The following is a 72089-nucleotide window of genomic DNA, read 5'->3' as shown; positions in this document are numbered from 1 at the left end:
TACTGGGGTATACTTGGGTTTATTTGCATATACCTCTTTCCCACAGGCTGCTTCCTTTTGGGTACCTCCAGGTGAGATCTGAGCATGGCCCGACAGCCCCCCCCCAGGCTCAGGTTCCCCCCCCACCGCTGTTGTTGGTGATGCAGTGACTTCCTAGGTTTGCCAGACCCTTCCCACGGGCATCTTTGGACTTCTGTTTGGAATAGCAAAAAAAAAAATTTACGGGGCTGTATCTATGTGTGAGAAAAAAGGGGCAAATATAATGAAGACCAAGAAATTTACATAAGATTTTTCACATGCCTGGAGTGTTCTTATCAGAGTGGTGGTATAAGCTGTGAGATTTGTTCTCTTAGATCATTTAACATTACAGTCATTAAATGACTTAGGCATCTGAGATCCATCTAATTTTTTCTTTGAAATTTTAAATTAAAATTTGAGGTGTTCAAAATGTCCATTTAGTTGCTGCATGACCCTAAAGATATCTTCAGTCCACAGACACCACATTTTGAACCAAAATCCTCTGACCGCAACCGTTTGCTTCTGAGCATCTATAGAAGCCATTCAGTCCTCAGAATATGGAACATCCTGATAACTGCGGTAGATAAACTAGGCCTTTATCCACCTGTGTTGTCTAATTGGCTGGATTCATTAGGTATATTCAGACTAGCTGAGCAGAGCATCCTCTTGAGAAATTAGAGGTTCTCTCCTGCTCTTGATTTCATGGGTTACCAGACAGATAACCAAAGAATTATACCTATTCCCACACTAAACACAAATTCCATTTCATTTAGCCATCAAAACTTATCCCTGAAGTTTATTTTGAATGAGTTTGACATTTGATGTGAATAATTTTCTCTGAATTAGCAAGAATGGTATTTAGAGCTGGCTCATGCACTTTATCATTTTGTGTAAGCTGTTCAAATAGGTACAATAGTAGGATTTAGGTCAGTAATTCTATTGACCTGGGTATGAAGATAAAGAAAAAGATTAAGCCCACCACCAAAGCCATTGCTTGGCTTATTAGGTTGAAATGTCATTTGTAACCACTAGTACTCTCTAGATGCAGTCCTGCTTTTTCATTGAAGAGTGTCATAAAAAGCAACAAAGATAGATCTTAAAATGTGCTAGTGTATTCGCTCTCCAGTTTTTATGTTTAAAGCACTTTTGGTTAAACCATCCCCATTTTATGTATGTCCTGTATTTGTGTTGTTTCTCAAGTAAAACTGTTTATCACAGGAAAAAATATTTGTTTTTATAAATGTCAGATTTATATTCAATATATAAATCTTTAGTAAGTGAGACTCATTTTTATACCTTCTTTTAATATAATGCATACAAACACAGAGCAGAAAGGAAGGAAGAAAGGAGGGGAGGGAGGGAAAGAAAGGGGAGGGGGAAGGGAAAGGGAAGGGGAAAAGAAAGGGAAAAGTGAAAGGAAGAGAAGGGGAAAAGAAAGGGAAAAGTGAAAGGAAGAGAAAAGTGAAAGGAAGTGAAGGGAAATGTATCTTGTGAACACTTAATAGGATTACAACTTTAACTACAGATTACAGCATGCAAGGGTTCAATGGCCCTTGATTATATTGGTTGTGCCTGTGCTTTTGTGAAAGAACACAATTCCAGAGTGGCCGTATGTATTGTATCTCCTTCTTGCTTTCCACCTGTACGGCAGCAAGTCAGTTTGCTCATAAAATTACTAACTAGCAACTAACCTCAGTTATTGCACACTACCTGAAAAATGTGTTTATTTCAGCATGATGCTAAACTCAGCTTGGTGCTCACATGGGCATGGGCATGCTCTGGAGAGGGTATTTATCTGCACTGATAATTATTTATAGGCTCACAATTCACTCTGTACTTGAGGTTGGCCTTTGGATATCCATACCCACTCTGCCTGAGAAACTGGGACAATTATCAGTACTGAACAGTCAGTGGGCTTCAATGGGCTTTCTAGTGACAGTGAGGTTTCAGTCAGCCATTTCTTGACTTTGCATGTGTCCACGCAGAAGCTGATGGATCCTCTCCTTTTCTTGTAGTACATTAGCAAACAAATTTGAAAGAGATGTTTCTCTCAGGAAAAGAGAATGTTCTTCCAGCAGCCTGTCAGTCAAATCAAATTCAGAAGGGCTGCCTGGTGGGATTTGTTGTTTTCTATTGTACCTCATTTGTATTTTACAAGTGTAACGATAAGAAAAGCCCTTGTTAAACCTATATTTCCCAGATTTATTGCCGTATGGAGTCTGAAATTTGTAATAGAGAAGCCAGAGCAGTGTCACATGGTGGACAGAGATCAGGAACATGTATGAGCAACTGGGCGGGATTGGGATATGTGGGCTGCACTGTGCTACTATGTCAGAAATGAGATCTGCACACCTGTGCCTGCTTAATAGATCCAGAGCTCAGAACGTGGGGAAATCATTATTCAGATCAAGAGGGCATTAGAACAAGTGGAATAAGTGGCTGGCTCCGGTAAAACAGACAGTGTTTATTCAGTAAGTAAGTGGAACCGGAACACTTTCTGAAAGAAACTAATGTTTACTTTTAAAAAGTTTGCTTTGATTTTCTATAGAGTCATATAAATCCATCTCTGCAGGGATTTTAGTTTTCAGTTGCTTTTGCTATTTTAGTATGATGCTCACTTCATGCTTCTGACTCAAATGTTAGAAAGCGAGTGTTTGACTTTGACTGTTTCTATGATAGCAAGGGTGGCAGGAAATGGCCCACCACTATTATACAATCAATTGAACGGGTAGCTGCGGGGTATTGGCAAACCACAGCTTGTGGCAGTGCTGACAAAGAAATGACAGGCACAGTGGCTGTCTTGGAAAACGTACAAATGAGAGAGAAAGAAATGACCCAGAGAAGCATATAACATTTAATTTGTAAGTAGGATCTTACAATACAAGCTGTATTGGAAGACACTTGTTTTCTTGTACAACATAATCTAAACACCATGAAAACCTGCCCTGATATTCTTGTTCTGAAATGTTCCATCCTAGATGCCAACTCTTTTTAGGCCAAAGGTTCAGAAAGTAGGTTCTGCACATTACTCACATGCATCTGCACTTCCTAGTAAATATGCAGGCATGCAGGCTGCCTTTCTGCCAAAGCCCAAGCAAAAGAATAGCTAATGCACTAGCTGTCAAACCAGAGACCATGGGGGACATCCCTTGTCCTGCCAATCACCTTTTGCAGATGTCCGAACTCTTCATTGCAGGAAAGGAGCCTGGATGACCATAACTACTGGCACATAAAAAAAAAAGGGACATGGAACAGCAACCACTTATGACGTATTTTTGACACGTAACTTTTTGACACTGCTTTGTTCACTTATACCCACTACTGTAGTTACTATGAAAAAGTTTAGGAACTGTGATCTCCTCATTAAAACAAGGCAATAGTCAAGAAAGAAGGAAAATGGAAAAATAATATATTAAACAATAGAACAGACTGGGTTAATCTTGGAAGGCTGAAAGATGGGATAAAAGAAGGAAAAAAGTGAACGCAAGAATATAGCTTTTAGGCTAATGAATAGAATTTTTTTAAACTCCATTATGTTTTGTTCCCCTGGAAGAGAAGCTCTGGGTGAAATGCTGCTTCCATCAACAGTGCGAATTCTTTTGAGAAAAGAGTTCAGATTACAATTTACGTCGTATTAATATAACATACCTAAGTTATCACTTACATTATACTTATGTTAGTAGTTGAATAGTTGTAGCACCAGAAAAGAGAAAATCACCAGAGAAAAGAGAAAGAGAAAATCCCTCTAAAGATGCAGACTGAACTGTTCAGTGGAAGCCAGTATTTTTTTCTTGTTTTATTTACTGAATATTGGTTTATGGGCAGAAACTTAAGCACAAGTAACTTCTTGAGAATGAAACTAACTTATCAAGAGGGGTAACTGAAAACATGTTCCTTAGCCCCCTTCTAAATGCCCCTCAGAATAACGTAATTCATTCCATTGATTATAGAGACTAGTAAATCTAGGAAAAGTTAGTTTTGTAGGAAGCCCCTGCAGCTGAAAGCAATTTCCTTTCTTAATATCCTGAAGTTTGTTATTCCATTGACATTCATGTCCAAGAAACTATCACAGTTACTCATCTTTTCTGGTCATCGTGTGGCTACTTTAATTATTTAACTTTGGCACAAATCAAAGCACCTATATTAGGAGCAGAGGTTCCTCATATAGTCAGTAAAGAGCAATAGGCACTGCCAGGGGCCAATAGAGAATACCTAAATTAATTAAATTGGTATTCATCTAGTCACTGTAGTCAATGGCGACTAGGGCAAAGTTTGTATTATGCCTCCTTTAACACTGGTGAGTTCAACTGGGAACTAAAAATGGCTGTTTCTTTCTATTGATTGTAAAGGTAGCCCACTTGTGACTAGATCAGACGTTATAGACCATTACAGTTAGACGAGATGGACTTCTAAACCCATTTTTTTCCTGAGCTCAGACAAGCCATAGTCAATACATTAGATCCTGAATCTGTTGCCAGGGGAGCCTCTATTAATATACCCAAGCCTGGCTCTGAGGATCAACGTAGGTGACGACTTTGATCTGTCTTCAGCTTTTCCCCTGCTAAGGAGATTTAATTGTCTAGTTCTTGGTTGCTATCAGGTCCTTCAACACACATCCATTCTGGTAGATGACTATTTAGCATAGTATCACAATGCTGAGTTACCAAGTATAGATCCAGGAAGAGCAGGCATAATAATGCATTGGGGGTGTAGTATGCATGAGGACGCAAGAACCCTATTCTGCAGATCTGCTGGAGAATTTTCAGTCTGGCTTATGTCTGATTTTTTAGAGACTTACTATTTTCCTAGAATGGTCGAAAGAGTTCAGGCTTGGTCCACACTGACAGTAGAACAACAAATATCTGGATTTAGATTAATTTAAATGTTTTCTTGGGAATACAAACTGAGGTTAATATTGATGTATTAGTGGTATTTATGAGAAACTATTGCCTATATGTATTTCTGTTTCAGAGGAAATCTGGAAGTGCAGAAGTCATCCAGAAATGGTTTAAAAGTCAGTGTCTGCAGTCCTCAAGTTGGGGATCTGAAAGTAACTTAACACTGATGGAAAGGCCAAGTAGAGAATACCTATGGAATATTTAAACCTGAAAAGTACTTACTGCTCATGCAGTGCTTTGTAAGCATTTTCACAAAAGCCTTAGATGCCTAAATTGGAACATAAGAAGGATTTACACCTCTAGATCCAACACCATTTAGACCTCTAGATCCAACACCATAACTTCAAAGCCTAAGTTCATGTTTTCATCCTAAGTTCATATTTTCTGGGAGGCGTCCAAAGTCTGCAAAATAGACGTAGTTCCTAATGAAGTAACCCAGGCGCTGTTAGCTGTTGGTCATAGTCAGCACTTCTAAACACGGAAAAAAATATAAAAGCTTCTGTCCTCTTATCCTGAGATGATTAACCAAACAGTTCCATGAGCATTTTGACCACATCATTCCCATTGGAAAAATATCGAAATGTCATCTCTCTGTCTAAAATCTTTTAATTTGCAGTCTTATGTGTCGACGGCAGGTCTATATTTAGCTGCTTTAATGACACCTAGGCGGTTTATGAGAAGTTATTTTTCCATGTTTTTTTTTTATCTCCACCTTTTATTTACAGAGAATAACACTACCTCCTCCCAGCCTTAAACAAGTCATATTTATATAGAATGTCATTTTAGCTCTCTCTCCTACCAGGAGGCTTTGCCAGCTGAGATCAAAGTGGTACAAAATATTGTAAAAGTGTTCACTTCCATTAATGCTAATCCTATTTACAGGCCTATGGTAGGTCTAGAGTGTGATGATAGGGCACACAAATTACTTGCCAATGAAAAGCCACTGTTGAACTGTACTGTACTTTAAAAGCCTGAATTTCGTTATTGGCAGCAAGTAAAAATGTTGGAAGTGGAGTTCAGGATTGAGGTTTGGAATATAAGAGAAATTACTGAGTTGACAAAAGCATGTATGTATTTTGAAAAAAAACCTCTAGAATAAGTCTGAAAAAGGAATAACTCTGATTTGCTAGAAGCCAAACCAAGTCATGACAGGCATCTTCCTGTTGTAGTGTGAGTTTCACAAGACTGTTAACCAATTTCCCTGCAAAGTCAAAGTTGATTTAAGTGGAAGGTATTACTAAACCTTCTTACACACACTGAACATGCTTCTGCCTACTCTGCAGATACTTGTGAGAGCCTGAGTGGATGTAACTTACATGCCAACAGCGCACAACATTTGAATCAAATACAGGGAGCTGCCCACTCTCCGGCGCATAGAAGTGGGATGCTGCTGCTGACCTGCTTTCTAAAGCACTTGAAACGTGGGTGATAAGTGTGAGCTCTTGTGTACTGTTCAGGTTCCCTGGAAATTAGACAACTGTGTAGCTTTATTAGGGCCGGTTGCTAGCTGGCAGTTATGGAAATAACTGGGGCTGAGAAGAGCAATTTCTGTAGATGAGTTGTTTGCAATCTTTGCTGTGAGAGCTTTGTCTCTGTGGAGAAAGAAGAAAAACATTTGTGGCAGGTGATTTCACCCATACCCCTGTCAGGGCACCAGGCGAGCCGGGGCTCCCCGGGGCCGGCGCGGGTGGCGCAGCGGCAGGGCCCGGCTGGCCTGGTCCTGGCCTGGTTCCCGGACCCATCTCCCAGGGAAGGACGCCGGGGGCAGCCGGGGCAGCCCCAGCCCAGGGAGGCGTTGGACACCGCGACCGGGTCGGGGCAGGGCGGTGGTGGGGCTGGAGCCGGCAGCGCTGCGGAGCTCCGGTGGTGCTGAGATGGAGCCGGGGCTGGACGAGGTGGGGAGGCCGGGGGTGGACAGGGACAGGCAGGGCTGGGGGGGCCCTCAGGACCCGGGCAATGAGTGGCCCATGTGTAAAACGTTATAGGACCTTTTGTCTTTATCAGAAGGAATAAATAGTTATATGGTTCTCGGTCGTCTATGTTGATGACCTTTCTTTTAATGTTATTTTCACAAAGATGAAAGAAACTAGCAAGGAAAAACAAAGAAACGTTAGTCTGAGGACCCCCTTTCCGTGTTACCTACCTGCACCAGAGGGAAAAAAAAAAGGATGAAGGATGAGGATATACTTTGTGATTGATTTTTAAAATAAAGAAGGTAATTTCAAAATAAATCACTATGTAGATTCTGATAACTTCAGAAGTGAGACTGTTGTACTTTTCCCTTGTCTCTTGGTGTTGCAGAATCTCATAACCACCTTCTCTTTTTAACGTGCAGTTCTGTTGCTCGTGGGCTGCACTGCAGATATTGCTTAAAAATTCTATGCCCTCCACTTAATTATCTGTTTCTTACCTTTCTTTTAGAAGTTCACTGCTACACAAAAACACCTTCTTCTTATCGGCAGTAATATATCAAAGTGTCAAGAGTGGTCTAAGTGTAATTGGTGTGACAGTTATTAGAACATATCCTTAAAATCTCATTAATTAAAACCAACTCTGTAGCTATTCATGTCATTAAGTGTTCACAAGTATAATATATCAGTTAACGTTTTTGTGTTTCTCCATAAAGCTTTTTCTTTTATGATTTAATTCAACAGCTGTGCAAACATGAAATAAAAAATTAGCACATTTAAAACACTCAGATGATGTAAGGTACAACTTACTACCCCAAATTGGCAAAGCCGGTGAGAACAGAGAAATTTGAATTGTCAGCTGAGCACTAAAAGAATCTCTCTTAATAAGGAGTTGCATATCTTTGGAGTTTAACTGCAATAAGGCCCTTCACAATAAGATTAATGATGAGCAGCAGTTTTTCACTTCAAACAATTCCAATTGAATTAAGATAGTACTATTATTTCTAGAGAGATAAGGTCAAGCAAATGAACCAAAGTGGAAAACCAATCTATACTGAAATGAGGGAATATTGTATAATAGATCAGGACCTTAAAATGCTTCACAAAGCTTGTATTTACAAGAGCATCCTTTATAAAATGCAATGTAAGAATACTAAAGTGAGATTATAAAATACTAAGAATTTTTTTGTATATATATATTTTTTAACCAAACAAGACTCTCAGGTCTAGTACTGGCTTTAGAACTGTGAACAGACAATTATTTGCACACTCACATCTCTCCTTCCTTTCTGAAAATGGGAAAACTCTTCCCGTCACACATGTATTACCTTTTTAATTAGACATCGTGTACTGGCACTTATGTGCAAGGAGGATATTTGTCTGTATGGTAGGCATAAATTCTTTGGAATTGTTGACTGTGAGGTTATTTTCTAATGTACAGGGTAATACAGCCTTGGGAGTCACCATAGTTGTCCTTATAGCTTGCTATACAAAGGCAAGCTTTCCCTTGGGGAAGAGACATTTAAGGAAAGAAAATCTCCTGGCCAGAAAAGTAAACTAGCTGAGGACACCTATGGGGAAGTGTAAGTGAAATAATGTGTACATAGACTGCACTAGTGAAAATTCTCCAGCAGGCAAAGAATGACTATCTTTAGATTTGTTGCTGAATTCTGCACTGAAAATTAAAAGTACAGTTTAACAACACCATCATAAAAAGATTTAAGAGATCTTGATTTATAATAATGTTCCTTTTTGATATAACTTATATTTCTGTTTTCTGTGTTTAATATTATCAGAGTTCAACCGCTTAGACCCTTCTGACTAATTCCCATCTTCCTTTTTTTTTTTTCCCGGAATCACGCTATCTAAAAATAAATATTTCTCTTTGCCCTATGTGGACTCTGCATGTCAACTTTCAGCCATTAGACTGACCTCTTTTGATGCTTTTAAAGGTCTCTATTATCTTTATTAATATAAATATTTATTCATATGTAAAATATATAGCCAAATATGTCATGATTCTCCCTTTAGTAAACGTTTCAAAGGCTAGATATTTTGAAGAGGAGTCAGGTTGCTTAAATCATGAGAATAGTTTGAAGAGTAATAGTGTAGAGACTGATAATTATTTGGAAATAGGTATTTTGTCTTTATTCCTCCCTTTCTTAGCGGAAACTCCCTAGGGAGAGAGCAGGGAGAGCTAGGGAGAGCCCTTCCCTAGGGAGAGCTTATTCTTGGCTCTAGCTGCATCTAGAAACAAGCACAGATAATAGAATATCAGCAGCTTATCTTATTGATTCTTGATCACTAGCTGAATTCAGTACATAATCTCACACTGCTTTCAGCCTATGAACTGAAGAAGCTACTCATCATCCTGGTTACTGGCAGAATAAATGAATTAATAACCATGATTTTAGGTCTTAGTTAAATTAATATAATTTGGTGTGATCTTCAAGAGAACAATGGGGATAGTTTTCCAGTCCACTTCCTGCATAAATTAGTTTGTCTCGGAGCTGGCGTTTATTCTGAGTGCTTCCGAATGTGAATCACTTATACAGACATTTAAAACAGAATTATCTTTCAAACTCTCATTACTTGGGAATAGCTGTTTCACATCCTTGTTGAAAATAATGCATACCCCTTTTAACATGCATTTGCATATCAAGAAAACACAAACAAATCCATCTTGTTTGTTAATGTACTCTCCCAGAATATACTATATCTGTCAAAAGGCATTAAGTAAAATCTAATGTATTTTCTGTTACATAAATCTAGTTCAGGAAGTTGAAGGAACATCACTGCCTAAATTTTGTTTTGTATTATTATTACTGGCATTACTACACTGCCTGAGACCAGGTACTTTATATTGTACAAATATAAAACAGAAAGATAGCCTAATTACTTAAATATAAGAGAAAGTCAATACATTGATAAAGATCCACGTAAATGGAAGTGCACAAGAAAACAAGGAGACAGTACTGATGGACGCTGACCTGAAACAGAACAAAGTACACAAAATCAGCAGAAGTACACAGAATTGCCACCCATTATAAAACACTCACTCCTAAAAAGTATTCACTGCATTGATAGATTTGGGAGATATAAAGTTATAAAAGCAAAAAATATCCTCTCGCTCCCTATTGGCTTTCCTCAATTGCCTCATCTCCCTTCTCTTATTTTGTGCTTATTTGTCTTTTGAACATATTGATGTTTTTTGCTTCATTGCTTTAATCGCTTCTCTCTTTATATTATTCCATATGTTAGGCTTTCCAGTGTTTACATAATGTGCAGTTCCTTTTGTAGTTCTTGTAAATGCTTTTAAAGAACCTATGTCTTTGATTTCTTCACATTGCCTCATAATTTTAAGAACCAATAGCCGTAATAAAGCTGTGTGTGAAGCACCTCTTTTTTATCAATGCTTCCTTGCAATTTTGATTCTAAATTTGTTTAAACTTCTTCTTTCTGAATGATCCTCAAGGAGACAGTTCCATACCCACTGAATTTACTGCAGATTTCATTCTACTTTCAGAATCAGAATCTGAAATCACATAATTATTTGACAAGCATGTATTTCTAGCGTTTACGTTCTGCGATAAAGTTCAGCAATTTTTTCTTGGGGAAGGTGCCCAACATCTTTCTCCTTCTGGGACTCGACTATATCAGCAAGTTATATTCTTGATCATTGTCAGAATTACATTGCCTGGACTCTTCACTGATAATATAAAGGCAGACCTTGATCCAAATGAACAGATATGGAATTGAGGGAGCTTAAAGTATAGGCAAAGAAAGAAAAAGAAACAACGAAAGAAAGAAAGAGAGAAAGAACAAGAGGAGAAAGAAAGAGAGAGAAAGAGAGAGAGAGAGAAAGAGAGAGAGAGAGAAGGAAAGAAAGAAAGAACAAACAAGCAAACACCACCTAGGCCTTCAGTGGCAGGGAGCTGAGCACTGAATCCCACAGGATACTAAGGTCTGAAACAGGATGTTACAGACTCAGTGAACACGGCCAGAATAGCATTTCCTCTCTTGTAACAGCGATATCTAATAAATGGTGGGTGAGGTACAACAGTTCTGAGAGGCAACTCCAAGAAACCTTCTTGCTATTCTTATTAACAATCATAATAATTATTAAATACTAACTATAATTAGTATTAAAATATTAATAATAATCCCTCCAATAGTGTCAACTGTAACAGCTAAATATGTCCAACAGTTTCTGTAGAAAGCTGGTGATGTGACAAGGATCTTAAAGTGCTCAACATACAGATACAGTTCCTATATTGTATGGTATATGACATGTGACAAGTTACAAGTCCCTGTAGAGTCTTAAAAGTTTAAATTAAACTGAGAAAATGAACTTGGAACAGATGTCCAAGAAGATCTGTTAGTCTCTCATTAACTCAGTATTTGTTAAAGAAGGGACAGCTTCCACAGGTGGCTATCCGGAATGATGTGGTCCCATTGTGGGAAGACATAAAGGGAGAGCTGAGATTGCCAGCAAGGATGTAGTTTTAGATGTAAACAAAAGGGAAGCTTAGGAAAGATTTTGTGCATGAAAATTAATATATTCTTTCAAATCAAATACACTACACACAGAAAGAATACATATAGGACCTAAGGAATCCTGGGATCAATAACAGAAAAGCAAAGATCTGGCAGCAGTTCCTGTTCACTTGTTTATAAGGGCATGCACACTTTATTGTTTCTAGGAGAAAAAGCTCCTGTTTATTGGTACATTTTCTTATCTGCTCCCCAGACAATTGTTTTGTCTGTTTTCAGTCAACTGGCCAGCTTTTCCTGTCTCCTGTGACTGTTTCTCTTACACATTAATCTATGATGTGGAACTTCGTCAGGTGTTTCAAAAAAACTAATTTGTACACACTGCTCTTCAGAGGGCTGATCTTCTCCCTTACCATTTGTTAATTGTATATAATTACTGTTAGTACTAATATGATATCGAATCTTTTTCTCATTTTTTCATTATTGACTCTGATAGGAGTATTTGTGATGTTTTTCCTTATTTTCCCCAAATATACATGTAAAGCCTTTCATTAACATTTAGATATGCTTATATTTACATTTAATTTAATCGGTGGCTGGGTTGGGATTGGTTTTGGCCATATAAAATTTACCTAAACTAACATTCAGTAGAATCCATCATTACTACATATCTCCTAAGTTTCTTTCATATGTGCTAAATCCCTCTCTCCCCTTTTAAACATGATTAGAATTGTTGAGTAATATCAGTTTGAACATTTTTCCAGGGATAATTTAAGATTTATATTGCTGATATCTACAGTTCTTACTAACAACCTCATAACGTATCATATTCATTTTCTGGGATAAGATGGGCCATTAATATCATCGTTCACTTAGCAGCATGAATAAACAAAGGTAAACAGCAAGAGTAGCAAAGAGGGTAGTGAAACTACCTTCCCCTAGCGCATAGGAGCAGCTGAGGCAATGCAAAAAGGAGGAATATAGGTCTGGTACAGAGCAACCACAAAAAAAATTCTCTCAAGGAAAATGTGAACCAAGGCTACACAATGATTCTGTTTTTCTCTCCTAAGCAATGCCTAGGAGAACTGGCTTCTGCTCAAGTTACTTATTAAACCTATTTTAGTCCAAATTTATTATTGTGGTATTATATATTTAGAAATACGCGTCCTTCTCTGCATCTTGCACATATCTGGATACCAAATCTTTTCTACTGTAAAATGAACAGTAAGTTATAAACTAATTAAAGGCCAAAAGGATAGCTTTTGTCCTCATGGTGATCACTGTGAACACATAAACCCCATAATCTGCTGCAGGAACAGCATCTAAGGACAGGACTGGCCTGTATCACAGAATCACAGAATCACAGAATCGTTTAGGTTGGAAGGGACCTCTGGAGATCATCTAGTCCAACCTCCCTGCTCAAGCAGGGTCACCTAGAGCATATTGCCCAGGATCACATCCAGGCGGGTTTTGAAGATCTCCAGGGAAGGAGACTCCACAGCCTCTCTGGGCAACCTGTGCCAATGCTCTGTCACCCTCACAGTGAAGAAGTTTTTTCTCAGGTTCAGATGGAACTTCCTGTGGTTCAGTTTCTGCCCATTGCCTCTTGTCCTGTTGCTGGGCACCACGGAGAAGAGGCTGGCCTCATCCTCTTGACACTCCCCCTTCAGATACTTATGCACATTGATGAGATCGCCTCTCAATCTTCTCTTCTCCAGACTGAACAGGCCCAGCTCTTGCAGTCTTTCTTCCTAGGAGAGGTGCTCCAGCCCTCTAATCATCTTGGTAGCCCTCCGCTGGACTCTCTCCAGGAGTGTCATGTCTCTCTTGTACTGGGGAGCCCAGAACTGGACACGGTACTCCAGGTGAGGCCTCACCTGCATATATCAGTATGCAAATGATGATGCTTCCTAAAATATGTAAATTATTTCATCTGAAAATTAAATAGAATACCAGAAGTAAATTTTCTTTAAAAATGAAATAGGCTTATTCTGTGAGTAATAGTCAAGTCAAACTCTTATTTATCCTGAAATGATTCAATAAGAATCTCAGGATGAAGAGCAGAACAAATAAATTCAGATTCTCATCCCAATATCTTAAGATTAGACCATGCAATACTATTTTGTTTAAGCATAATTCCAATGAGCAATAAAGAATCATGTAGGGACTTGTGTCCCTACATGACACAAGTAGGGTGAGGAAAAGGATCCTAAGAATGAGGGTGTATTGTCTTTGTTCAGGGGATAGGAATTTTGGGCTAGTCATTAGGTAAAATTTATGCACTGTGTGTCAGTAGTAGTGACAAGCATGACAGACTGAAGTTCTGTCTAAAAACAGGGCATGTTACAACATTAAAAGCCATTGACCTGAAATAGCAGAGTACCTGTGGCCCAAGGTTCCCTCCTGGCTCTTATTCATGGCCACGTCCTGCTGCAAAATTTCTGCCACCTGAATGCAGTGTTAGGGCAAAATTTCAGACTAACAAAATGTGAGTTCTGATTAAAACACATGATAGGATCTTATAAACATGAGCTGCAGCAGGAATGCAATGTGGTCTGCTGACATTACAAATCCTTGGTGAATTTGCGAAAATAGCCCCACTCAAGGTCCTTGAGATTTCTTTCCATGTTCTACTCCTTTCCACAAACTCTCACCCAAGCTGAGGGCTTGGAAAAATAATCCTTAATCAGAGATTTTTGAAAAATGTCTGCCCCTAGTCCTCAAAACACCTTTGAATGCTATCCAATCAGCAGACAACCCTTCTAAGGCAGGATGAGGAATAAGGCTTTAACAAAGAGTTGGCAGTCAAAATGCTGAGCTGCAGAGATCCTTGGCACAAGACACTCTCCTGTCTTTTTGTCTGGGGAAGCTACATTATGTGTTTCTATGGATTCAATGGAAGAAATTTTAAGTAATGGAGAACACTAGCTTGTGGCACAGCTAGCATGGCCAAGCATATACCTGCCTTTGCATAGCGTGGATGCAATTGGTGTGTGTGAAAGAAGCCCTGAGGCCTGCAGTGTGGATTCAACTAGACTGCAAACTCAGACTTCAAAGTCAAGACCGCACCTAAATGCTACTACTGAGGACACTACAATTGTAACCTGCTCAGCTAGACATAAGCTGCATAAAACAGATGGTATCCCCATGTGATCTGACATTCTTATATCTGACGCAGTAAACTTGGAGTATGCTTCTGGTTAAATAATATTTGAACCAGATTTTTTTTGTGCCTATTGCTGCCTTTCCAGAAATGGGCTTGCACCCTGCTTTTACCTGTATTATTTGAACAACAGGTAGTGTCACTATTCTTTGTAAACATAATTAACAATAGCAATTAGTACCAGTGCCTGACAGGTGACCAACACCTGTTATGAAGATCATGTTAATCACAGTATCTTGAAATAAAAAGAAAAAAGTGTGACACTAGATCGTCTATAAATCAGGAAGCCTCATTTGCTAATTTATATTGAAGTATTTTTACTACTATTATTGCTAATGCATAGAAACCATATATTTTCTTTGCCTTGGATGGTGTAAAGCTGTGATGACAATAAATCTGGATACACAGGTAGTACTGCTCTCTTTAGCCTATAAATTTAGTAAAAAGCAGAGTTTCCAAAAATACATATAACAGATATAGAATTCCCTCCAGACAGAAAAGCAATACAGTAAAAATGAAGTTCTCCTTTTGACCGGTCCTTTTACGAGAAAGTATATAGCTGCTCTCTTTCAATATATTCAAAACTGTATCTTTCACTTTAAATCATGTAACATGCTGTGACCAATATATATTATATTATTTTGATACAATGTTCAATGAAACACAAACCATGAGATAATCATTATTTTTACATCACTTCGTTTCTGACAGTCAAATGAAAATATTGCAGAAATTGTGTCTCATGTGCAAGCATCTAAATCGTGTAAATTTTAAGATGGAAGCTTAAAAGAAGTAAAATAAAAAGTGTAGCTTTAAACAAGGGTGTTTAAAAAGACGAATATACCCCATGCATAATGAATTTTCAGTTTATTTCTACTTTTCAGGTAACATGACTGATGCAAAATGTCCTCTAAATTTAAGGTGCCTAAGTGTCATACTTTTCATATTCTTGCCCTGAGTCAAAACTATTAAACAATTCAAATCACAAAACATGGAGCAGAATTTTGATGAATTGTGCTTTCTTACTTTATAAAATAAGATCTTAGATAAAATGTATCTTCAGCCTTTTTTTTCTGCATTCAGCTCCTTTTTCCTTATGCTTTTACAAAAATATACTGGGAAGTGGGCTAAAAACGTACCAAAAAGTCTTTTACAGTTTTGTACATAGAGTGGTTTATTTCACTGTGTATTGGAGCTCAGCATGATGATTTTCACATCTGATGTGCCTGTATATTTCCAAGTAGTGGAACAGGTTGCACAAAGATGTTGTGCAGTTATCATCATCCTCGGAGGTTTTCAAGACCTGACTAGAGCAACCTAAGCAACCTCGTCTGATCTCATAGCTGACCGTGCTTTGGACCAGAGGTTGGACTAGAGACCTCCTAACATCCCTTTGAACCTGACGTATCATGATGCTGTGATTCTGAGTGAAGTTTGGAAGTTCTTAAGGTGCAAATTCAGATGTGCATATAACACGCTGCAGTGTCATGCAGAAACACTAGCGCAGCTTATCTTTAGAGCACTGATTTGTGCCAAGTAGCCATAGTACACCACTGCTGAGGATATCTGAACTACTGATGTTTAAGCTAACAAGAAATGACTTCATAATGTTTGAATGAATCCTATGACTTGAGCTACCTTCCTCAAAGAGACTTGGGACACTCAAAACTTGACTTTCCTTATGAAAATCTATTTTTATTTCTTATGTAAGTAATAAAATAACCATTGGTAGAGCTGAAAAAGCCACTGTAAGTTCCTGGACTGAAATCTTAGTGAGATCAAATTAAATTAAAGATTCCAAGATTTCATTTTTTACTTAAAGCTGTGATTTAGATCACTTCAGTACTGTATTACCTATGTGGCAATGCAGTAACGTTACTTTTCATGGAAGTCCCCATTAAATAACTAGTTTTGTTTTTCTCCTGCCGTGCTGTCTGTGGATCACAACCCAGTGTATCTGTTGATGCCATTTGTTCGTTCACCATTTTTTACTGTCAGCTTCTCATCCTTTTTCCTTCTGTGTTCGGTAGTGCCTTTGGCAATATTCCATGTCCATTCTTCATGCATAACTAAGCAAGCTTTTATTTTGTTACCACTATTGTGAATCGTTTCTTTTGTTCCATTGTGTTCATTTCATTCCTGACCACATTGTTAAAAGATTTGTAAGAAATTCCTCTGATTTCTAATTCAAAATATAATTTGTATTTATTTTAGTTTATAGATGCAGTTCAACAGTGCTGAAAAGACCTTGAGTAGCCTACTTTTGTTTCTGTCACTGTTGTTGCCAAAATAATCTTCTGAACTACCAAATAATATCAATGGCTATCTTGAACGGCCAAGGCAAGGTGAAAGATCTGCTAATATATTATAAGGACTTTGGTGGAGACACATCTATTTCAATAATTTTATCTCTAGTTGCTAACAATTTTTTCACTGAATGCCACACTGGTCTAGAGAACAGTGGCATGATCCAGCTTTGCTTACTGATTAGCAATTGCTCATGCTAAAATGAAAATTTCTTTTTGATAGTTTCTTTTATCTCACTTGGATCTTTATTCTTGTCAGAGGTTGCAAGTGAAAAAGGATTAAATGTAATAGTCTTCCCAAGAAAGCCTAGCCTACTATTTCCAGGAATGCCACTTCTCTTTTTAACTCACTGCTTAAGCAGTGCAGCAGCATGGCAATAAACTACCTTCTGCACTGGCATTCTTACAGAAAAAGAATAAAGCCAGGCTCTTCATTACCCCGGATCACTGAAAGGTACTTCAAAAATATAGCCTCCATGAAAGAAATGTTTTATCTGAAAGGAATTTTTTTAAGTTTTGTGTAAGCAATTGTACACAATGCTAAATTTTATACTGACAACATTCATTTGAATATGCAAATTTAGAATTGAGATCAGGTATATTTTACAAGGAGTATATCAGAAATACAATTTCTGTAGAAACAAAGCTGTGGATATAGAAAATCATCAAAATCTTTGAAGACCTGTCTCGTCCTGAAGCAAGCTTCTCACGCCAGTGGAAATAAATGCCACTGTGGAACTTGTTGACTTTATTGCTTGTATGTCCCAGTAAAGAGCTGATTGCCTTATATAATTCAAATTAGCTAAAGGCAGTGTGAAATCTATTAAAAAGACACCCTGAATTTAACCAGTTGGCACTAGTCTAAATAAAAACAAGCCTTAGCTTTCTTTACATGACCCTATCCATTTTATTTCTAATAAAAAAGAATTGGCTTTCCTGCTTTACTTTCCCCATAGCACTGTGCTTTCTAAATGGAAACTAATCCTAGTACTTTAGCTTTTCTTTTCCATCCCTTTTCCTTGGAGCACAATTTTATGAGTCTAATTTATGCTGAATATTTGACACTGCTTGCAAAAATGAGCTAACTCATGGCATTATTGACATTTCCCATCAGTGTGCTACAACTGCATTTGTAGATGTACATTTTATTTTTTACATGTTTAAAACTCATCTTAACCTTATTAAGTCCAGATTTCAAGGAAGACACTCTGTGAAACCTGACACAAACAGAATGGAGAAGTGCAATTTTTGAATTTCATCTCAGTGAGTACTCTCATTCTGTACTGACAATTCAATAAGGATCCACTATTCTCCTAGTAACAGTTGTCCAGGGATAATTTGTACCATAAATTCTGCTGTGATGACATGTAAACATCAGGCTCCAAGCCCACCCAAAAATTTTGGCAGAACTTAGCCAATTATTTTTTTTTTTTGCTCTTTTAGCATTTTATTATTTTTCTTTTTTCACTTTTTTCTATTGAAAGCCTTGTGTTCCTGTTAGAGCTTCTTTGAAAATATATGTTCTTACTAAAAATTTCCTGAGAAGCAATTTGTGAATCATAATTTTATAGAGGCCTAAAAAAGATCCAGAAGTCTCTAGAAAACTCAGACTGACAAGAAATTTTGTCAACTTTTTCAGCAGAAGCCAGAAATTGAAAGACAAACCTCTAGGAATGACATCTGCCCTATGACCATAAAAGCCCTTATCTGAAACTGGTATTTAGTTATTAATTAACTGGTGGAGAACCCATAGAACCTATAGGCAATTTCACGCATTATCAATTCCTACTTTGAATTCGGACAATGATAAACACATAGGTCATGGAATACACTTCAGTACTAATCCAAAGATCACGGAGCTTAAACCATCGTGAGCTTAAAACCTTGAAGGAAGGGTCATATAGATTCAGGACTAGGCTAAGTAGATAAAACATCTTAATTAGATTTCCAAAACACATTCTGGAAGTGTTTTCTCCTCCAGAGAAGAGGGAAAGGTTTTTATCTTTCATCACTGATGGAGAATACAGATAGTAGAATTGCCTCTCTATTGGTTCTAAATTACTTGATGTACTGAAAATGTGCCTTAATATCACAAGGATTGTGAAGGGAGCCATTTGCAGAAAGGAAGTAGATAGATCTCTGAAGCTGAATAAAGCCCATAGCTCCAGTGGAGAGGAATCTGCAGGGCTGCATACTTCCAGGAGCTGCTGAGTATTTCAAGAGCCAGAGCTCACAGTGCAGCTGTAGATGCTACATAGAATTGGCATCTACAGCTCCTTGGGGTCCTCAGTAGAGGACATTTTAACTTCTATCTACCAATTAGTTTTAAATTCAAGCTATGCTACACTGTCCAGACACCAGCAGTTATGATTTCTGTTGATTTTTGAATGATCGTATTTTTTTCCACCAAGGTCTACCCTTCCTATCAATATAAATCCTTCATTTATTTAGTGAACCCTGAAAGACACTATGTAAGAACAGATGCTATGTAAGAATTGTCACTCAGGTCTCTTAATGGTAGATAGTATGGCAATTAGCAAAATGGAATAACTCTGCATATTCCCAGTCAAACTGCAGCCAAGAGCCATGGTAACTGTCCAGGTGCTAGAATCTGAATTTGACTAACTTCCTTTTTACATAATTGCATTCTAATACATTGTTCAATTTGCTAATTGACCATATAATTTGTTTGACATACATATACACATTAATCAGTAGTCTTATGCTTTTTTCATGGGCATACCTGCCATGTTTGGTAAATGCTGGCTTGATATTTTTAACTGCAATTGTGTGTATGCTGGGTATACCTGTGTGTGTGTATATGGCTTTCTGCAAATGCAGATAATTCATTTGAACCACAGGCATTTTGTTTTCACTGACATTTTAGCCTGTTATTGTTAGTGTTATTCAGCGTTACTCAGCACCCTTCAGTACAGAAAAAAGTCCTGGAAACTTTCCTACTTCTTGTCATACATCACTTTTACAATTATCTAGGCCCAAGCGTACAGGAAAAGGTATGGCCCAGGAAAACAATAAAGTGAAAGAGTAAAGTCCCCCTTGCATTTTAGCCTTCTCCAGGTGTGGACTGCAGCTCACCAGGGGTTGTTAGAATTGGAATCAGGTACATAAATGCCATCTAAATCCAGTTTTCAGTGATTGTCTCCTTTACTGCCTCAAGCCCAGAGTAAATTTGGTCTGGACAGAATACTAATAAATACTCCAAAACCACGAAGCCAATAATGAGATTGCTTTCTTTCAGCACATCTGCTGAAAGATAAGCTTAGCCCCTCCCCCTAAAAGATTTTTGTTTTAGCTCAAACATTCAAATAAATCAGGTATAGCCTGTTTTTTGCCTAGATTTTTAAAAATTGGGGAAAAAAAGAAAAAAACCTCACATTATACAAAACGTGTATATTTACAAAGTCTTATATACAGTAACATATACATACGTATATCTAATGCTTATCTAGAGTTATGTAGATGGGCCTGAAACATTAGACATTCCTTCCAGTTGCTTGTAATGCTGTCAAATTTAACAGTGAAATTGTCAATGCCAGGTAAGAAATCTGACTTTCTAAAGATTGAGTCAGATTTGTTCTTTCTTTCTCAAGAACAAAGCTAGTAAAGAAAAACATTGCTTCACTCACAATAGTCAAGTCCAATGACCTTTTCTTTTGAAAATTCTAGGATAATCATACTTATGTGGACTGGGGAAAACCTGGTGAAAGGCTTATATCAGGAGTTTGCCTTATGCATCACATGCAGGTCTACCCAACATTTTCCATGGTATCAGCCTTTGAAAAATTTCACATGGAATGTCTTAGGATTGGATTTTTACATGCTAGTAGAAAAATTCCCCTGTATCTACCTTGCCAAGGCCTCAGCAAGGGGCTGGACAGGACTTTTGTGCCCCAGCTTCCTTGTGCTGCTTATAGCTGTGTTGAGCTGAATGGAAGGGTTATTTCTCTTCTGTTTTCTCAATAAGGTAGCTTAGGGTCTGGCACCGAGACTAGATTTTGTCATGGGAGAGAAAAGGCAATGGAGAAGATAAAAATAGAAGAATACATCAGAGGTGATAAGAAGCAAGAAATTTTGGAAGGCTAAGATTACCTGAAAAATAGTCCACAGGGAACAGATGAGCTAAGAGAAAGAGGGTGAAGGAAGGCAAGACCAGAAAGGAAAGAGAAACACACAACAGGAGAGGATAGTTACAATAGGACAGGAGAGACTGTTACCTATATAGAGTCATGCTTCCTTTATTCCAAAAGCTAAAATACATGAAGGATGGTGTAACATTCACAGGAGCTGAATGCTGATTTGGAAACCTGATGCTGTCTGTGCGTGTGATATTGTGTTTCATTTATTTTATAAATCACTTCAACTGCACTTTTTAAAGGTATATGTTCATAATAGCCTGAATATGTTGCACCTTAGTTTCAGAAATACGTGATGTTCACAGATGTAATTTAAGTTGATTTGCTGTGCTATGAATATATGAAGATCCATTAATGCTAATACCATGAAAAATGAGGTCATAGGTATTCTAGCCAAAGGTTTTTTAATATCAGTCCCTCACTGTCTCAGTTTTCTGTCTCTAAAATGATGACAGTACCCATAAGTAAAATTTAGTGTATTAATGTTTATGAAGCAATAACAGGCTGTAGTGATAAGTACCATAGAAATGCTTATGAGGAAATTAAGAATTCCTTCTCCAGAGCAGGCTTTCAGTGTTTTGGAGTAGGTAAGGGAGGCGGGTAAACATTGGACAATGAGGGGAATGCAAAATATTGAACAGATATATGAAATATGCAGTGATCTTAGGGAGAGAGGGGTCCTAAGGAGAGTATTATTAAGTAATACGTCATAAAGCATACATACAAGAGGACTGGCTTAAGGATACCTCTGTTCTAGTAGAATTTTTTCCGCGCTTGATTTTTAATTTCAGTATTGTTCATTTAGCATAAATTTGTCAATAAAAGAAAGAAGTTATTATTTCCCGCTTCTTCTCCTTTCCAGGTACTCTGTTTTCCAAGACCATATATAATTCTAGAGGGACTTTGACTATAGTTACCTCTTGTTAATATAATAATGATAAATAAAATTAGTGGTTTAACCGATAGGGTGATAAATAGTAACAGAAGAGATGCATAGTCTGTTATCAGTTCCATAATTGGGTAACTGATGTTCGGTAAATCTTTGCTACTCCTTTTGTTTCAGTTATCCTGTTTGTTAATTGGATACATATAGTGACCTTCTTTGTAAACTACTATGAAAAAATACTATAGAAAAGTGGACTATTAACTAATATATTAAATATATTTTATTTCCTAAATTCATGTTGAAATGAAACTTTCATTCATTTAAACTTTTACTTATTCTAATGCAGAAAAGCATTAAGTACCTCATCTCCTTAATGAATACAACTAGTATTCAGTTTATGCATGCATGATGATAAAATATTCCCCTTTCTTAAATAGGAATATAATGCTGTAGTCTCCTGAAGATGTAACATCTCCTGCTCAGGATGTTGGACTCCTAACACAACAATTACTGATAGATATGATTTTTGTTAAGTGTAGATCATTTGCAGGTGGACTCTTTGGATTGGATGCTATCGTATGGGCAAAGCAATCTCAACTCAGGCATTTTGCATAATTTATTTTATTGCCAGTTAACACAAACTTTTGATTTGGGTATAGAGAAAAAGAAAACATAAGCAATGAAACAAACACTTAGGAAAACATCTTTCCTCCCCCTTCCTGAGGCTTAACTTCAGTCAAGCATTACTTCTGCCCAACTCCTAGTTGTAACTTTCCTTATTTTCACCGTGGGTTCCACTCAGTCCCTCCTAAGTCCTTCGGTGAGGTGACGGGCAGTGCAGGGAGTTAGAGCCATGTGCCTGATAGTTTCGGTCTGCTCCATGCTTCTTATTCCTTTCCCTCTGTTCCGGTGGGGGTCATGTGTAGGCTGCAGTCCCGCAGGGTGTCCCTTACCTGGTGTGGGTCCTCCACCAGCCACAGTGCCTGAGAGACGTCCCTCCTCTGGCACAGAGGCTCCTCTAAGAACACGTCTCCAGTCATGTCCCCAGCAATATCCCCTTCCACATGGCTCCTCTATTCCTCTTTTTGTGCCTCCTTCATTTCGTTTCTCCTCCCACTGGCTGCAGTTCATTCTTCAATATATTTGAGCAGAAGTGCAATGTGCTCCCGACTGGCAGAAGTTTTGGCAGGCGATGGGGTACTCAAATGGGTTTCAGGGATGGCTGGGCCTTGCTGTGACCGAAACAGGGCAACTTACTGCCTGCCCTCATACCTGGCACCCTTGCAGCCCCAGCTACCAAAACTCTACCATTTATGCCCATATAGCTGCTCATATAAAAGTGCCGTTTCTGAACAATAGCCTTCATCTACAGATCTTAAAGCTAAAGGGGTTTACAAGAATAGTTTTCGCCACCTCTCTGTCCTGCTTTGTGATACCTTTTCTGAGGAAGAGGATTATTTTCATTTGACTGCAGGCTGATAGGTTGTGTAGCTATCCGCACCTTTGTAATGTACAATTATTAAATGTCTGAATGAGTTGTCAGCTTCTGCCAGGTTTCATATCACTTCTTGCTAACATTCTTTTGTTTTTCTCACTTATGATTATTGGAAGTAAAATTGAAAATATAAGGTTAAAAAATGAAATAATAAACTCCACATATGATAAACATCAGGCAACTGAGGAGGCAGTAAATGAAATATAAACAGATAATGCAAGCCATCTGATGGATTAATATGCAGGACCCTGCTTCTCTAAAGGTGTCCAATATACTCTAGAATGGAAAATCAATCATTTGCTAAAATAATTCATTATTAAATATCTATAATGATAATTGTAGGGCAAGGGTAACAGCTCTTTTTTCTGCTAATTGGTGCACAATTGAAAAAACATCCAGATAGATATGTATTATTGCCTAGGAAATGAAAACTAATTAATTATGGAATAAAATAACCTAGTATATTCACAATCAAGAAGCAATCTCTTGTTCCCACAAATGGAGCCACTTTTCCTGTGGTAAGGAAATACTTGTTTTGATTGACTTTACAAGAAAACTTTAAAAACTTCAGTAATATTTCACAAGGACTATTTTGTTAGGACTCTATAACAATGTTTTTGTCCTCTGTTATCAAATGTATACTCCACAGAAATCTTTTCCAAAGCTTCATTCTCCAGGGGAACCTACATTTTCTAATGGCCTTATAGAGTACTACTAGTTTCAGGGCTCAATCCTGACTATTTTACAGATGGTCTCTGTGCCTCACTCACATTGATCCCATCTGACTTTAACTCTCCACGACTGAATCACTTTCTGAAGTTGCTATTTGAATGTTAATGAAGAGGAATTAGATCCTAACGTTGGAGTTAGGCACCTAAACTTGCACAGAATTAATCTAGTCCTTTCCTTCTCTTGTAGTTGTATGAAATCCTGCCCACCAGATGCATTTATGGTATATTACCTTGGCAGGTTTTAACCATTCTGAGTTCTTTCAGCTCTGAATAAATTCCTGGTTATTTTAAGATAAAATCATCTTACTTGTGCTATCATTTTCTAGTTAGTAAAGCAGAATTTTGAGCAGACACATTCAAGATATTGTTTGCTAATGTGTATTCTTTGGTTAACAGTTAAAGATTAAAATCTATAATCTGTTTATTTTATTGCATCAACAAAGATAAACAATACAATTAAAGTATAAATAAAGTTCTTTACTGGAATTTGTTATTTTTTAAGATTTCCGTGTTCAATAGGAAAGCATGTAATATAAATGACCAAGTTGTTATCCTTGAAATATCCTTACATACATATGTTGGCATTCTGTATTTTCTGAATCACCTTCTCCGTGGTGTCCAGTGACAGGACAAGAGGCAATGGGCATAAACTGAAAGACAGGAAGTTCCATCTGAACATAAGGAAAAGCCTCTTTACTGCGAGGGTAACTGAGCCCTGGAACAGGTTGCCCAGAGAGGTTGTGGAATTTCCTTCCCTGGAGACATTCAGAACCCGCCTGGACGCGATCCTGGGAAATATGCTTTAGATGACCCTGCTCGAGGTTGGACTAGGTGATCTCCAGAGGTCCCTTCCAACCTCAACCATTCTGTGATTCTGTGATATATCTGGATAACGTGACATTGTTCAGAAAACTATGTATTTGTACAAACCAACTCAAAATCAATCAAAAATATTTGGAAGAAGACATAAGTGATAAAAATAAGTACTCTTTTTACTTGCTCTTATGCTTTAGAATGGATAAAACTAAATTTAGCTGCTAAAATACAATGAAGAAATATATACTTTTTAAAGCGTACAATTAAAAAATGTTATAATAGTATAATTAGTTTTCATGGGGAGACAACAGAAGATTGTAGGCTAGGTCCTGAAATTTCTCCTAGATGAAGCAATCAAACTTTTTTTTTACAGTCTTTCTGGCTACTTTTAATATACAAAATTCATTTTTCAGGCTTTTTGTAACTTTGATGATAAATCTCGATGTAATTACAAAACGCTGAACCATTCATAAGTAATGAGTGAATTAGATCAAGGTCTCTTCCATACAGTAACCTAATTCCTTCAATGTTAATGCCATTTTTATAGCCTTACACTCCTTCAAGCCAATGTCTAAGGGAATTTCAAGTTTTATGATTATCTACATTTCTGCAAAGATGAAAGAACTCAGTCACATCTGTGTGTTATATTCCACAACATCAGAAGAAGGTGCTAATTAAATTAGTATAAATTTTAGCATCTCAGTTTTCAGTCTGAACTTTTTAAGTCATCAGATTGACCATTACATTGAGAAAAAACAACTAAATAAACAGTGATAGAATAAATGTAATATATAAATAATAATAATATATAAACAATATATTATAATAATATATATTATATGTTAAATAATAATTATAATAACTATATATTAAATATATATATTAAATAAAAATATATATTTTATAATAAATGAAAAACAGTTTTTCTGTCAGGGCAGTTTGAATAACTGCTATGTTCAGATAAACTGACAATACATGAAGGAAACACTAATAATAATAAGAAACTAAAAGCACATGTCACAATAGTACTTAAACACTATTGAATTTTTTTAAAAGAACAACAAGCATTTGAAGCAGAGATCAGAGCCTGTGTCTCTTCTCTCCACAGCAAGGGCTATAACTAGTGGGCTATAAAGCAAAACTCTGTTTTTAAAGTCCAATAAATCTTAAATTGTTTTCTGCAAAGAAATTGCCTTCAGCAGACTAGCTTGATAATGCCACAATAACAGAGAAGCTCAAGATATTTTTAGGAGCTGGGAGTTGTGTATTTTCATCCTCACAAAGAAATAAATTGAACTTTGGCTTTTCCAGTACTGGACTGGTATGTTATCATGGCACCATTCTGCTTCTCTGTCATGCTTTCTTCTTTTGTTTTAAAGAATTTTCCTGTTGTTACTGCTCCTAAAGGTCAAAGTGTTTTTTTTTTTTTTTTTCATGAAAAATGCTTGTTTGCTGGCAACTTGGAGTTCTATCCTATAGTGAAATTCATGTCAGTTCATTGGTTCTGTTCAGTTTCTGTGGAGGCATATGATGCACTAGATGAAGTATATCATGTTTTGGAAGGCAAATATATAGAATGCATAGATTTAAGAATTTTTTGTGTGGGGTAAGTAGTGTGTTGGGTAACTCTGTATACAGGAAATATTAAAATGCCTTGTCTAGAATATTTACAAACGCATAAAACATGGTATTTTAAAAGTATTACAGGTCAGTATCTTACCGTCCAAAACAAAAATCTAAGGTCTTGGATTGAGCTGAATATCTGTGATTTTGTTGTTATTTCTTTTCCTTTGGAATAACTAGAAGGAAGATGTGAATGTAACTGGATAAGTACTGTGAAAGTGGTAAGCAATTAACAAATTGACAAATGAACAAATTAGCAGACAAAACCTGACAAATAAACCAATTGGCAAACTGGTACACTGACAAATTGGTAAATTGCTTGGTAAGAAGAGAAACATGCTTAAAGTTCATTAGAAAGGGCAGCTCAAATACATAGGGAATACGTTGCGAAAATTGATTCAAGGTCTTTTTAGACACTACTGGTAATTTTTCATTGAAATGTTGCAAATGAGGAAAGGAGTGTGACCTAAGACTAGAAACTGGGACTTTGGGATTCTATAATTGACTTTATCATTGTGTAAATAACTGTTTCTTGCAGCTTCTGTAGACTGACCTGTCAAATAGTCATAAGAATGTAGCGTAACCTATGTCAAATGTTAGAATTAAATATTAGTCAAGAACTTGGTAGTCTTTGGACAAAAAGCTACTCCTTTATCTTTACTGCACATAGGAGTTTTATAAAGATAAATAACTATCCCACACTTAGATACAGAATAACTAAATGGATTTCATGCCTAGCTCCTATGTGAGGCATGTAACGATGTATGGTAAAAGATTGCTTTACAGGGACAGTTTGCCCTCTGCTAACCAACTCAGGTCACCATCCTGAGCCTACATGGGTTTGGGGATAACGTGCATCTTCTACATTAAGTTGCAAGTTTAAGCTGTTTGCGTATTTGCCCAAAAGTCGTGTAGCAATCCTACCAGGGCTGGGCAAATAACGCGTGACTCTTAAAGGCTGATATTTTTGCCACGTCACACCACATGGTTTCTGTGCTATAATGGCAAGTATTACCCTGGCTACATTGACTTCAAAACTGTACATCACCATGCACAAACTGACAAGTGGTGTCTTGGAAAAAAGATGTACCATCTAAGGGAGAGATATGATCTGCAGTTAATACAGATGACCAGTTTATTGAGAGAGAGATTGCTTAAATGTTGGAAGGGATGTTACTTTTAAAGGAAGGGATATTACTTTTAAACAGGCCAGAATTATCTAAAATTATTGCTTCATACATTCATCTTGCTTTTTTGATTAATTACAATTATACCCTGTGAGAAAAAAAAACCATGAAGTTCGAAAAGAAGTTGAAAATAGAAAACGTATAGAGAAAAATATCACAAGCAGGTAGACCATAAGCAAGGGAAAGAAAGAAAGGTACTTAGAGGGGTAAAGAAAATATATCTAACACTTATCCTTTCTCTGCTACAACTTTCTTACTATAGGAAACTCGGAAAAGAAAAAAAAACATCAGAATGAGATGCCTTTTCTTTGGAAAGAAAGAACTTTCATTTGTTCATGAAATAAGATAAGAGACTTCTGTTATCACCTCCTGCTAGTGCCACAGTAGCAAGCAAAACTTAGAACTATAAAATCCAATACACTAGGAAAGCTCTGTGGCAGTACTGGAAAATATAACAGATCTGGCCTCACACTTACTATTTTCTGATCTTTGTTTGGGTGTCTGCAGCAGTTCCTGACAACACATATTAAAAATATTCACCATGTGGGGAAAAGAACAAACCAAAACAAAAAAACAAATAGGAACTGGTAAACATTTTGAAATGGATATTAAAAAAAAACCACACACACACAAAAAAAAACCACTACTCCAAAAGCTATTTCTAATTTCATGAATTTTTCATGGCTTGAGGATGATTATCTAAAATTAGATCTAAAGGAAATGAAGATACTTAAAGTAGGGTGATGCACTACCCCACTTTTAGGAGCCAGGCTCCTGTTCCCCGGCCCGTCTGTTGAAAGCACTGAGAGAGGAAGATGCTTCCAAAAGCAGAAGCCAAAATGCTGAATGGGGAGCTGTTTTAGCTAGCTAGTAAGAAACGTCGGGCAAGAGGGATAAACCCAGTCCACACAGCAAGGCAAGCTCTGTGAGTGCTCTTCCTTCCTCCTCTCTGCAAGAGAACTTGTGGCAGGGCCCGGAGGGCACTGATAGGCCTTGGCGCCCCTGAGCAGCCTCCCTGGGCCCAGGGCCTCCAGTGAAGCTCAACCCAGGCTGACCGCAGCTGCCACTCCTAGGCCTGCCCACCTCGCTCGGGGGCAGCGGGACGGGCCCTGGCTGGCGAGCTCCTGCCCTGGTGGCCTTGTTACCACGCTCTGCTCCCGGCTCCCTGTCCCTCGGGCTCAGGCAGCCCTTGCTGTGCCCTGACCAGGAGCTCAGGCCGTCCTGAGCCTGGATCTGGGCATCGCGCAGCCCGGCCTGCGGCTGTGCAGCGCCTTACCCCTGCGGCTCCTCCGGAGCTGCCCGCCTGGCCTGGACTCTGATCTCCCCGCAGCTCCAGCCCTGTACCCAAATGAGCCCCCTCCCCAGACTACCTGGCCCCCAGGGCTCCCTGGGGGCAGCTGGGACCCTTCCCATGAGTCTGCATAGCCTCCGGAGCTTGTCAGGGTTGGTTTGAACACCCCCTACCCTCCCAAGCCTGCCTGGCCTCCAGGGCTCCTCAAGAACAGTCTAAACCCCCTCACCCCCAAGCTCTAAGCCCCTCGTGCCATGTCCGTTTCCCAGTTCACCATCCCTGCCCCAGCTCTGTGTCCTCCAAAATAGCCCTCTGTCAGTCAGCAGACGTTAAATCCCTCTACACAGCCAGTCCCTTCTGAGCCCAGATCTCAGAGGGGTGAGAGCACGCCTCGCTGGGAGGGGTGGCTGCCGTCAGGACCCCGAGGGCACTAACAGGCCTGAAGGTCTCTGACCAGCCTCTTGGGGCCTCCCCCAGGGCCTCCCCCATGGGTCTAGAAGCCCTTTTCAGCTCAGCTCTGGGTGTCCCAGGGACACCATCACAGTGCTGGCCTCGAGTTCATCCACAGCCATGCCCTTGCCTGGCCAGGGGCCTGCTGATCTGCCCCCTGACCCTTGCCTGATGACTTGAGCTCTGGGCTGCCCCCGGCCTCCCCCGTGGCTGCCCTGCTCCCTCGCTGGAGGCGGTGGGACAGGCCCTGGCCGGTGAGGCCCTTGTCGGTGCCGAGATCCCCCTCGGCTCCCGGCTCTCAGTCCTTGAGGGAGCAGCCTGCCTGCACTGTGCCCTGGCACTTTGACACCTCCAGTTTCTGAATTCTGTCTAAGCCCAGATGTTTCCCCATCTGTTTAAACTAGGCAGAGCTGGGCATGCACAAAAATAAGATTTTGGTAAAATAGAGAATAATAACTTGTAAAAAGGGCATTTGTGGAATCGACTTACTGTGTAGGGTGCTAACAAGTGATCCAAAGATTGCTGGAAAATAATTTTAGATTTAGGTGTTTACACAGGAAAAAAATGGGTGCAGAAGCCAAAGGTTATATAGTGAATTTCAACTATTTCCCACATTGGTACCTGCCTGTTAGTAAAAACGTAAAAAAATAGAGCAAGATTTGTGGCTTATTTGGGTTGATAAAATCATACCAATTATTTGTTGATCAATATGTGCAGTCAAAAGATAGGAACTGACTCTATTAAACAGCCCACTTTTTTATGGTTGTCTTCTATGCTGATAAAAGTTTCTTCAGTATTGCTTTAACATTTAAGCTGGTGTGAATTAGAGAAGAATCACACCTGTAAAACAGCCTGATGTGAGACTGTTTCAGATTTGCTTTAAGGAATTGTCTGTCTGTATCAGTTATGAGCTTTGATTTGGCATTGCTATCCAATATCTCTTCTCAAAAGCATATATATTTGAAATAAATATAGTTTAGAAAAAAGTACACTGTATTCCTTTCAAGAAGTTTATCTCTCAATAAGAACACAAGCTAATCATGAAGTATAATGTTCAGCTACTCGAAAAGTATGACAGTTTAGACAGAGAGGGAAGCAATATGGTTGTTGTTTCATTAGTGCACAACTGTATGCTGAAAACTGAGATTTGGTCTCTGCATTTTTCCTTGTCTCTAATATTTGAATATTTTAGGATCATGCTTGTTGGCGACCTATTATCCTAAATAAATGTCTGCCCTGATAGACAGAGTCTTGTTTCAATTGCTCCAGCAGCTATTTGGATTAATTATATTGAAATAAATGAAGGCATTTTAATTGTTCCTTGTCTAATTGAAATAACAGTTTCCCCTAAGGAAAAAGCTATAAGAAAATCTATGATCTGAAAAAAGACCAAAAAAGGAACCTGAGTTCCCCAAAGGATTCACTCTACAGCTCTCTTTCTGTAGTACTTTCTACTCTGATGTGATCCTCACAAAATTCATTTTATTTTTAAATACATCTAGAGGAAAAGCTTCTAGTTTATGTGCTTAAATGGTTACGGTCATATCATTAACCATAGGTATACATGCTTCTCATCTTGAGAGGAAACAACCACACTGATAGATTAACCACCAGATTACCCATTTATCTGGATAGAGTCATCCTCCTTTCTTTCTTTCAAAATTATATAACTGAATGGGGAAAAAAAAATCAGATTTAGTGGACTAGCAAAAGCACAAGCAAGAATATCGTGACAGAAAAGTAACCTCCATTCTAGTCGTGGTACAGAGTCTTCATACTTCTTACCTAATAGATCTTTAATGCTAACTATATAAAAAATTATTTATAGTTTCAATTCTAGAGTCTAACATTCTTTTTACCTGTACTATGCCTTTCAGAAAGAAATGTGCATTGCTTATTGAATTGTGGCAGAGCTTCAACAAAACTACTCTGCATATTTTGAAAGAAAAGTCAGTACTGTTCAGCTCTGTAAAACAACAGATTCCTTGCACATGTGCAGAGAAAAGGATTGTATGGACAGAGATGCATGACTCAAAACTGTAGTTTAGTATTCATACCTGAGAAGAAGATGGGCCTTCCGAAACACTCTGACCTTCATATTTTCTGTTGGTAAGTATAGTCATCAATGCACCAACATTAAGTGCATTAAGTGTTGATGCTAGATGTTTCATACCCCATTCCAAATTGCACAGTCCTCCAACTGCAGCATAGGCAGCACAGGTGGCTAACACAGCGTTCTGGATTCTCTTCCGGGGTCCTGTTATCTAGAAGTTTCAGCACGCAGCTTTTAGGTGAATGAATTCCATTTTTGATTTGATCCTTCAAGAGGGCCGTGAATAAATACAGAAGGAAATGATATACTTTATTCTTCATACTTATTTCAATTTTTCTTTATCAACTCCTTTTGATAAGGAAAAATATAAGACTACATTGGCTAAATGCAACACCAGTAATGGTACATTTCTTCAGTAATTGAAAACATTGAGAGTATTGCCTTTGATTTCACTGAGAGAAAGAGGAGGTTTCAGTTGCAGTGATATCCAGAATTAAGTTGAACACTTTGTCTTTCAGCTAAATTGTTTCCCTGGGAGATGTCCCAATTAAGCAAATACTCCAATTGAGTGTGTCCCATTTAAATGGAGATGACAGTACTTCCTACTTTGTATAGAGTAGGAGTAACAACTGCAAGACAGAAGTAATGTCAAAGACATCAGTTAGTCTTTTAGATGAATACTATAGTTTTATTCTCTTATTCAATTATCTTTTATTAGGTTAATTGGTTCACAACTGAATATGCATTCCTGATAGAAGCTTGCATATTTTCCAGTGTTTCCCTGACTGTAAGATCATGTTATTTGCCCTCTCTGCTAACTCTTTTGTGTTAACTGCCAGGCAGTTATTGATGACTTTTTTGAAGTTGCCATTGCAAGAACTGTAATGAATTGCTCTTCTGCAAGGTCATATATCAACTCAAAGATCTCTGATTATAAAGACTCTTTAAATCTGTCATTAACATACTAGGTTACCTAAGAATCATGCCCTCTTGTGCATTCTTCCCCTCTCTGCTTTAACTTACAGGCTTTCATTATTGTCAAAAACCATAGGGAAATGCATTTTGAAAAATCAGTCTTGATAACTCTTGATGATAAAAAAAAGATGAACAGGTCATAGAAAAAAAGCACATGGAAACCTTAATTTGCATTATCGACTGCCACAATCTCAAAAGACTCACTTTAAAGCTATGAACAGCTTTTTCCCTGATAGCAGTATGCAGATGAGAAAAGTATTGAGGTTATATACTCATTTCACCTCACACAAAGTCACATGTCATTGTACTGGATGTTAGGAAGAGCAGACAGGAACAACTTGTCCTTTTCACCTACATATAGTCCTTAAGGATTTATAATTACAGTGACTTTACAGGTTGCCTATGGCTACCAATGTATCTACAAGATTCTCCTTGTGGTAGGCTTCACCAACAGGAAAGTGCTAGGTTTGATTATGACTTCTCTAATATAAAAAACACCACACAAAAAGGGCCCACAAAATCTAATTCTAATCAGAAACGCAAATGAAAACACATTGAGAAATTACCACTGTTCTTGCTTCAGCAGTGACTGAAAGCACAAACTATAGAATAATCATGACAGTATAAAACCTTTCTATTTTGCCCCGTTCCTGTTGGCTACTCTAGAGGGAAAATGGGATGCCAAGACTAAAGAGGTTGTGATAGGGAAGTAAGCAGAATAAGCTAAATCTTTTTAAGGGTGAGGGGAAGGAAGACTACTGATAGATTTCTCTTTCGGAAGAATAGCAAACTGTCATTTGTATTAGCAGAAGATGATTATTATAATATCAAATCCCATCCCTGTGGCTTGGGTACAGTATATTGTACTTTATCCTTTATTATTGAAAAAAAATTGTTGTTTTTTTGCTCTCATAAGGGAATATGATGCATATCTGTCTGTGATGGATGAAAGAAGAGGGAAGAATGACTAGAGTATCACAGCAGAAATTGTACTTTGAATTGTTGCATATACACTGACTTTTGAAGCATATTGAGGGTTGCCATAGGGGGTTCTCTAACTGGCTGCCCTATCTAACCACAGGCATCTCATTAGACAATACCCTTTCACATATCAGGAGTCAAAATCATGAATGCCTATTGCCCTTATAATTCATCCAGCCCATGACATACCTTAATCCTGAGTTTGTCAGCACCTGTTCCAGAAGCCAAGCTCTTAATACCAGTGCTACATACTCAAACAAAATCTCTCTTCAAACACTTGCCAGTAGGTGAAGTACCTGCAGCCCCTAATTTGCATTGTGACCACACCATGTTGTGTGAGCTGGTAGAAAGCGGAGGTAAGATTAGGAATGAGGGCGACAAATTCACCTGGCCTTTTAGAAGGCATTTGTGTTCTGCAAAGAGGAGTTGAAATTGTCATTTGTATGTGGGGATGACTAATATCATGGTCCAATAAGGACAGTCCGAAAATGGAAATCTAACAAAGTGAAAAGCTAAAGAATATGTAGAATGAGGCCAGGAGTAATGAGAACAAGCAGTCCTGTCTCATTTTGTGATATTCAAGGAAGTCATTGACCTGAATGCCACCATGTACCATATATTACACAGCCTAGCCGTTCATTTCTTTAAGGAAAGAATAAATTTGATACACAGGTTTTTTTGGTGTAGGAAGGCACCGATGTCTCCAGCTCTGAAGACACATCAGATGAAGCTGGTGGAATATGTAAATTATAGCTTTCCTCTATGGTAAGAAGCAGAACACCAGATAAGAGGGAAGCTTCATCAACAAGGATCAAACTACCTGATCAGGTCATGTCCCTGAACTGGGAGGCTCATCGAGTTTACTTTTTCCATACCATTGGGCTTTGGCTAACAGTTAGTGTATGCCCAGCTGATGTACCTTAACCACAGTTGGCTTTTGTTCTCTGATCACTATAAACACACTTCTCGACTGGCTTGTGGAATAACTTCTTTTATTCCTATCCACAAAGTAACTGTATTCACTGAGGGCCATCCTGACAGAGATGGGCGTTCTTGGCCAACCTAATTGCTTATTAGTCATCAGACTGGGGTGGTGGTATCTGCCAGGAAGAAGAGCAACAGAATGACCTAATAGCAGCCTACAGCTACCTGAAGGGCAGTTATAGGGATGACTGACCCAAACCCATGTCAATAGTGGCACGCAGTATAACAAGAAACGGTGGCCACAAGTTGCAGCTTGGGAAGTTTAGCTTGGACACTGGGAAAAACTTTTTCACTAGGAGAGAAGTGCAGCAAAGGAGAAGGTTAACAAGAGAGGTTTTCAAGTCTCCACCCTCAGAGGTTTTCAGGACACTGTTAGACAGAGCCATGGCTGGGCTGAACCAGGGCTGGTGATAGCCCTGCTTCTAGATGGGGTCTTGCATAAATGACTCCCAAAGGTCCCTTCCAATGAACATTTCTGTGGTTTTGCAAATGCTGAAACACAGTTTGGAAAACAACACTTATCCAAGACCATTCCTAATAGATGGTTTAGGTGCAGCTACTCTAAGTTTGTATTTTTTTTTTTTTTTTAAACAAAGAGACAGTTTAGGTGCGTGTACATGAGCTGGGTCATGTCATATCTTTAGAGAGAGAGGAAATTAATAGGAAATGGAGGAAATTAAGTTGGCCATTTAGCCTTATTTCTCTCCAGTGCAGTCTCTCCAGTTAGCTGAATGACACTAATGGAAATATAACATTTTTCCTGATATATAAAACATTGTCTAAACTCTTTCAAATTACTAAAGCTCCCAGGAGTCATTTCATAAAACTATTAACTTGCATGCATTGGCTAAGTTCCGATATAAATAATTATATCTTTCCAAGAAAAATTCTTCCCACAATTTCACTGGATGAAGTATACCTCATTATTACCTGCTCTAGCATTTTGGATAATGTCGACTTGCCTTGTTTTAGAATTCTTATGCAGACGAGAATGATGATTTTCTGAGGCAGAGTGAGCAAACCTTGTGGTAGCTCAGATTAAGGACCTTTTCTTGTATCTTAGAACTATGTAAAAGATAGAAATGCTGATCAGCTTGGGCCCCATCTTTAGATAGTATACATCAAAGAAAAGAAATACAGAAGCATCAATATTTTTAAAAGCACACAGGAGCAGCAAATGCTTTTGAATTTTTAAATTTTGGAAGGCTGAAGAAGGTCTAGAAGACTGATGGAAAACTGAGATTATTTCTAATATTCTAAAAAGCGAGGCGACTCATGTTATCCTGACAACAATCTCATGCAAAACAATGGATTAGCTGACATACATAGGATTTTTGTCATTGAGAACTAAGGAAAGATGTAATTAGAGCTAATCAACAATTAGAGCTAATCAATCAACTAAAAATAGATTTTGGCATATGAAATGGGAGAGGTCATGAGATAGGTTAAAACTGTCAACAGTGGTCATGTGTTAGACATTAGTTAATAGCTGACATATATTCAGTGAAGATTGGTTCAATAAAGAGTTTAAATACTTAAATTGTAGCATTACTTTAATTTACTTCTAAGTATTGGTTTCTAAGTCCAAAGCAAAATCAGTTGGGCTCGTTATGAAAGTCAGAAAGGAAACAGATACCTCCAGATGAGATTCCCAGCATGCAGAACAGAGGGCCAACAAATGTTTAGCAAATAAATAATTAAGGTTAGGTTGTGTATATCTGGCTATCCTTGAGGCAGAATTATTTAGCTTAAGTGTTAAACAATAGATGTTTCTATTCAAGGAAGAAGAGCAACACATACCCTTTCCTCATCATAGATCATCACCAACTATTCCATCCAACAATAAGGTCCACTTTTTTCAGATATGGCTAGTGGTAGTGATGACACCCATTTAATGAAAATAGGATTTTTTTCTATTTCACAGTTCCTTGTCATAACCAGTAGCCTATGGAAACAGACTGTTTGCTCTCCTCCTGAATTTATGAACCTGGACACGTCACTCAGCAACATGGTTTTTATTCACACATCTAGATGTCTAACTCTGAGGTGTAAAGACGCTGAACAACCATAACACTTGCTTTCCTTTTTCAAGAGTACATGGAGAATCCAAAGCTTAAAGATTATCAGCCCATTTGAGCAAAAAAAAAACTGTATGGGAAAGATATTTGATAGCAGAATGCACTGTAATTTATCATACTAAAGCTAAAACAAGGTTTAGTAGTTGGAAGTTGAAGCACAGTATATTTAGATTAGAAGTAAGATATTATTTTGAACAGTGACAGTAATTAAGTACGGGAATAACATATGAAGAGTTATTGACTCTCATTGCTGGCAAAATTTAAATAAAGTATGGATTTTTTTTCAGTCATGATAAGATTTCAATATATTTTATTCAAACAGGAAACAACTGATAAAGTTCTATAGCCAATTATACATGGGAGAAGACTGGATGCCCATTATGGTTCCTTGAGGATTTATAGCCTGTGACATCCTCCGAACATTTAATTAAACACTATTAGATAGTCTGATTGTCTAACAAAGGAAAAAAGAGATACCATTTTATATCAGTTGGAGATCTGACAGAGTGTAACATTAAAAGCCATTTAAAATTTTGTAATATAAGCAATTAAATAAAAATATGGTATTTTTTCTGTTATAACTTGTATGTCTTACATGATTTAAAATAAGGGAAGATAATAGCAAGCATAAAGTTTGATTTTAAAAGTGTTTGAGTGAGAAAAAGTAATGATAATGGAAATAAATATTTTTCTATAATAATCTGAAATTCAAAACGAGTTAATGATACAAATAGGAAAACTAAGATCTCTGTGACAGTAGGGCTTGCGTTTTACTGTTCCTAAGCATTCAGGAGATCCAAAACTTTCAAGAGATGTCTTAAAGTGTATGTTTACAAAGGGGCAGAGAATCATAGTCTGGCTTCACCTACACTTCAAACCTGTGGTACAGGAGCCATCTCCCGCTCTGAAGCTGTATGACCATGTTAGCGTAGAACTTTGCTTCCTTGAGAAACAGGACTAGCTACTGAAGTTCTGTAAGACTATATATATATTTAAAAGTTATGCTGTACTATAGCAGCCTTTTTGTAAAGAAAAACAGTACCGTGGACTAGATGTCCATACTATCTGCATTTTGGTGAGTTTTATTTCAGCTCTAGTCTTGTTCCATGGACTCAGTATCCATAGTGGTTGGAATGCACTAGCTGCACCCCAACAGTATGTCTTTTAGTTCAGTTTACTCTGAAAGAAATCCTGCTTATGTGCTGTGAGATTGCTCTTTGATGCAAACCAAATCCTGGTAAGTGTGGATAATCAGAAAATTCACTTCAAAAGTGCCTCTAAAACACTAAACACTAGCAAACTAAACAATGATGAACTAAAATACAGAGTTTAGTTAGCGCCCTGAGTTGTACAGCTTTAAGATAAGAGCTTGCCAAACTGGAAAACTGGGCAGTTGCAGAACTATCTGCATCTCATCATCTGGGTCTGCAGTCAGCCGGGGTCAGATTTATCCCAGTTGAGCTTATCTATGCTAAGAATACATTCTCTGGAATAAGATCTAAATCATCCTGTCCAATTTCTTATTTCTTTTTTGACTTCAGGGAATGCCTAGCTGGCCTATTCTCCTAATTTAGGAGGTATGTATCTTAGACTAAGACCCTTATCTTACACCTAACAAATATCAACGGGATCATGAGTCAAACCTTCAATACCCAATTCCCATTGTATTTCCAAAGCGCTGTAGCTGCTTACAAGAATACTAAACATTGATCTGCAAAGTGTGGAACAATGTTAAAATATTTACTTTTACTGAAACTTTTAAATGTATCTGAGAGAATAAGCATAAAGTTTTGCATTCACTATTATTTTTGTCTCATTTTTATTGGATGTTGATCAATGTTTTCAGTAACAGTCAAATAGGATATGCAAATATCATACTCTAAAGTCAAGATGAAGTGCTATGTTGTTTCATGTTGGATGTATCTTACTGTCTGGACTTAGCAGAGCTGCTTGGGAATTTCCAAGCAAAATGTTTTTCAATGAAAAATGTGGTTCATATTTTTCCATGAACATTTTAGTATGTCAATGGGAAAAACTAGGAATTTTGAATTTATGAAAAAAGTTTATATTTTGAATTTTTATTTTACTATAACATTAAGTTGAATCTCCAGAAGTCATAACTTGCCACAGGCAGATGTTCTATTTTTACTCAGGTACTATTTAAAAAATATATATATTTAATTAGCTCTTCACTGATCTTGATAACAAGGTCTGTTGCTTCAAAATCTCATAGTAAAAGGTCCAAGAACATCAGGTATTTAACACGTGAATGATTTGCAGTAAGCAAATGGTTTGCTGACAGTTGCAGTGTATATAGAATTAGTAGAAATGTTTCCATTGACTTCAACAGGATTTCAAATAAATCCATAATTATTCCATAAAAGATATGAAATAGCCAAGTACTTTATGACACATAGCAACGCTTGACTGTGAAAACATTGAGTTCTCAGAGCTATAAAGGGTGATATGCTGTAGCCTAAACATACATTTCAGCTTTTCTAAAGATACCTGCAAGGAGTAGCCGATAGGACACGGCACTCTCAGGAGACCTCTGTCATTCTGGACAGCAGTAGGAGGCCTGGCAGAACGCCCTTTGACACTCTTACATAGCACGAGAGGCTTTTGTTTGGGTATTTGAAACCTGCTTGGATCGCCTTCCCTTCCTTCACTGAGTAATGCTTATCAAGAGAGATGACTTTATGCCAGGCATTTGATACAGCTGGCATTTGATCCCCAGCTGATCCTTGCAAACTGCTGTGAAACCAGTACTAACTCCTGACACACCCAAACAGCCATATAGTTGCAAACATCTTGGGTTAACCTGCAGCATCATTTACTTTAGAATAATTTTTTTCTGGAGATACTCTATGTCTCATTCTCCCGAAAGTTACCTGAGTTATCGCTCCTAGCACCAGGTACTTTTACAAAAGAAAAGAAGTTCATTGTGGCACAGGCTTAACTTTCTTATTACAAAATCAGAATTACTCTTACCACAAGGGATAATAAAGCGCTACAGTTCCCCTTCACTTGGTCTGGTGACCTTATCAGCTTTGAGGGAAATTGCTCCCTTCTCTCCTAGCAAGTCCAGCTCCCCAGTGGGGGCATTCCAAGGCCAAATCTTATCTCCCCCTACATTCAAAATAGCTTCTTACCACCTCTTGCCTGCTTTTAGTTTTAACCTAATTCATTCAGTGAAAAAGCAAAAGATAGGGATTTTTGTCTCCCAGTGGGCTTCCCTGACACATAATCCTATTATGTATTTAGTTAGCGCATTCCTCTGAGCCTAAATGACCTTCTTGCCATTCACATTTTCCACTGTCACAACATTTTATAAATTGTTTATCATAAAAAGTATTCATTGTGCAGATATCTGACAAAACTTACAGTCTGTGGGGTAACATGACAGCTTTGGCAGTACAACACTTTTTCGATTCACCCATCCCCTCATTATCACCCTTAGACAGTCTTTGTGCTCATTCATTTTACTGGGTGCATGAATGTTATAATTTTAGAACAAAACTTTACACTTTTTTTACAAAACAATCAGAAAGGAGGAGTTTGCTTCTCGTTATCATTTAAGAGCTGTTGTGACCAGGAGAGTGCAGGCCCATACCGCTCTCCCCGAGCAGGCAGTTCACTGTAGCAAAATGCAGTCCAACCCCAGAGTCTGCTGTGAAGAGGATGTGTGACACTGTATCGGTGTTTCAGACAAGGGTCAGTTTACTACTTATATAACTGTATTTGCTTTAAAGTAAAACAAACAAATAAACAAGCCCCGTTTCAAAGTATGACCAAAGTGATTTTTGCTCTCATCTACATTTCCTGCAAACCACTACATCTACCCTTTTCTGACCAACAATTTTTGGTCACAATTTTTGGGACAACAAGTTTTTTTCCACATTTTTTTCCTGTCATCTCCTTTCCCAATACAAATCAAGAGAGTTGGCAGCTCTGCTGTGATTTGTGCACTGTGACTCAGCTGTGCACAAAGTAAACTTGATAATAAAAACAAAATGAAAAACATTCTCCGTATGAAGTATTATTGCATAAAATTATGAACTTTTTATTAACTAATAAAAAGGGAAAAAAAGAAGAATGAGATGGAAATTGCTCTTGGAGATAGGAGGTCAAGTCCCATTTACAGGGTCCATAAGGTCTCATTGTTTTAACAGTAATACGCAAATGATAACTGATGTATTCTACAAGTTCATTAAAATTTGGTGGTATATTTAAATTAAAACATACATATACACACACTCGTGTGTGTGTGTGTGGATGTATGCATATATATTTTTACTCTTCTGCTCTTTCCAAAACATTCCTATTTCTATTAAGCAAAGTAGAAATAACTGCTGAATGTGCTAGATGTAGCAAGTTCTCCAGTTGTTAAACTTTTAATGGAACGAAACCATGATCATTCCTTAAGATTTGCTCTAGTAACTTATCTTTTGACTGAATGAAGTGCTATTAATTGCATTTATATACTTTAAATGAAGTACGTCTGATGCTTCTAGCTGATGGCTTGCCAGCCAATTTGCATTATAATGAATAAATCCCAGGGATCTTACACATCGTGGAGAATTAACGTGGTCAATATGCAAATATACATATGAACTTCTTGGGTCTGAGATATTGTATAATTGTACTTTAAAAGCCAGACAATGTAGAAAACTGTAAAACTTAATTAAAATTAACATGTTATCAATTTGAATTCTAGCAAATTCAATATCGATTAGTGTATTCTGCACAATAGAAAGTTTACTTTTCTTTGGCTGTTGCATTAGGAACATTTAAATTGGGAGGATTACCACATGACCAAACTGCAAATCATTTACATTCTTATTTTAATTAAATAATGGGCATACTTTTTCAGGGAGCTACATTTTACCATAGCATAATTTGTTCTTTGTTAATACAATTTTGTTATGTAAATTCTAACATGAGTTTTGTGATGAACTTAAACATCTAAGTCAATGATTCAAATGTATAATTATAGTACCCAAAACATTATAGCTTTAAGGCTCTTATATAAATTCTATTTAATTCAAAATGGATGGTATTGTAAGCTGTTGGATATCTTAAATAATATTGGCTATGGAAAAGAAAACACGGTATTTAAAACCACTTTCCTATGAAGAAAAGCAATGCTGTGTTACAAAATGTCTGAATTCCATATTCACTATGAACAGATGTTAACAGGAACAGTCATTATGTTAAGACACATTAATTAAATATTGACAGAACAACCTTAGTAGATGAATTTCTTAAAACAGCGTGGAGTCTGATTAGCAATTAGTAGATTGATGTATGCATGAGTCTTTGCATGTGACAGCAAACAATCAGACTGGAGAGAGATTATTTATTTCCCACGTTATAATTCATGTTATCCTTTCCTGCCATTTGAACCAGGAAATTTCCCACTGGATTAGCAAACTGAGTTAATGCCTCTCCTAAACAATTCAAAAATTTACGTTAATTCTTACAATATTATGTAACCACTGATTCTGTTAACAACTTTCCTGACAAAAGAACCAACTTGTAACACGGCAGGGATAACAACCTCAAAATGATAGATCGGGAAGAACGGAAAGCGACATTCTGGAGAATACTTTTCCCTCTACAAAGCAGTTAGATATGCTAGTCAAAGTGAAATAAGATCCCTTGGATACAGGAAGATGTTGTTCTAATATAAGAAAATTGGCACATCTATGCAGTTCTCTTTCTTTTTAATAACTTTAACCTTTCACAAGAAGGCTGAGAGGTTTCTGAATGGTGCTAGCTGTGAGGCTAATCAAAATAATTAGATACTAGCTGTTGCATTGATTTAAAGAAGGTAGGTATTCTTAACATATTGTTTCTTTAAAATAAACTGTTTCTTTTATTTAAAAAGTCTCTTAAGGCAAATAATTATCTACTCGCTTAGTTTAAATTTATTTTCATGGCTTCTAAATGTAATAGATTTAATTATTACAATTAGGTCATAGAGGAGTACTGTATAAGTCTGTGATTATAATGTTAAGCAGAACTTTTAAATATCTTTTGTTATCACCATGTTCATGCATATGCACAGTCTCTCATCTTAGTTAACTCCCACACGAATGTCTGTTTCATAGCAAGTAAAGGAGTCAACGCCTACTGGCAACGTGCACCCATAGAGCCAATCTATGAAAAGATATCTAGGGTTCCCTGTGCACTACAGACTTTTCCTATCGTGGCTCATAAAGTCAAAAGAAAGGTCGACATGATACAGAGCCTTAAGCTAAGTTTGTTGCATCTGAGGAGCAAGGTGTAAGGAGTAGAACTGACTGAGGTAAAGCATCTCCTTTTTCACAGTGCATGGTTTCCAGGTCTCAAAAGCATCATTTTTTGGACTGAAAACCCTGGTCTCTGATGATACTTTCATAGGACTTTGGATTAGAGAATCCGGTCAGTTCTAAGTTTGTTTCTTAGGTGAGTTTAGGGAGGAAAAAAAAATCCCTCTTTCAGAACTGGAAAAGAAGAATCTTTCATGTCTGGGTTGAATTCAAATCAGCATTACGGCAGAGGTGTAAAAAATTGTTAACCACATAAAAATCGCCTCATAAATATGTATGCCTTGTACAAAACCTTCGTGACACTGATCCTAGCTGGACACTTAGGCTATACCTACATTAACAAGTATTTCAGCAAAACAGCAGAGGATCAGTGGTTAGAAGCAGTTGGTGCTGAAGCCCCTACAGCTACACAACACAAGTTCAAGAGTTTTACTTCACTCAGGATTTGGTGTGGTCCTCTGCTATGAATATGCCCGCAATTGCAAACGACCAAACGACCAATTAGTGCTTGTCCTTTATGTTCCCTTTAGGGGCTGACGAGCATTCAGTGTCTACCTGGAGAGAAACTTCTGGTTCAGTTTCCACTAAACTTTTGCTAGAACGCACCAAAACTTCTCTTTGAGCTGAAACACCAAGTAATGAATGGGGACAACCAAAGGACTTACTTAACACTTATGGTATTGCTGCAGATTGAAAGGTAAATGTAGTTGCAGCATTATTAGCACAAACAAGGCACTCTGGGTGAGCTCCTTCCCCGTACTCTATTGATATTGAAAGACCCTTCTAATTATGAATAGATTTTCCATTTTTTTCTTTGTTTAGTTTTCTAGCAGCTTAATTATGGTTAGAAGAATTGTCAGTTTGTAGCATTGATTCCTTTTTTGTTGAGATTCCTTTTGGAGAAAACTTTCTGAAAATTATCCTATAAAAAAAAGTGAAAACGTTAGCCAAGAAGAGTTTAATGACTCCAAGAGCAGAGTTTTTAACTAAACATCATGTCTCAAAAATGTGCATCTTGACTTTCTAAACTCAGTAAAATATTTAATACTTATATTAGACAATGCTAAGTTTAATGATGACCACTGATTTGAAATATAAAAATCTATTTGAAGTATCATCGTTAAAAAGGACCTCTAAGTCCCATTCAGGATTTAAGAATTCTGAACAGTCATTGCATAAAGCTAGCACAGTAGATTTAGCCAAAATGGAAACACTGGGGACAAAAGCAAGTCCAAATGTGCCCCCGAGATGTCTCCATCAGGCTGCTGCAGAGCATCTCCATCTACCTAGGATCCATAACTACTTTTCAAAGGCTGAAGAAGAATTGAATGTTTTCTTATGAAATACAAAAGGGGGCATTCTGCTCGTGTAATAACCTTTCCGTAAACGTATTCAGGCAGAAGCTGTTTCATTTCAGTTTTTTCTGTGTCGAGAATGCAGATCCACTCTCCTTAGACCTCAGCAGACTGCCTACCTGCCTGACCCGGCAGTGGTAAAGATCTCTACTTTGCCTGTTCAAGCCCTGCCCAGTTAGGCAAGTTGTGAAGACATTCTGTTTTAGAAAGCAAGTATAGCGCTGAGTATGACCCTGTCTCTGGAAAGAAGGCCACTCACTTGCTTTGAGATGTTAGAGACCTGGGTTTTTGAGACCAGAGTCTCAACATTACTCGTTAGTCAGGAGGGGAGTTGGTTATATCTAAACTATGCTGCAATCACAAAATAGGTGTACTTTAGTGAAAGATAGAGATACATTTTGCTTAGCTCTTAGATGAACAGACATATGCTGTGACTTGGCTACAGTAAAACTTAATATGATATATTATTTCTGTAAGTCCTTGTGGCAGAGTCTGTTCTTTTGCAGTAGAGCCCAACATCCTTTATGCATCTCTATCTGAAATTGTCTTCTGAAAGTTCTCCACTGATCTGTGAGATTTGTGTTAGAAGATTTAACTAGTCGTAGAAGAACTCTGAAATCCCTAGGTGTCCTAATGACAGTCAGCAGAATTTCGAGGAGCAGAACTCATGGTGTACATAATTAAAGGCTACCATGTCCTTATTTCTGTACAAGTTTTGAGATTCACTAGGCCAATGAGCATTACATGAGAAAAACGAGTTTTGCTCTCGGTTTGTTTTGGCTTTTCAGTAATTGTATGAAGGCTGGAATTCTTTGTGTCACTGTAAGGTAATTTGAAGCAGTGGTAGAAATTATGATAAGTTTGCAAGAGTCAGTCAGCAACAATAACAAAAAAAATGTGTAGTTTTAGTGGTTTTGAGTAGTAGTTCAAAGATATCCAAGTATACTCAGTCTTAATCATCATCCTCTGCAGGAAACATTCTCTTACATGTGCATACCAAGAAAACAGATAAGAGGTGATATGGCTTAAATTTTAATTATAATTCATTAAGCATATAGAATACCTTTTTTTCCTTTTTTTTAGGAAAGAGTCAAGCCACCGCTGTAAGAAGTATAAGAACAATTAAATGGCCTGGTGAATATTGATGTACTTCTCAAAAGAGAATGCAGTTTGATTTGGTAAATGTTCAGTGATTACAGTTAAAAAAAAAGATTGAGCTACAAAACTGTAATATTTAACCGGACATCAATATGGTCCTTCTCTTAGATACAGTTTAAAGTAATACATAGAATAAAACAATAAAAATAATTTCTAACTACACATATGATCCGACTATCAATAACAATAAATAAATAAAATTCAGCTTCACTTTTGACTTTTTCAGTCTCTTTTCAGGATGTAAGTCAGCTGGGAGCCCACTTATACTGGTTTTACTTAAGCAAACCTCTGACTTAAGTAAGATTTTTGCTGAAGTAAAGAGCTCTGGATTTTCCTTTAATTCTCACAACAGGCAGAACGCCCTAAGCAAGATTTGCACTTCCTTGTCATTTTTTTTTAACATTTTGCAACTCAGCAATATATTGCCAGCATACCTTTATCTTTAAGTCATATCTCCATCCAGAAAGTCAGTGCATCTATTGTACCAAGTGATTCATGTCCAGAGAATTTCTTTTGACTTTATAGCCTCTCCTCTTGAATCGATACTATACACCATTCGTCACCATCAAGGTCAAGATCTGTATCTGTAGAAACCTCAGTAGCATCTTTTGGAAAGGAAATATTCAATTTTACCCAAAGATATGAGTTTTTACCTACAGTGCCATTAACAGCAAAATTCTGCAGAAAGTATTCTAAAAACTTACCAGAGGTTAGAAAAAGTATATTTGAAAAAGATTTCTGTTACTGTAATAGCTGTTTGCAGTGATATGTCTATTCCCATGTTGAAAGTATCTTAGTAGTAATGAATGTATACAAACCTTTGAGATTTAATATTTCTGCCAAGAAAATACTGGTCATCTTAAGTGAAAATACAAATTAACAGCTCAAACATGGAAAGCTGAACCTCTGGTTCTGTAACTGAATTATAAGAGTCCTGAACCTTGCAGGCAATCTGTTCAAACTCTGCAAAGGCCAGATGTTTCACAATGCAAGACCAGTATCTTCAGAAAATGACAATTAATTAATTTCGATGTACGCAATCAAGTGGAAACTGCAAGTTACTGTCAGAGTAAATTCACCAGAAGAGTATAGGTAGGTCCTTAAGCACTAGAGCTGCCAGGCAAAGCTTCCCCAAAAAATTAAATGGCATAGGCAAATATAGCTATCCACATTTGATTTATATGTACATTTATACTCAAGTTACTTAGTATTAAATTAAATTTTGAATAGAAAGATTGCAAATTATGTGTTCTTACATTAATATTATTGAAGTAAAATTTTTGAAAAAACCATTAAACCATGTCTTCTTGCTCGTCCACCAAATAATGATTTTGGTGGAACTTGTTGTTTTTAAAATTGCCTTAGTGCTCCATTTTGCCATAAAATCATTGCTCCCAGTGGGGCAATGATGACTCAGCTGATGACTGATTTCATGTGCACTGAAGCACAAACTGAAGGATTTAAGCAATAAGAGTGGAGCTTACTGCTTGTCGTTTAAAATTTTTTTTAAATATACAGATTTGTCAGATTATAAAGCAAAGATACATGAAGTGTTTCAAACTCTGTTTCTTTCATCTGTTAATGAAATCTGTATAGTTTTATTAGAATCTCTTTATAATTTTGAAAATTCAACATTGGATGTCCAGATAGCTAATCAGCCAATTATTTTAAAACTCATAGATCAACTTTATTCAGACTTGTTGATTAAAAGGCATCCAACTTTAATAGCTGCTGTTTAACATACTCTTAATTACTACCATAATGCAAACTAATTCAAATTCATCATAATATATACATACATACTTACATACATACATATATATATATATACAATCTGTCTTTTCCTCAGCTACCGAAGAGAAATATTTATTGAATTATATTATTGGTGTTTGTGCTACTTCTCTCTGGTAATTAGCCTTTTGTTTATGATTTATTAAAAATTATAGTTATTCTCTTCAGCTCTTCTGGCCATAGTTTTCTCCTTTATTTCTTTCTGAGCCTTCTGCAATTTTAGCTTATAATTTATGCTAAGTATTATCAGTTTTCCTTTTATTGAATTTTTTTATTGTTGCTTTCACATTGCCTTTAAGGCAAAGATGTTTTGTAACAACTGTTGCTTTTGGGAATCTAGTAAAATCTTTATAAGCAGCTCCCAAATATTGATGGTATTGTGCTGTGTATCCTCTTTCTCAGTGTGACTGGCTTATAATTTTTTTCCACTTTGTGAAACTGGCACCTCTAAAGAATAAAATGTACATATGTTACCAATTTGGATTTCATTCTCTTTACATGTGGCAAATGCAGACAAATCACAACCATTTGCATCTAATCAACCACTAACTTTCAGTTCTGTGAACAGCTCCTCTTGATTTGCTGCAACGAGGTTTAAGGTAAAATTCAACACTCACTGAGTATGTGAATCGTTGGTTTTTCTTTAATGTAGAAGTTGTTTTATATAAGTGTTTATAAGTTCCAAAGACAAGTTCCTATCAGCAACCCCAGGCTTTTAGCACATACTGAAGCTTCTATTAGCATCATTTTTTTTCTTTATGTTATACAGAGTACTTAATGAGCATATCTATTTCCTAATGGGGTGTTATGATCTTTAACATATACTTCAGCCTAGGTTTTAGATATTAGGATACTAATCTATAAGTATTCAAGAACATTTGGAACCGAGTTGTCAATGAGCTGGAGATAAGGAATGCCATTTCTTCTGTTTCTCATTTTCCCCACACAAGCTTTCCTAAGAAGGTTGTAATTTTTGATCTGGACATTCTAATCATGCGATCCTACCTACCAGGTTTCACTGATATCAACAGGATTTAATTTGTGCTCATAAATGAGCAATTCGAATTCTCCTTGTTTATAGCCAGTTTCCTGGCAGAGATATATAGGAAATTAAATGATGCATTATTTTCATGTCTCTTAGAGACTTAGAAAATTTTCTTCTTGATATCTTTATTCTGTGCTAAATGAGTGACTGTTTGTTCTCTTTCCCCTTTCGTTGCTAGCTTAACATCCTGTTGACTCAATCAACCAGGTGGTCAACTAGAAGATTTTTTTTCCCCCCTTTCGCTGTACTAAAGGCTATTCAAAATTATATGCATCCCTCTTACAGTAAAACATGGCCCATTTACCAAAACTTTCTATCTTACCCTATTCATGTAGCTGCTTGCTACAGCATCTTCACTTCCAGGGCAGGAAAGATTTCTGAGAATGTGGTTTGGACACTGTGTTTCTAAGTGAAGAGGAAAACTCAGCCACTCATTCCAAATGAGCCTTGACTTTTTGTGCTTGCATCTGCAAGGAGGAGAAGTCGTTACTGCATTTCCTCATACTGTCCCTCTATGGCGTGCTCAGAGCTAAAGAAAGGATGTAGCTTGTTTACAGCAAAAGCAGAGCTTTGTGAAGGTTTCCCTAATCAGTTCTAGTTTTTAAATAACAGAAATGTGACAAAAACTTGTCCTCTGCTCCCTTCATCACAATTTGCATGTAGAGCAGAGTTGCCAGCAACGATGGAGACATTTATTATATATTTTGGGGTCACTTATATTGTGCAGAAGCAATCTCACTGATGTTCACTACTTTGTCTGTAATTATTATGGACTTTCTTGTTTACATGTACAGGTTTGATGTGAATCAATATAGTCATCCTAGTTATTACTGAAATCCAGGCTATGTTCTTCACAAGCCATTATTTCTTACCTTTGAATCAATATCGAGTTCTATAGGACTAAGTCCAGAAAGCTGTACGATACCTGCTGTCCGCTACTAATCCGTGGGGGCATGACTCTTACTCTGACACGACACAACTTTACAGACCTTCCTGAATGATTTGCAGCTTTGAACAATTATAATGCTTCAGTGAAATACTCCAGTTTAAGTGGAAGAGATAAGTTGTCACCTCTTGTTCTATTTATGCTGTATTTATTACTAACATCTCAGAATTGAGTCAAGCCGAGATTTGCTGTTGTAGCTGTACGGGTTCTTTTTCACATTTTTTTTTCTGGGCTTTTTTTCAGATGTTTTTCTCCCATTAACCAGGACAGAGCCATATCCTAGAGCCTACAAGATTTTTCTGGGAAAGGGAATATTGTCTATCCTGTTGAGTCTCTTCCTTCAAATGGAAGAAAGAAAGTTTTGGCAAAAATGCCAACTGAAGAAGTGATTTTGGATGCTGTGGTTGTCAGGTGGCTGGAGGTAAATCACTTCAGAGACCAAATTTAAAGATTTCCAGTCCTGATTATCTAGTTAGCTTCATTTAGCAGCGTCTTGAGTGTGCTGACTTCAAATGTCTCTCGGCTTAGGGTGTTAATCCCTTTGAATATCATTCTAATTTAACTTTCTGTGCAATCTATGGGGATCCAAGGAAATTGCATAAGGTTCTGGATTTCATTCAGGAATTCTGTTGCCTATACCTATTAAATCTGACTGCTACACATCAGCACTGCAATGAATTCTGTATTAAAGGCTTCTCAGATTGTAGAAAGAATAAATGTAGGCCAAATTGCAAGAGAGGGTCTTAGGTCTGTAGAAAACTCAAATAAAAATAGAGCTATATTGTTCAGAAAGAGGTAGGTTTGACTTGCATTATTTTCTCTACTTGATTTCCATTGCATCATTTAAGCTGTTTAAGCCAACACATTACTCTATTTACAATGCATCACTACAATATTTATCGTTCTAATCAAATCTGCAGCTGGTTTTCTTAACTCGAGATTCAGTACTGGCTCCTTCATAAACAGCACCAAATCTTCTAAAATTTAAATATAGTGCTCAAGACAATATGCTAATCAAAAAAAAAAAAAAAAGCCCATTCTGTTTCCATTTGAAGGGATGCATTTGCTGCATGTTAATGTTGAGTTCTGTAATGTTTTCCCTTGAAATATCATATAGACTGTATTTTGCTAGAAAATATGTCATAATGTTTTCTGATATTTTTAGATGAGCTAAAGTGTATATCTATTCTTAATCTATTCCCTCTGCTGAGGCAATGTACATCCTCAGCAGCATATTTAACCAAATGAATTTTTTTCCCTAGCAGATCAAACTGAGTTCTGCTGCAGGCACAGAACTTCCTATTTAAATGACAAATGTCTCCGCTTGCAGATTTGAAAACTCACTTATTGACTCTTTCATCTTTTGTAAACAAATAATCAGCCCATCACCACTATAGTGGGGAAAGTAAAGGAATAAAGGGGAAAAGGAATTTTTTGGGAGAACTGCCAAATATTGCATTACTTGGAATGAAAAATGACTTGTTTGCTGTTAATGTTGCCATTATACATAGATAGCAATGCTGAGAAAGAACAAAGAAAAATCTACAAAGACTCTCTAAGACCAAATGCTTCTTCACACTTAAAGGCAGTGAGATGTTTTTTTTCCCAAATGACAGCAGAGAAGTCCTAATTTTTTACAATGTAGTTTTCTATCTATGTAGTTTTCTTTCGTAATTACGTTCTGAGAGCTGTTCATTTAAGAAGTTTTTAATTTGTCCTTCAAGTTTTCAGAGCATTTAAATATAATGTTACTTAGTTGCACCTTGAAGAGTCTGAAGTTAACTTGTAAATAGTGTTTCTAAATGATTTTTTTCCAAATAAAGCCTATTTCTACAAAAATGCAATACGTGTGAGACATCCCATAAGTTTTACTCTTGCTATTTTTGCTTTTTGTTTTCATAGTAAATTATTATGAGAAAAATGAAAAATCAATGTGATCTAAAGGAAATGATGTGCGAGTTGTCTTTTTTAATATAACATTGTTTTGAAATGTGTTACTGTTGACAAACCCTTACTGGGTAGATAACAGTAGTAGGAGCTCAAGGAGCTGAGTACTAATCAGCGTATGTAAAAGTAATAGGTAGGTTCAGAAAGAAGAAAGTGTAAAGTGCAGGTTATAGGCCTAATCTGCAACTGCAATAGTTAGAGAAGTCAACCGTGATACTGAAATAAAAGCACTATGGAGTTGTGACTGTGTTGGTAAACCCCGCCTGGAGTCTGGACCAGTAAGACTCTCCTCCAACTGACTTTGTTCTTTTCTTACAAGAGTTTTATGGCTAGTTTTATGGTCACTCCCCTAAATTAAGAGAGAAACTTCAGGAACGCAATTTGAAATTACATGTTACACCAAAGTCTCTGTGATCCAGATTCAACGAAATTGCTGTATTCTAAATTCAGCTGTTCCAGCTGTAATCAGAGCTGTTCAAAATAGCAGAGACATACAGATTTGCAGTTAACAGATGAACTCCTCTCCCTTCTAAGCATAAAATCTCAATTCCTTGGAATTAATTAAAGTTTACGTTTACAAATATGGCCAGTCTTCTTTCACAGCTAGACTGTGTTACAGCAGACAGATGTAGGATAACGGAATGGATGTTTGCCATAAGAAGAATAAATTTTAGGGAATATAAGACACTGCTAGGAGGTAATCAATTCACAAAGCACAGGAAAGAAAATCTTGAAGAAATTAAACAATATATTTGTTCTAAATCTTATTGTAAGTAGCATGTTTGCAAGCTACGAGATGATGACTCGTTAATCTTAGGTGCTATTGGTCTATCTGTATTTGAGACTCATTTTTAATTTCTGACTATACATCTCTTAGGCTAAGTTACCTGCATTTTTAGACTTTAAGGGAAACTGCAAACTCACACTGGAGGAATGTAATGTTGAACACATTGTTAAATCACCCTGCAAAAACTTCTCAGCCATACGAAAAATGAACATCATTAGATCCACATGGAGGATGAAAATGTATGTATACACAGGGCCTGCAAGCCTATATCTACTCAGTGGTTAAATTAATGCTGTTAGAATGCTCTATCTTGCTTTTTAAATACCTTCATTTAAATGTCGATTTTGACTTTGACTTCATGACTAGACAGCAATACTAATTAGAGTGAGAACTGGAATGATCTAAAGCAGAGTTTTAGATCAGGGATATTTTAGTTCTTGTAGATAAAAGGCTTTACCTGTTCTACCTTAATAACTTTGAGATTCATTGGCAAAAACCAAAAAAACCCTTAAATCCTCAACATTAATTGTCTCTTGAATTTTCTTTCCTAAATCTAACAGTGATTTTGCTGCCTATTTACAAATTCATCAGTATTCCTGCTAAGGCACTGTATAAACAGGCACAGGGACTAAGATGAGCAGGAAAAAAGGGAAAAATAAATTATTTATTTATTTAAATTAAAAATAAATATAACTAGATAAGAAATGAAATTCACTGAATAAAGTCATACTGTACCTTCAAAAGGTCTCAAATAATGTCATATTTACCTCCTTGAAATCAATGGGAATTTTGTCCCTCTTTCAATGAGAGAGGGATAAGTTTATTCAAAGGAAAAGCAAATATAATAAATTAAGGCTATATAAATAAGCCAGAGGCCAAGTTTTTCTGTCAGCTGCATTGATATAAAATCAATGTAATCTCATTAGCTTCTTTCTTTACTCTGTATTTATCTTGGAATAGTTAGTGAGAGTAATATTTAGCCTGTAAGACCTGTTACAGCAATATAGCTTAATTGATTGAAATGGGAACGATCTATCATGCTTGTATCTGGAGTTATATCTGGAACATAGTCTTTATTTTCAGTCCCTTATTGATACTTCTTACAAGATTAAAGAGGCTAGAGAGAAAGTTATTTTGGTGTTTCTGTAGTCTTCAGAAAGCCACAGTTAAGCTAACCCAAAAAGTCTTACATGCACAGTCCCTGACGGTTGCTATCGCCATACGAGGGAAATACCACCACATTTTAAAATTCATTCATTATTTGTAAAATTATTAGTTTTCTTTCTTTCATCTAGCGCTCACTGGATGAAGAAGCTAAACAAAATCCCACAGCTTTTGCTGTCATCGCTCAAGGACTCCTGGATAGAAAGTAATCTGTAGCCTGGGAATGCTAGAAGCTGAAAGTTGGACAGTTTACACAATGATTGACAACTCAAGTATCTTATTTTACTAAGGCTGGAACTCATCTCCCTCCCCTAGAGTTGAATTACATGGGAGCTTATGAATCATGGGTCAAATCCTCAGTTTATTCAGGTAGATAGCCCACTAATGTAGAAGTTGTTCATATAAGTAAGGGAGAAGGTAACCTCAGCAAACTTTTTGCATGAAAAAGACCTTCAACATCCTGTGCTTTCTAGTGCTTTCTATAGCTGTGAGTACTTTTTAATTAGAAATAGTTTTTCAATAAATCACAGTAAGATGACTTGTACGACTGAGAACAACTCATGCAAATATATGCAAGGCTCCAAAGCAGAGGGGAAATTTGAAGTGCAGAATAAACAAACACATCTCCTTGACTAACTCTCTAGTATTAGCATTCTAACAGTTTCTGCTGGATCTTTTTTTTTAAATAAATAAAATTTAAAAATGGAGATGATTATAATTCTAAATGTTGGACTAGTCAGTCCATCGGTTAATAGGTACAAATGGCATATCGTGTGCCTGCTTGAATAAGCTATGTATTGGTCACACTAATTTTACATCGGCTCTTTGATCATCAGAAAGAATGGCAAGCTGCAGTAAAAACAGAAATGAAAAGGTAGTTGAAACTGAAGGTTCTTGTTTATCATCTTCTTCACTGCATAGCTGAAAATGTCGTGTATGAATACAAAAATACACAATACCTTCAGACACTGAAAGCATGTGGTATAATATTCCGTGGAACAGAACATAAATTTTGTGTGAGATTTTTAAAAAAGTTTGAAGGCATCCCCCAAAGACTGAAATTCTGTGAGAATTATATGCTTAACTCTCTTATACCACTTTGCAAATACTACCCTTAAGGCAGATAGTTAGCTTGAAATTGTGCTGGAGATTTAAGTTACAGCTTCCTCAACAGCAAACTACAAGGAAGCAGGTAGACTGAAAGGACGGCTAGGGTTGCATATTGATCAAAATATTACTGATATCACTACAGTCTATTTTTAAAATGACTTCCTAGTAATCGCTTCATATCATTTCATTCTATTAAATGCTCTTGGCCGTTATGAATTATTCTAATGTACTATCAGTGGTATTATCATTATTATAACATCAGTATATCCCATGTTAATATACAATCTATCTTGATAGCCTTGCTATGTCTAGATATATAAGCAAACTAAAATGTAAAAATTAAATAATTGGGACAGGAAATGGGAACCACAGAATGTTAGGGATGGTACTGTTGCACTTCGGTGATAGAAAAGAAATAATGGAAAGCCTATGATCTGTATCAGGAAGGTCAGTAGTCATAATAGGTAGAAGAAAACCATATTAAAATGAAATTCAGCCCCAAACGGAATGTGGTTGCCTTACCTTAATCTTCAAATCCTTAGGAGATAAAAAAAGAACAATAACTAATCCATCCTACTAAAAAACAGCACCAAGATGGATCAGCAGGAAAGATTTGCCTCTGATAATGCCAAGCACCTGTAGGCAAGGAATCACACTTTGGTAGATATTGATGAGTATTAGAAACACCAAACTATTTCTTGCTAAGAGCTCCAAAGACGAGTTCATACATAATAAAAAGCCAGACCACTGTTGCAAATCCTTTCTGATGGATCTTTTAGTTGTATTTATTACTGTATGTTTTAACGTAAATGCTTACTGCTTCAGTTTATTTATTTATTTATATATTTATTTATTACAATCTTTGTCTTCTTCCCAGTGGAAAAATATATTTCATGGCATGCTTTTTGCATGCAGAATGTGTATCATGAATTTCTTACTGCTTAGAAGAAACTGGAAGGTGAATCTATTCCGTTCCAAACGAAACCTTTAGTTTACCATGGACATTTAACTTTTTGTATGTATATTTCTATTTTAATGGGGTATATATATTTTAACTGACACTTATTTTTTTAAACACATGTTTATTTTTCTACTGTCCTTTCTATTAGTTACTGTCCAAGTTACGTTAGTATGATTGGCAGCAATTTCCACCAACATTATAGTTAAAGACTATAATGCTGAGAAGACTGCTGATATTGTACTTTCTGATTCTCAATGTCTTCCACATGGACATGTGTTACTCATGTTGTCTGGTATCCCTTCCCCTTCCCCTACCCCTTCCCCTTTCATTGTCTTTCTCAGAAGTTGTTTCTATGTCATTTAGCTCCATGGTGTCCAAGAGCCTGACTAACATTGATGAACTTTTGTTTACAGTAAGCCTCTCCTGAGCGGAATGAGTCACATAATGCCATACTGGCTGCCAAATAAGGGAGGGAAGGGGGAAAAGAGGTTATGTAAATCATGAAAACGCCCTACTGAAGCAGAGATAGATAGACTGAAATTCCACTGTGATGCATATTCCTCATGTTCCCATATGCTTGAAGTTGAAGTTTATATCTTGAATAGGTGAGGGTGAACGGGTAAAACCCTCTGTTTTTTGCCAGGAGTTTATCCTTAAATTCCCTCTTTCTCCTTTTCAACCAGAAGTATCCTGACTAAACTTTTTGTAATATAAACAATCTACTGTGGTAGGTAACTGTTTTTGCAGTTCTGTAGAATTCCTCTGAGTTTCAGAATAGGTGCTGTCCTTTATGTACCTTACTTTTTATTTCTGGTGATTTTTCCAAAAAAATTATATATATATAAATTCATAGATATGTATATGTATAAATTGATTCCAAAATAAGACTCTCTTATTTTCTTCTCTGGTTGCAAAGGAAAGCTTTAAATGTATGCCCTGAGAACAAAGAGGTAGAATTGTTTGAAATATCAGACTTATAGTCTGTGTATAGGAAAGTATTTTTGTTTTGTTTTTCTATGCTTTTAAGTCTCAGATGGGAGTTAAGTGACCCAGATCTTCCAGAGGAAGACTGAAGGCAGCACATAGAAAGAAAGTGCAGGATATATTCCAGTGTTGTTGTTTCCTACCCCTCTGAAATTGCTTTGAGGGAGCTAGAGGCTTGAATTCAAAATTCTGAAGTAAATTTCGTATTTTGTTCTCAGCGTAGTAGTACCTCTTCTGTCAGTTACTAAAATTCATGCAGTAGGGGTTAGCAGTATACATATGTTGTGAGGACAGATTTTAAGACTATTCATGAGCCAATAAAATGTAATGGTTCTGTATACATTTTATGAATCTTGTTGGTGTTTAATTTCTTTAAATTTTAAAATTTTAAGACAAAGCTACTTGTGGTAATAGATTTAACAAAAAAAACCTCATATAACAAAGAATGACATCCTTTAGTATGTGTTGGCATATTAAAATAGTTTTCCTGCTTGCAAATCAATATATTATGAAGTCCAGAATCTCCTAACTTTGAAGTCCTCAGAGTATCACATTTTGTGACAAATAAATTAATTATTGTAGTTTGTTTACACATTGGTAAATTAATTTTAGGGGGCAGATATTGCAAAAGAAGGACTTAAAATAGTGAATATCTTAAAATACTAGCATTTAATTGAATGATGGCTTTGGATAATTTTGATAATATTTCAATATCTAATCTTAGTTCACAGTTGTGTTTTTAGAAAAATGGAGAAATTATAGTCAAGGAAGGATGCTAAAGAGAGTACTTCTTTGTGTTTACACCAATAGACTTTGCAAGTTACTAGGGGTGATGAACATCCATTAATTTCTTTTTATGTTGGTTTTGGACCACACTTCTTCTTCTGACTTGTCAGGCCTGACTATATCTCACTTTGACTGATATAGATCTCTCTCCTGTCTGTATTTTTAACTTCTATGCAAATGCTGTGGAGCAATATCCATCATGAGAACAGAAGTAGAGATCAGTGATAGAAAGATAAATAATGTGTTATTGTGTCATGTTCACATGCTTCAGAATGTAACAGAGGGTTCAAAATCACAAGTATAGATATTTAGTGGGATACTAAATTCATAACAAATTTAGTGGGATACTAAATTCATAACAAATTTAGAAATAAAAGAAGGAAGGACAATAAATAAGCCTAATGGAAGCCTCGCTAAAGGTTACCGCTCAGGAGCATTTATGCATCCTTTCTGTACGTTGTGTTGCCAAGCCTGGTGCCAAATCATGTACATAAATAGCCTTTCTGGAAAATTGCTATGGCAAAGCTCACAGGACCAAGGCAAATGTAGACCAGAAGGCTGCAAGGTCCTTGACAAGTGATGGCCATTCTTCTGTTTCCCAATAAACAACAAGTAAATATTATTGTCTTTTAGTGTTATTTTGGTAATGAATAACTTATACTGCTCTTATTTTGAATTGCAAGGTTCTCTTAAACCTCTATTGTGTTATGCTGTCCCAGCATGCCACTATAAAAACAGAAGGACAAAGATTTAGTGAGACTTATGAAGTTTAGGTGGGAGCGTACCCCAACTTTTTCCAGGTAAGAGCATCTCTTGGACTTACCTTAAAAATACACGCACCAAGAAAGCTCTGTTCATTGGCCAAACAGAGTAAAGAGAACTATTTTGCCTAGAACTGTCTGTGGTATATCAGAAAGAGAGCCAGAGGCAGGCCCAGTTTCAGGCACAGACTTACATCACAGAGACATCCACATCTGGCAAGGATGATGAAGTGGTTTGGCTTTGACATAGGACTAAGGTCAGCAGCTGCTAAAGTGGAAGGGAGAGTAGGACACCTCCAGTCAGCAAGCATTCAATATTAACCTGCTAAAGTTCAATGGATGATAAAATCAGTAGGTGTGTGTTCTACTTCGTCTTCTTCAGGATGCTGTTTTAACGACGATAGGCACCTTTTTCAGAATTTATACGACAGACTTCATTCATCGTTTCTAACCTTTGAATATCCTTTCATAGTTATTGGCAGCATTGTAGGAAAAGCTTTTAAATGGGTATTACACTTATTTATAAAAATATGCAAAGTCATGAGCTTAGGTGTGTTCAAATATACATTTGAAAGATTCTTACTTCCATACAACAATAAGAACATTGCTGCAGTACTGACGTGCTCTGCGTTTTAGAAGTTGTGACTACATATCTTAAAAAAAGAACTCTCAGATTCCTAAGATGTATATATCTTTACGATATATTCAGTAACAGGAAAAAGAAAAATTTCTGGTTGGTTTCTATAGAAGTTCCTTTTATATTTGATTTACATGATATCTGAATGAGTGAAGGGAGGAGAAAGAGCCACATTGTGCTTGGGATGTCTTAGGGTTGTTGTGTGAGCAACACTTTACTCCCGGTTAGAATATAATGATACAGATATGCTCTGTATCTTATCTCTTAAATTGCTGTTGTGGCATCAGCAGTAAAGAGCAAATTGTTATTTGCTGAAATTGAATGTCTCAGGAATTTTGTGTGCATGAACATTTCAGATGTTTTTTTCCCAGATGTTATGAAGGAATCTGAACTTCCAGAATATCAAAAGGATATAATTCCTTTTTCCTGTCCTCTAAAAGCCCTCCATACTCACAGTTTTTGAATATGCAACATTTTAAATGGAACAAATTATAGACTACTGGGTAAAAAAGTTACAGTACACAGAATAGAAAATTAACTAATATTTCAGTATTCAGTCATGATAACGGAAAGCAAAATTTTCATTTTTCTGTTCATGTCCATGGTAAACAGTCTACTGATAAGAAGCCATAGGTTAACCCTGAGACATCTGTTCAGCATTGAATAAGAACAACTGTTTAAATAGATAGTTATTGGGAGAAATAACTTTTCAATAATTGTTTTATTCTTTTTAAAAATGTAAATGTGATAGTGCTTTATTATATCCTACTAGTGAAATATGTGAGTACTCACAGGTATAATTTATTTTATTGCAAGCTGTTTCCTGAGAAATGTATAATGCATTTATTAGCTAAGTGACAGAATATTTTTCTTAGTCATTATCACAAAGACAATTTTTTTCTCACTTCCTTCTTTCAATTAAATGCTCTACCACATTTTACATTTGTAAACAAATAGGATACCCATGAAACTTCTTGGTAAGAGAAAAGGTCTTTAAAGAAAAACCCATGTGACATTACTAGAAAGAAAAAAGAATTCAGTGATTATAATGATTTACTGTCGGCAGATCACAAGCCACATTTTGAGAAACCATGGTAGGACAAAGACTGAACCTCGGTTAATTTTTTAGATAATATTAGTTTGTGTTATATTATGGCTATGCCACATCTTCCACCTAAAAGGGCAAAAGTATAATACAAAAAGTGTAACACATTCACAGCTGCATGTAAAAGAGAGACGGAATTTGTGTTTTCATTTTGTGAGCAGATTGTCTACTTTACAGTAACTTATAAATATTAGTTTGTAAATAATTCTTAATTTCACTAACTCTGATATGTAAGTTGGGAAAAAATTCTTCTCAAAACCCTTCTTTGTTTACCCAAAACCTAACTATTTAAGTACAAATATAAAACTTACACCTCAAGACTGAGAAAGCTCAGAGTTGATAGGATGCATAGGTACATCTTTTACCTACATTCTTTTTGCATGTACACACTCTTCCAGATACTTTTTCTTTTTTAAACAAGAAGCTGAAACATTATTTCTTACATAGGAAATGAATATTTTCCACTCAGGAAGAGAGCTGTACTGAACCTGGCAGTTTGTGTTCACAGGGGCTTTACATTACTTTTATTACTTTTACCTGCATGGACTTCATTTGTACCTCTTTCCTCCTATTTCACTTGGTATTTAGGATATATTCAAAGAAAACTACAGTGGAACTCATAAGGGTGGATTCTCCATCCTGATGAACTGAATTTATGCCAGTGTAATTTTATAGACTTTGTTATGGCAGCATAGGGAGTTAGATTCACTGAGTTCTGTTTGGTTTCTATTAGAAACCATAAATCTTTCTCTACTGCTACAAAATCAGCCCAGGTATCTTCACATTCAGTTCCAATTCACTATAACATTTGCAAGTCATAAAAAGACTCTGTGAAATGAATGATGAATGAATCGTAGTCTGTCAATCACATGATAAGCTAGCTGTGAAAGCCCAACATGCATGTGCTTATATCTCAGACCTCCATGACTAACCTTCATAAACAGAAGAGAAAGAACCTATACATTGTTGCTAATGAATGTATGCAACAATTAAAGGAGAGAAAATGTTATAAAATACTTTTAATAACAAAAATCCAGCTAACTAAGAAGGAATTCATAGTCTTAGCTCCAATACTGCAGAAGCTCTTTGCAATACAGTCCCTGTGATTTACAGTGGAGTGGGGACAGACATGGGTGGAACAGAGCACTGCTCCTGCACGTGACCCTCAGCTCAGGAGTTCAGCTCCCTTTGCTCCAAAGCCCATTTTGTTAAAGCATGGTCATATATCTTTGGCTCAGTTTTATTGGGAAAACTGTTTTTAAGACATAAGAAAATACGTAAGCTAAGCCGTGCAAGGTGAAGTGCAGTTGCTAAGGCAAGAATACTTAGCAGCTGAAGGAGTTAAAGACAAAAATACTGACACAAGAAGATGGAAAACCATAAGGAAAAAAAAGCAGTGAATCAGAAGACACGAAGTCAGCAATATCAAGGATCAACCCACTCCAAGGATCAACGGAAGCCAACCTTTCCTCAGCTGACTGATGACTGCCTGGCCAATACAACTTCATCGTGTATCTCACTGGGGAGAGCGAGTTTCACCGAATGTTTCACCTAATGGCATGCTAAAGTCCTAGTTAGCTGCTGTGTGTTAATAAATAACTAATGTGTATTCTTGAGTTGTTTAAAACCTGCTTGCAGAATCTCTTTGCAAATGGCACATCCCATAACTTAACTAACCTGTGAGGATGGGCTATAAGGGGGTAAGAACTCCCCTGGGTATATGTTCTTTAGGGAAACAGTGAATAAGGGAGTAAGGTGTGGGAAAACTTACTACTCCCTTTGAAGCCTGTCCTGGGAAGCTGGTATAAACCTCCGGAAGCTGACTGTACAATTTCCTGACGCCATATATTTTTGTCCTTCCTAAAAGCTTCCTCTCCTATATAGACTGAATGACAGAAATCGTTTGCTTTAAATATCTATTGCTGTTTTAAATATCTCTTACTATCCTTTGGTATCTCATTGGCACCATTTTTTTTTCCTAATCCTTTCTGAATATCTTTTCTACTTTTTTTTCTTTTTTTTTTGTGCCTTTGTTCACAAATAGCCTTTTACTTTCTTTGAAAATGGTAAGTATTTGAGGCTTGCTGGACCCTTTACAGCTATTCAGCAACGACATGCTTCAGAGCCCTACTGTGAAAGCTGGAAAAACATTGTCTCCAGCTTTCCTTCTCACTCTCCTCCCTTCTGTCACGTAATCAAACATTCTTTGTATGGCTTTGTTCATGGCAGGCTATCAGAGACTGATTCGAAATGGATTATAGTTTTTAGGATACTTGAATACACTCTACTTTTAGCCTCTTTTGTCTGTGTGATGACTTGCACTAGTATTATCACTTTCTTGTAGCATTTCATTAGAAATACACTAACTATAAAATAAAATTATAAAGAGTAATATCAGCTATGAGATTTATTTCAATCTTGGAGATTATAGTTTACATCATTCACATTCGTTTTTGGTTGAATATACCAAGCATTCCCTTTTTTCTTAGTGTCCATTTTTGAGAACAGAAATATTAATTTCCTTGGCTTTCTTGATTTAATATACGTTTAAGACTAGAATCACAATTACCTTTTTAAGTTCAGTGGCTCTCCTGCAGTAGTAATAAACAATCAGAAAGCCACGTGCTTTTAAAATGTCACAGTTTAAAGATATAATGGGCATACTCAATGATTCACATTCAGCAGTAATTCAGCTTTTTCAGGTCCACTCATAGATTTTTTTTTTTCTTTCTGTAGGTGTTTGAAAGCAAATTCACTGTCAAGTATTTATGTTGCATTGCTTTTATAATCTATTCCCTCAGACTTTATCATTTTAGGTATCTTATACCTGATTGTTTTGTTCGCTGTGTGAGATAGTTAACATCTGTAAACACGGGCATTTTTCTTTTACTTTAAAATTTCAATATGAAATCCAAACTATAGTCTTACCGTGAACCATATAGCACTATTCAATCAGCTTTTATCCATCTTAATTCTCAAGTAATTCAAACAGTGTAAGAAAAATCAAAAGACTTTACAGGAAATCCTACTTATGATCCTGTTTCATGTCATTTGATAAAATCTAAAGCTTGCAAAGTAGGGCTCCAGATTAAATGTGCCTTAATAGCAAAAATCAAGGCAAATTTCTTAAGTGCATGCATTTATTTTGTACATCATATGTGTCATACACCATTAAGAGAATACTCAGTCCAGATAGCTTGAAAGAACTTTTATATTTTCTGTTTAGCAGGATTTTCTGTTTTATGAATACAAATAAGAAAATATATAAACTTAAAACCCATGATTTACCTATATCACATTTTTCTCATTTATAATATTCCCAAGCACACTGGTTATGTAAAGACCTGAGATGTCTCTCTTCATGGTATGAAAAGGTATCTCTTTTCTTAGGGTTTGTTCACAACTTATTGCACAGGTATTCCATTTTTCTAGCATAGGTGTGCTTGGAGAGTGTAGTGGGCAAGGGGCACGCTTGGGGACCACAGTCCAGATCAGTTAGAGCCCCAAATCCCCTGGAACGTGAAGGGATGCTGCTCCTTCCACAAGAGCAAATGAAGGTACCCAGCCAAAAACAGCCTCTGGAGTATAGGATGGGTTAGGGGACAGGGGCGAAGCAGGGAGGCTGCAAACTGAGAGTGTTAAAAGAAGCAGACCTCGGCTGCAGCAAGAAGCAGGCCCAGCTTCATAGGCTACAGGGAAACAAGCTTCCCTAGGGATTTACAGCTCAGCATGCAGGTTGTGCTACCCAAGGAGCTGCTTGCGGCTGCTGGACTAGAAAATAAGACTATAGGATGAAAGAGTGCTTTTTCTGTAACTTTTTACTTTACTTTCATTTATCTCATCCAACAGAGCTAATATCTGTTTGTTTTAAAGAGCTACCCTTTCTCTATGCTGGGATGCTTCTGCTGTAATAAGATATAGCTTTAGACACTGGAAGTCCTTTGGTAATTCTTTAGTGGGCCCGCTTTAAAGAAACGATGGGATAGTTCCCCTTCAAAGCTATGGTCTATTTCCCATCCTATCCCCAAATGCAAAATGGTAGTGTATTTCATGTAAGTACGCTTCTCTAAGCAACTTTTATTTTCATTGCTCATGTCTCTAGATCTAATATTAAATCCAAGTTATTCTGTTCAAAATATTTTTATTAAATAAGTTGACAAATTACAGAGAAATGCCACAGCACATTGAAGTCCACCACTGAAAATTTGTGATTTGTGCATCTTCTAGCATTTTAGAAAGGGTAATAACTTTTCTGTAGCTTAAGTCTCGACAGAAGTCAAACACAAAAGAGGCCCAACCACGGATGAGATGAACTTATTAAAAGTGTACATAATGATTATTTTCATTAAACAACTGCTTTAAAGGTCCAAAGGAACAAAAGGAACAACTTACTAAATTGTTATTTTAGGCAAAGAGTGAACACAGCAATGCAAAACGATAACAAGATGAAATAAAGTATAATTCAGACTTTTCAGATTACACATTCTTCACAAAGAATATATACAATAATGAAACCAGTCAAGTAGAGCCAACAAAATATGCTCTTAAAGACCCTTAGTGTTTTAGTTTGGGGCAAGACCTTACTTTTGAAGTGACTTTCCTCATCATCTCCACAGTTTGCTTGGCCTTCATTTGTGCAACAGTTTCAAAGGGTACCAACTAGATTCAGTCTGAATGAAACTAAATTGAATGATTTGCTCCAGTAGCACAGCCTTAGAGAACTGATCAGAATATGTTTAAAAAAAATCATATCCTAATGCATTTGAGATCACAGTAATAAAGCGCTGTTAGTCTTGTCTCTTAACTTTCTCTTCTACCTCTTCCCTCCCAGAAAGAAGTGTTGCTTACAGGAAAAAATTGAAGGTGCTTTAAAACTTGTCATCTATGCTATGCCTTTCTGATAAATTTGTTCTGGTAAATACGACAGCCTGCAAAAAAAAAAAAAAAAAAAAAAAAGGGAGGGGGAACTAAAATTGAGCCAGATCCATCTGGTAAAAACATTTATTTCTTCTTTCTCTGTGGCTAGCTGTCACTACTTTTTATTATCTTGACTAGAAAGCAAGTAAAATTGAACTTGATAATAGCTGATTCATTCCTTCTCCCCTTTTTCCTTTTAAATTTTATCTTTTTCTGGTAAGAGAGAACATATCTTGCAGAGAGGTTAAAAATTCTTGCTTTTTATTAAAATAGCATCTTCTATTAAGAAAAGAAATTAAATAATGTTTTCACTGATCCTAATTTTCGGTGTTAGCCCATGCAATGCTTACAGGTAATATGGAAAATTCATCCTGTCGGATAATACTTATTTAATGAGTTATGCATTTAAGTAAAAGTTCAATGCAAAGCAATATGAAGCCTGAGGAATGCAAACGAGTAAATGATCCTGATCACCTCTCAAGGTGCTCAGGAGCGGTCTTTGCTGCTACCATACTCCTCCAGCCAGTCTGTTTCTGCAATATGATTTAATTGATCTCATCTACAAATCCTATTGCAGCCCTGTAAATATTGATTTTTTCTTTTAAACTAGTGAGTAACTCACAGATAAAGTTGTATAGTAACACTTCTATTGGATGCAAAGAAGAAATAAAACTTGATGATTTTCAGTCTTGTCTAGAATCATATGGAATACTAGACAGTACGTTGGTTACAAACAAACAAGAATCTCACTACTCATTTACAAAAATAACTCCCTCAAAACCCAATAAACAAATAGCATAAAAAATAAATATACAAGCAACGAAAAGAGTGAAATATAGTTAATCAAATTACTCTTTCTAGGAAAGATGGAGCAATCACAAGTTATGTGCTGGGCTAAAATTACCAAATGTATTTAATTTTTTTTCATACAATCATTCCGAAACCTTCCAAAAAGCATCACTGAAGTCTTGCTTACTTACCAGGTAGATGGTGATTTGATCTTTTTCCTGCAGAAGTGTTTCATACTTTATTAAGCAAGAAACAATGAAAAGACAGCATTATACATAACCTCTAAAAAAAAAAAAGTTGTTCCTTCTTTCTAATATAGTACTTTAGACTTGGCCGTAATTTTCTTCTTCAAAGGAGGATGCGTCCACGTTAGAACTTTTATATTTAAAATTCAAAGAGACTTTATTCGTATGACAAACTATAGAAGTGTTGTCAAATTTTAACAGACAAGCTCCTCAGGTATCTGTCAGAAACAGGGACAATCCAAATAGGACAAGCCACAGTATTTGCATATACTGACATCTCCCTGTTTGAGTTTGTTAGTCAGGTAATTTAAGGACCCCTTTTATTATCTATTTTGACTGCTAGTTTGAAAATGGGACATCTGCAAACACAGCCTCATGTAGTAAAGGAAAAAAACATGTTCCTATCCTGTGAGACTTACCAAAATTTCAAAAGTTTTCCTATTGCATGACAGAATAAAGCTAAGGATTTTGAAGGAGTTAGTTTGTTTTTTGATTTGGCTTTGTAGAAAGAGTAAGTGCAAGAGAGAATATACTGCAGTTCATACTCGCTAAGCAACAGATGACTCTTCTATTCATTTAAAACACAGCAGGGCCAAAGCAAAATAATTATTGCAAATGTATTGATGCAAGCCTTGAATTTCTGACAAAATTGTGGGGGACAGATGCAGATGCCAAAAGCAAAGTCAGCCTTCTTCATTATTTGTATATTTTCTGTGATTTCTTTGAGAAAATATAAATATACACAATTTTTGTTGTAGACAGTTCATTTTAGATAATTCTGTAAGCTATGAAAATTTAAGATGCTTATGAATCTACCAGACGACGGGCAGTGTGAATTGTTTTACCTCAGGCAAGTGACAAATGGGAAAGATTTCAAATAAAAGTACTATCTAGAAGTCCAGGTCTGATGAGAGAACTACGTAAAAAGAATTCACCTAACACAGCATGATCATTTGTTTGTTTTATGTTTTTTTACAAAAAGCAGAGCTAATCTAACTTGCATTATTTTTTTTCCCTAAATGTATTAGCAAGGAAAAGAAAGCAGGAGTCCCAGGAACTGCTTTGAAGATTTACTTGCACACAAGCAAAATGGTGACAAACCATTTACACAGAGGGGCCGTTATTAAATTGAACAGGAATGAACTTGAGGCAGAGATAACATGCCTGACACAGTAACGACTAGCTGTAGTATCTTACGAAAAGGAATAGAATTTTATGCAGGGTTTTGAACACACAGGTCTTGATCTGATTTTTGATTATTCCAGCTGAGAATGGTCTCACTGAAAAGCTAAATCCCATTTTGTGAGTTGTTTTTACGTATATCATGCATTTGTATTTGAAGTTCTTATCACCTCTTATTTTTTTCTGTTTAATGCTTCTAATTCTGTGAGAAAAATCGTTTGTCTAATCAGAATTAAAAATATTTTTATATTCAATTTTTTTGAATTTTCTACGAACCAGAAGCACTTAGTGCTTTTAGGCAGGCAAACTCACTGGATTTCTCAAGGGGACGTTGGGAGAAGTTAGTGCATATATCCCACTAATTTGCTGGAGTAAGCATGGAAGCTGGTGCCATCAAATGCCAGGTAAAGGGCAGAAGTCTCCCTGGGTTGGCATAGCTCAGTGTATGAAAAGGCATTATTAGCAGGAAAACAACTCAGCCTTTGGTTCTCCGCCTTTCCTGTCCTCAGCATAACAAATTCTTTTTGCTGTGGTTGCTTAGTTGGCTTAACCACACAGTCTCTATTGTAGCTCACTGACGGAAACTATTAACGTTTAGCTTAGTTATTTTAGCTTGATTACGGTGTTCGTTACATACTTGCATAAAACTGAAGAGTTGTCATCACTCTAAGAAATCTGTGGGAATTTTGGGCAGGTAGTTTTAGAGGACCTGAATTTCAGAATTTTCGTGGGATAACAGAAATTAGTTTCCTACCAAAGATAAAAATATTCAGTTGAGAATATTCACCCCATTTATTTGCTGTGAGCAGCTGTCTTATTGCAAAACTCATTTCCATAGGTTTTACAGAGAAAGTAAAACAGGAGGGAAAAAAGTAATTTTGAAAAAAAATCATGAAAGTCCACTGACATCTATAAAACATAGCTGAAGAAGTTCCTAAAAGCTGAGGGGGTTATAGCAAGAGGAGATATGCTCTTTTATTCTGTTTTCTTTTTTTTTTTTTTTTAACTCTTTCCTTAAGAATGTGGTTCCGTATGGATGGTCTTTTGTTTTCTTTATCATGGTTTTCTTTGTAAACTTAAATAAAGTAGAACTTTCTGCTATTACCAATTGAGTTACCATAACTCATTCCTTCTCTGTTTAGGATGCAGGATCCGATATCAAATTGATCTTCGTTGGAAAGAATAACTTAGAAAAGAGAATAATTTAACAAATATATCATACTTCCGCAAGGAATTTGATATTGAAAAACTCAGTATGTCATGGCAGAGAAGCAAGTTCTTTTTCTCACCCATATAAATGTCAATTTTAGCACTGTCTTTCTAAGAAGTTCATCAGAATACTGAGGTTAAAGGTCTCAGGACTTGCACAGTACCACCAAAATAAAAATCCCTTTTTTAAGGATTATATTCTAATGGAATGTAAATATCAAATGCCTTTTTTCATAAGAGTTTTAGATGTTATAGATGACTAACATGTCCAACTGAATAAAGATTTAACTGAAAACTAAGAGCACAGAAAGATGTCATGTATTTTTCTATATGCAGATGTATATACAAATCTGTATAAATACACACACTTAAATCTGAAAATCATTGAAGGAAAATAAATAAGTTTATATGATAAGTTTTAACATACTTCTTGCCATAATTAAACTATATGCCCAGATACCTGTATACCTTAAATGTCAAACTAAATTTCTAGGAACGTGTAATACGTATTTCATTACCTCCTCAGCTGGACTACTTTGACAATTCACCTTGTCATGTCTTTTATTTCAATCTTAAAGAAATATTCCTTGTTCCCTTAGTATAAAAGATTGTTTGTGTCTGAAGGAGAAGAAATTATTATGCACTACCTTTCTCTACTTTGATGCAACTGTGAGTAGGTCTCTGAGGTTTATGATAAAATCCAGCTAGCTGAAAGTTTCGTTAAGTGCAAATTTCACGCTCTTTAATATTCCTTTTTTGGGGGAGAGGGGAAGGGCCAAGAACAGCCACGTAAACAATTAGGCAGATGGCAGAGACAAGCCTATAGCAGTATTGAGACAGTAGGCAGGTGAGTGTTGCCCAGAACATCACTACTTAGGGATATTTTAAAAATATTCTTTTCCAAATCCTGGAACCATTCTTAAAAGCATGAAAACAGAGTACAAGAACTCAGATCAGACAGGACTCCAGCACGCACCGACTAGTTGATAGGGGACTTCTTCGGGTCTCCTCCTGCGTCAGGGCGGTGAGGGGCTCAACGGTGCAATGCTCACAGAGATATTTGTACAAGGGTGAAGTGGGGGCAAACTCCCGGACTGCTAAGTGTCACCCTTTTTGGATGGTTGTTTTTTTCTGTGGAATAAGAAGTGTGTCCACCCATAGACGCGTGGCAGCAGGAGGCTGCTAGAGCTGAGCTCACACGCGGTGCACCCAGGTATTAAAAAAAAATTGGTACAGGTGTAAGTAAAATTATGGGATCAAACCAATCCATGAATACCCCTCCCTGTAGTCCTTTGGGGTATATTCTGAAAAATTGGGAAAAGTTTAGAGATGATCTGATGACTAAAGAAAGAATAAAAAGATACTGTAATCAATGGTGGGCAAATTATAAATCGGGCGGTGATGAGGTCTGGCCAGAAAATGGATCAGTAAACTATAACACTACATTACAATTGATGTTATTTTGCATTTGGACCGAAAAGTGGAATGAAGTGCCTTACGTTGATGCTTTTATGCCTCTGTACAGAGAGCCTGATGTTAGTCAGGAATGTAAGATAACAGCTGACTCGGTGATGTATGCGGCTATTGGGAAAGAGGAAAGCTGTTGGTGTGGGGGATGTGGTAACAGAAAAAATTGTAGAAGAAGAAGAGGAGGATGTACAGCCCCACCTCCATACAGAGATATTGAGCAGTCCCCAGGTGATTCTAGCTCACCATTGAGCAATGAAAATTTGAGTCCTGTTCCCAGTCGGACTAAAGGGCATGCCCAACTGGCTTTTCAAGCTCCCTTGAGACAAGCCGTAGGGCCAGAGGGACAGCCAGTCTTTGTGCATGTTCCGTTTACTACCTCTGACCTGTTGAATTGGAAACAATCTGCTGGATCTTACAGAGAAAGACCTGAAAAGATGCCTTCTTCTGCATTCCAGTGGATGAGCAAAGTCAAACTCTTTTTGCCTTTGAATGGGAGAATCCAACCACTGGAAGGAAAAGACACTTGTGCTGGACTGTTCTTCCCCAGGGATTTAAAAAGAGTCCTACTTTGTTTGTTGAGGTAGCGGCCAAAGAATTAGAACAGTGGCGAAATGGTAAAGATGGTACTATTCTTTTGCAGCATTTGGATGACATCTTAACTGGAGCTGATACTGAACAAGCTTGTAAGGAAGCAGCAATAAGCCTGCTAAACTTTCTAGGACTGGCTGGACATCGGGTCTCAAAAAAGAAGGTCCAAATTGCAAGAAATAAAGTTTGGTATCCTGGGTTTAATATATCAAAAGGACAAGGGGCACTGGAGGTGGGGGGAGGGAAGAAAGGAGGATATATGCCCAACGGCGGTACCAAAAAACAAAAAGCAGCTAAGAGGGTTTCTGGGAATGTCTGGATTCTGCCGGATGTGGATTCCCCATTTTGGACTTATAGCTAAACCCTTATATGCAGCCACTAAGGGCCCAAGAGAGCCGCTAGAATGGACTCCAGAACGTCAAAAAAGCTTTGATGAAATTAAAAGAAAATTGATGGAGGCCCCAGCCTTAGGCCTCCCTGCTTTAGCAAAACCTTTCCAGTTGTATGTACACGAGAAACAGCAGGTGGCTTCTGGGGTAATGACTCAGATGCTTGGAAGCTGGAAAAGGCCAGTAGCTTATTTTTCAAAACAATTGGATGAAGTAAGCAAAGGATGGCTGACTTTTTCTCTGAGCTGTAGCTGCTACTGCTTTATTAATTCAGGAGGTTTGGAAGCTCACTTTGGGAAGACTAATAACAGTATTAGTCCCACACACAGTGGTGGCTGTTTTGAATCAAAAGGGACACCCCTGGATTTCTCCAAATGAACTAGCCAAATACCAAGCCACACCAACAGATCAATAAGATGTTACCCTAAGTGTGGTATCAACTCTTAACCCTGCTTCTTTGCTATCAATGGCACAGCAAGAACCTTTACAACATGATTATTTAGCAACTATTGAGCAAGGTATATGCCAGCAGGGCGGATATGAAAGATGAGCCATTGAAAAATGCAGATTTGGAACTATTTACAGATGGTAGCAGTTTTATGCAAAATGGGGAAAGGAAGGCCTGATATGCAGTGGTAACCCTCTGAGAGGGAATAGAAGCTAAACCCTTACCCCAAACCACATCAGCACAAAAAGCAGAAATCATTGCTCTTACTAGAGCCCTTGAACTTGGAAAGGGTCAAAGGGTTAATATTTATACTGACTCTAAATATGCCTTCAGAGTCGTACATGCTCATGGAGCTATCTGGAAGGAACGTAGGCTGTAGAATTCCCAGGGGAACGATATAAAATACGGATAAGAGATTTTAAAATTACTACAGGCCATACTAGATCCAAAGGAAGTCACTGGCAATAAGTCACTGCAGAGCTCATCAAAAAGGACAAGAAGAAATAATTCGAGGCTATAGGTTGGCCGACCAGGCTGCAAAAAGAGCAGCTATGCATGAATCAGTGACAGGTGCCCTCATACCTAGCAGAAAACTGGACTTAAAACCTCCACAATACTCAAAAAAAGAAAGTCAACTGGCAGAAAGATTACAGTGTACAAAAAGTGAGGAAGGATGGTGGGTGACTCCAAGCCAACAAGTGTTAATCACATCTAGGATGATGAAGGTTCTCCTTAAAAGGTTACAGGAGGACACACATATGGGATCAGATGCTATGGGAAAGAGTATCAAGAGATATGCCATAGGACCAAAAACGTAAACAAGTGCAGATATAATGGTAACAAACTGCCAAACCTGCTGTGCAAACAACCCTAAATTTCAGAGGAAACCACCGATGAGTGAAGCAAGAAAGGGGATAACCCCTGGAGTATACTGGCAAATAGATTTTTCTGAATTACCAAAATGTGGACAATATAAACATTTACTTGTGTCAGTAGACACGTTTTCTGGATGGCCTGAGGCTTTCCCCTGTCGCAACAATAGGACTAGGGAAGTAATTAAGATCCTATTAAAGGAAATAATCCCCAGATTCGGGGTTCCTGAGGGTATATCCTCAGACAAAGGGCCTCACTTTGTTTCAGAAATAGTTCAGGGAGTATCTACATTCCTCCAAATACAATGCATACCCCTTGGAGACCACAGTCTAGAGGAAAGGTGGAAAGAATGAATCAAACCCTTAAAAGACAAATTTCTAAATTGTGTCAAGAAACTCAACTTAAATGGGTAGATATTCTACCAGTTGCTTTGATGAGAATTAGGATTACTCCACGGGCAAGGGAAGGGGTAAGTCCATTTGAAATAGAAAACCATATCCTATTAATGAAATGGTAAACTGGAGCGATCAAATGCATATCAAGGGTGAGAAAATCCTGAAAGACTATTTGTTATCTTTTTCGCGGGTATTATCTTCTTTACACAAGTATTTCAGCCCCTTCCTTTAGACTCTCCA

This window comes from Struthio camelus, chromosome 1, assembly GCF_040807025.1.
Source record: "Struthio camelus isolate bStrCam1 chromosome 1, bStrCam1.hap1, whole genome shotgun sequence".
NCBI classification, from domain to species: Eukaryota; Metazoa; Chordata; class Aves; order Struthioniformes; family Struthionidae; genus Struthio; species Struthio camelus.
Note: the sequence above shows the minus strand (reverse complement) of the source record.